Raw genomic sequence first — 72,089 nt, 5'->3', positions numbered from 1 at the left:
ACAGTGAGGCTGCAATTGTTTTTTTTTTTTTTCGTTTGTTTGCGCCCACCGAAAATTTATGAGCACCAGCCGCCACAAGTCCCAAACATACCAAGCTTCTTACCGAACGTAAGAATGTACCTTTAGACTAGGATCCAAACCCATGAGTTCCAGATACTTGACCATGCTGGACACACTTAGGTTCAGCCATGCTACTGACTGATCTTTCAGCAGCAGATTGCCTCTGTATGCCATTACTGCTATACCCTGGGCCTTTAGACCTGCTAGCTGCGGGCCCTAGCACCCTAGAAAAAAAAAAGGCACGGTGGCTAACCCAAAGGGCAAGACCACCAACTGGAAGAGGTACTGTTCCCCTGCAAAACGCAGACAACCTCTGAAGTCCCATGTAAATAAACAAATAGAAAATGGCTCCCCATATGAGTACAAATATTTTTTAGGCAAAACATAAAGTGTGCGCTGTATACACGCATACATATAGCACGTGTACTATGGAACAGGCATTTTGCAAGCATGCGTTTATGAACGTGTTATGCAACATTGCGCAACATTGGGCAGATCCACAGACAGAGTACGACGGCATCTGGGTTAGATCCGACAGGTGTACGTCCTCGTACGCCTTCGGATCGTAGATGCAATACTTCGGCGTCCGCTGGGTGGAGTTTGCGTCGTTTTCCGCGTCGGGTATGCAAATTAGCTATTTCCGATGATCCACGAACGTACGCGCGGCCGTCGCATTCACGTCGTCTCTAGTCGGCTTTTTCCGGCGTATAGTTAAACCTGTTTTTTTGCGGCGTATAGTTAGATTTGCCATGTTAAGTATGGCCGTCGTTCCCGCGTCAAAATTTTAATTTTTTATTTTTTTTGCGTAAGTGGTCCGTGAATAGGGATGGACGTAAGTCACGTCTAAGTTTAAAAAATGACGTCCTTGCGACGTCATTTTGCGCAATGCACGGCGGGAAAATTAGGGACGGCGCATGCGCAGTTCATTCAGCGCGGGGACGTGCTTCATTTAAATGAAACACGCCCCCTACTCGCCGATTTGAATTAGGCGCCCTTACACCGCGAGAGATACACTACGCCGCCGTAACTTACGGAGCTAATTCTTTGAGGATTCGAAGTTTAAAAATGTAAGTTACAGCGGCGTAGCGTATCTCCCATACGCTGCGCCCGTGCAGATCTCTGTGGATCTGCCCCCATGTACCCATGCAGACACATATTCCTATGTAAACACAAGGAATCCTGTATAATTAAGGAAACCTAAATTATCATGCCTCTTTATGCAACCATGCAAAATCTAGGCGAACATGCAATTTTAGGCGATCATACATCCTTATGCGATTCAGCATTTTTTATGCGATCAAACATCTTATGCATTTTAAGCACTACTGTGCGGACAAGTACCCTTGTGTGACCAAGGACTCTTGTGTGATCAAGCACCCCTTTTGCGATTTTAGGCATTTCTGTGAAAACAAGCCTCTCTGTGTTACCAAGTATCCTTGGGTAATCAAGGACTCGTGTGATCAGGCGACCTTGTGTGATCCAGCATATTTATGCAATCAAGCATTTTTATGCGATTTTAGGCATTTCTGTGCAAATAAGCCTCTCCATGCGACTTAAGCACTTTAATGTGACTAAGCATCATGCGACTATGTAAAAAACATGTAAATCCATACAAACAGAAATGTGTATCTTTATGTGATCAACAATAAACATGTTCTGTTACTTGTTTTTACCCTACATGCATTTTGTACATCTTGTACATTTTGTACAGCTGCAACTCCAAAATTTGTGAGGCTTCTGATACCTCCTCCTCGTTAGACTGCACCTGTTCCCTGTCCTCTGACGGTGAACTTTCATCCTCAGGACTTTAATCCTCTTGTGGATTTAGACCAGGGAAAGGGGCACGCCCCGGTTTCTGCTCCTTGTAAGGATGCTGCGATTATAGCAGTAAATCTCTTATAGACCAACAAATGCAATGCAAAAAAGCATCCAAATGGACATATGCAGGGTGGCTGAAATGTTGGGGGAGGCTGCAATGCCTGACAGGGCCTATGGCTCAACCTGTGCGGCTGCCTCAAGTCTCTAAAGGGGAGGATGGTATCATGCAGGCATGATTAGAGCCACCAGATTCAGATTGTGATACCTTGGTGCCCTTTTATATATTTCCCCATGCCCCTGAAACTTTTCTCCAGGGAGACATAGTCCTAAGCTAAAATCAGAGGAACTTAACACAACAACGCCTGCTAATCTGCACAGCTTGATGCTGAGTAGGCATCTTAGGCATGTCTGTGTCCAACACACAAGAGGTGCTTACGTGCCCCAAGCTTCTGTGTCCCTCTGGCTTTACAAAGCACTGGCGTCTGGGGCTTTTTTAAAGGGCCCGCCCTGCGCCTGCACTAGCGGCAACCACATCCTCTCCCCCGCCTACTGGCTTTAAAAGTGTGCCCCTTTGCGCACACATAGGGAAATGGTGGAGGCGAGAGATCCCCCAAAAGGAGCGCCGTGGACCTCGCACTATGAGGAACCCCCACAACTGTGGCAGAGCCTGAAGTGGAGGAAGTGAGCCGCTTCAACAGACCGGCTGACACTGAGCTTTCATTCCTGGAGAGCATTAAGGATGAGCTCTGGCGTGTTTGCATAGTACACGTGCAGAGCCCGCCAGGAAGTCTGCACGGCACTGCGCTAATCACAGCCAGGGAGACATTTCCCAATCTCTGCAGCCGAGCATCGGAACAATGTCTCCCTGGCTGTGATTAGCGCAGCGCCGTGCAGACTTCCTGGCGGGCTCTGCACGTGTACTATGCGAACACGCCAGAGCTCATCCTTAGAGAGCATGGTAAGTGAAACACCAGGTATGTCTCTTTACTGCCTCCAGTGGCGGAAAACAAATAAGATATGCAGCTACTCTTGGAAGATAATCCTTAAGGTATTTACCTAGGATTGTCTTCACTTACCTTATCCCCGCCGCAGGATACTGCTGAGCACAGACGGACCCAATCTTCACCCATCACGGCGGGTTAAGTCAACAGACCTTCAGGGACCGGGATCCTAGTCAGGGTTTCCAATCCCCTGGACCTGTAATGCATCCTGCCAGAAAATTTTTGGTATGTGGTTATAACCAAAGTGCTGGAAACCGGGATCCACCCCTCTCGAAGTGAGGCATTACAGGCAAACAGGGCCGGACTGGCCTACCGGGATACCGGGAAAATTCCCGGTAGGCCGCCGGCTGTCAATCAGATATTAATCAGCTCAGCTGCCTGTGGGCCACGGCGGCGGCCGCCATCGCGGCCGCGGCCGCACTTTTAAATTATGCGCCTGCCCTCTCCAGTGTCATGTTAAAGTCTCACTCGCATAATGTATGTTAATAAAAGCAGCGGCGGCCGGCCGCCGGCGGTTTGCGGCCGCCATGCTCGCCGCTGCACTTTCCTTCCCGCGCTGTGCCTGTGTGGACTGGGGCGATCGTGTCACGTCACGTGTCTGAGGGAGGGGAGGAGCCGAGCGGGAGAAGAACCGAACGTCAGACCCTGTTCCATCTTCCCGTGCGGCGCCAGCACCGCCCAGTGCAGAGTCACGTGTCTTCAGCCGCAGCCAGAGGAGAAGAAGTGAACGCCCGGCCCGGCCATCCTTGGAGCACAAGGTGAGGAACAAATCCTGTATACTGTGTGTATCACTCGACTCTCTCTCACCATGTAACGGTGCACCCCCCGCCCCCCCCCCCTCCTCTCTCTTTGCTGCCCCTGGAAAATGTAAACAGTCTGTGTAATAATCTCAGAGAGAGGGGAGGGGGAGGGGGGGGGGTTGACCATGGAATGGTGAGAGAGAGAGAGAGTCCAGTCCCCAGTGTCACCCAGTCCCCTAGTCCCCAGTGTCACCCAGTCCCCTAGTCCCCAGTGTCACCCAGTCCCCAGTGTCACCCAGTCCCCAGTGTCACCCAGTCCCCTAGTCCCCAGTGTCACCCAGTCCCCAGTGTCACCCAGTCCCCAGTGTCACCTAGTCCCCAGTGTCACCCAGTCCCCTAGTCCCCAGTGTCACCCAGTCCCCTAGTCCCTAGTGTCACCTAGTCCCCTGTGTCACCCAGCCCCTGTGTCACCCAGTCCCCTGTGTCACCCAGTCCTGTGTCACCCAGCCCCCTGTGTCACCCAGTCCCCTGTATCACCCAGTCCTGTGTCACCCAGCCCCCTGTGTCACCCAGTCCCCTGTGTCACCCAGTCCCCTGTGTCACCCAGTCCTGTGTCACCTAGTCTCCCGTGTCACCCAGTCCCGTGTCACCCAGTCCCCTGTGTCACCCAGTCCCCAGTGTCACCTAGTCCCCAGTGTCACCCAGTCCCCTAGTCCCCAGTGTCACCCAGTCCCCTAGTCCCTAGTGTCACCTAGTCCCCTGTGTCACCCAGCCCCTGTGTCACCCAGTCCCCTGTGTCACCCAGTCCTGTGTCACCCAGCCCCCTGTGTCACCCAGTCCCCTGTATCACCCAGTCCTGTGTCACCCAGCCCCCTGTGTCACCCAGTCCCCTGTGTCACCCAGTCCTGTGTCACCCAGTCCTGTGTCACCTAGTCTCCCGTGTCACCCAGTCCCGTGTCACCCAGTCCCCTGTGTCACCCAGTCCCCTGGGTCACCCAGTCCTGTGTCACCCAGTCCCCTGTGTCACCCAGTCCCCTGTGTCACCCAGTCCTGTGTCACCCAGTCCTGTGTCACCCAGTCCCCTGTGTCACCCAGTCCTGTGTCACCCAGTCCCCAGTGTCACCCAGTCCCCAGTGTCACCTAGTCCCCAGTGTCACCCAGTCCCCTAGTCCCCAGTGTCACCCAGTCCCCTAGTCCCTAGTGTCACCTAGTCCCCTGTGTCACCCAGCCCCTGTGTCACCCAGTCCCCTGTGTCACCCAGTCCTGTGTCACCCAGCCCCCTGTGTCACCCAGTCCCCTGTATCACCCAGTCCTGTGTCACCCAGCCCCCTGTGTCACCCAGTCCCCTGTGTCACCCAGTCCCCTGTGTCACCCAGTCCTGTGTCACCCAGTCTCCCGTGTCACCCAGTCCCGTGTCACCCAGTCCCCTGTGTCACCCAGTCCCCTGGGTCACCCAGTCCTGTGTCACCCAGTCCCCTGTGTCACCCAGTCCTGTGTCACCCAGTCCTGTGTCACCCAGTCCCCTGTGTCACCCAGTCCTGTGTCACCCAGTCCCCTGTGTCACCCAGTCTCCTGTGTCACCCAGTCCTGTGTCACCCAGTCCCCTGTGTCACCCAGTCCTGTGTCACCCAGTCCTGTGTCACCCAGTCCCCTGTGTCACCCAGTCCTGTGTCACCCAGTCCCCTGTGTCACCCAGTCCCCTGTGTCACCCAGTCCTGTGTCACCCAGTCCCCTGTGTCACCCAGTCCTGTGTCACCTAGTCTCCCGTGTCACCCAGTCCCCTTTGTCACCCAGTCCCCTGTGTCACCCAGTCCCCTGGGTCACCCAGTCCTGTGTCACCCAGTCCTGTGTCACCCAGTCCCGTGTCACCCAGTCCCCTGTGTCACCCAGTCCCCTGTGTCACCCAGTCCTGTGTCACCCAGTCCCGTGTCACCCAGTCCCCTGTGTCACCCAGTCCTGTGTCACCCAGTCCCGTGTCACCCAGTCCCCTGTGTCACCCAGCCCCTGTGTCACCCAGTCCCCTGTGTCACCCAGTCCCCTGTGTCACCCAGTCCCCTGCTGTCACCCAGTCCCCTGCTGTCACCCAGTCCCCTATCTCACCCAGTCCCCTGTGTCACCCAGTCCCCTGTGTCACCCAGTCCTGTGTCACCCAGTCCCCTGTGTCACCCAGTCCCCTGTGTCACCCAGTCCTGTGTCACCTTGTCTCCCGTGTCACCCAGTCCCGTGTCACCCAGTCCCCTGTGTCACCCAGTTCCCTGTGTCACCCAGTCCCCTGGGTCACCCAGTCCTGTGTCACCCAGTCCCCTGTGTCACCCAGTCCTGTGTCACCCAGTCCCCTGTGTCACCCAGTCCCCTGTGTCACCCAGTCCTGTGTCACCCAGTCCCGTGTCACCCAGTCCCCTGTGTCACCCAGCCCCTGTGTCACCCAGTCCCCTGCTGTCACCCAGTCCCCTGTGTCACCCAGTCCCCTGTGTCACCCAGTCCCCTGTGTCACCCAGCCCTGTGTCACCCAGCCCCCTGTGTCACCCAGTCCCCTGCTGTCACCCAGTCCCCTGCTGTCACCCAGTCCCCTATCTCACCCAGTCCCCTGCTGTCACCCAGTCCCCTATCTCACCCAGTCCCCTGTGTCACCCAGTCCCCTATCTCACCCAGTCCCCTGTGTCACCCAGTCCCCTGTGTCACCCAGTCCCCTATCTCACCCAGTCCCCTGTGTCACCCAGTCCTGTGTCACCCAGTCCCGTGTCACCCAGTCCCCTATCTCACCCAGTCCCCTGCTGTCACCCAGTCCCCTATCTCACCCAGTCCCCTGTGTCACCCAGTCCCCTATCTCACCCAGTCCCCTGTGTCACCCAGTCCCCTGTGTCACCCAGTCCCCTATCTCACCCAGTCCCCTGTGTCACCCAGTCCCCTGTGTCACCCAGTCCCCTGTGTCACCCAGTCCTGTGTCACCCAGTCCCCTGTGTCACCCAGCCCCTGTGTCACCCAGCCCCTGTGTCACCCAGTCCCCTGCTGTCACCCAGTCGCCTGTGTCACCCAGTCCCCTGTGTCACCCAGCCCCCTGTGTCACCCAGTCCCCTGCTGTCACCCAGTCCCCTGCTGTCACCCAGTCCCCTATCTCACCCAGTCCCCTGCTGTCACCCAGTCCCCTATCTCACCCAGTCCCCTGTGTCACCCAGTCCCCTGTGTCACCCAGTCCTGTGTCACCCAGTCCCCTGTGTCACCCAGTCCCCTGTGTCACCCAGTCCTGTGTCACCTAGTCTCCCGTGTCACCCAGTCCCGTGTCACCCAGTCCCCTGTATCACCCAGTCCCCTGTGTCACCCAGTCCTGTGTCACCCAGTCCCCTGTGTCACCCAGTCCTGTGTCACCCAGTCCCCTGTGTCACCCAGTCCCCTGTGTCACCCAGTCCTGTGTCACCCAGTCCCGTGTCACCCAGTCCCCTGTGTCACCCAGCCCCTGTGTCACCCAGTCCCCTGCTGTCACCCAGCCCTGTGTCACCCAGCCCCCTGTGTCACCCAGTCCCCTGCTGTCACCCAGTCCCCTGCTGTCACCCAGTCCCCTATCTCACCCAGTCCCCTGCTGTCACCCAGTCCCCTATCTCACCCAGTCCCCTGTGTCACCCAGTCCCCTGTGTCACCCAGTCCCCTATCTCACCCAGTCCCCTGTGTCACCCAGTCCCCTGTGTCACCCAGTCCCCTATCTCACCCAGTCCCCTGTGTCACCCAGTCCCCTGTGTCACCCAGTCCCCTATCTCACCCAGTCCCCTGTGTCACCCAGTCCCCTATCTGACCCAGTCCCCTGTGTCACCCAGTCCCCTGTGTCACCCAGTCCCCTATCTCACCCAGTCCCCTGTGTCACCCAGTCCCCTATCTCACCCAGTCCCCTGTGTCACCCAGTCCCCTACCACCCAGCCCTCTGTCACCCAGTCCTCTGTGTCACCCAGTCCCCTGTGTCACCCAGGCCTCTGTCACCAAGCCCTCTGTCACCCAGTCCCCTGTGTCACCCAGTCCCCTGCTGTCACCCAGCCCTCTGTCACTCAGCCCTCTGTCACTCAGCCCTCTGTTACCCAGTCCCCTGTCACCCAGTCCCCTACTGTCACCCAGCCCTCTGTCACCCAGTCCCCTACTGTCACCCAGCCCTCTGTCACCCAGTCCCCTGCTGTCGCCAAGTTCTCTGTCGCCAAGTCCTCTGTCACCCAATCCCCTGCTGTCACCAAGTCCTCTGTCACCCAGTCGCCAAATCCTCTGTCACCCAGTCCCCTGCTGTCGCCAAGTCCTCTGTCATCCAGTCCCCTGCTGTCGCCAATTCCTCTGTCACCAAGTCCTCTGTCGCCCAGTCCTCTGTCACCCAGTCCTCTGTCACCCAGTCCCCTGCTGTCGCCCAGCCCTCTGTCACTCAGCCCTCTGTCACTCAGCCCTCTGTCACCCAGTCCCCTGCTGTCACCCAGTCCCCTGTCACCCAGCCCTCTGTCACCCAGTCCTCTGTCACCCAGTCCCCTGCTGTCGCCAAGTTCTCTGTCGCCAAGTCCTCTGTCACCCAATCCCCTGCTGTCGCCAAGTCCTCTGTCATCCAGTCCCCTGCTGTCGCCAATTCCTCTGTCACTGAGTCCCCTGCTGTCACCAAGTCCTCTGTCACCCAGTCCCCTGCTGTCGCCAAGTCCTCTGTCGCCAAGTCCTCTGTCGCCCAGTCCCCTGCTGTCGCCCAGTCCTCTGTCACCCAGTCCTCTGTCACCCAGTCCCCTGCTTTCGTGAAATGCTGAATCTGGGGACAAGTGGCAAGTGACATTTCCGAGTGTCTCCGATGCTCTCCGGTGCCCCCCACCTCTGGCCACATGCGGTATTGCATGCAATTGAAGTCAATGCGGAACAAATTATTTTTGTTTCCATTAACTTCAATGGGGAAACTCACTTTGATATGTGAGTACTTTGGATTACGAGCATTCTCCTGGAACGGATTATGCTCGTAATCTGAGGTTCCACTGTAATATATATATATATATATATATATATATATTAATCTCCCTAGCCCTATGTGCTTTCATATCTGTCTTATCTTTATATAATACGCTCTTTAAATGTTTCTTTAAAATGTATGGTTTTCTCTTTTATAAACAAGAAAATAATGACGTTATGATGTTGGGCTGGTATAATAATGCTATGGGGCTGGTATGAAAGGTTTTCCAGGGCTGGTTTTTACTCCCAGTCCGGCCCTGCAGGCAAAACCTCATGCTTCAGATAAGAGGCCCCAGGTACCATCCACTTTGGCCTCAATGGCACTTTGGATGGATCTGGTCTTTATGGAGGCTATTTAAATCCAGCATGGATCCCTCCAATGGAGCTCCTCAGAGCACATCTTCACTTGTGACTAACACCTTAGACACTGGCGAAAAAACTGAGGTTCTCCCAGTATGGGAGGTGTTATATAGGGAGGAAACTTCCTGTCTAATTGATTACACCAGTGTCCAGCACCTGAAGGTGGAATATAATCCACTTATTAATTACTATGAGGCTCTGTGTCCCATGATGTACGATAAAGAAACACCACCACACAATAATCCCCCCTCCACCAAATGATTTGGACCAGTGCACAAAGCAAGATACCATGCAATGCTGAGTATACACCAGATTACATAAGTTTTTTACTGTTATTGATGTTGCTGAGTGGATGCATTGGAGATTTTAAAAGACTGCAGGTGTCTTAAAGGGACAAAAAACAACTGGTTTACACAATACGTCTTATTGTTGATGCTGGCTGATATATATATATATATATATATATATATATATATATATATATATATATATATATATATTCACTAGTAGGACAACTTTTTTCACATATATTACACGTCTTAAAGGGACCATTACCTGAATAACCCTGGTAATTGTACCAATTGGGAGGAGGGGAGTGGGGAGCAGCATACCAGTTTATTGAATATATTATCCAAATGCTTGTCTATATTTTATCTGAGGTGAGAGTTCTGAGCAGTGGCGGCCCATCCATTAGGGGTGCCCGGGTGCCACCCCCTCTCTCCAGGCCACCCTATATGCAATGGATAGATTCATGCATACCATGAATCTATCCATGGCTGCCGTTGACCACCCCCTATTCATGCGTCTGGTCCCTTTCAGGGCACCGGGGGCATGAATTACCTGATTAAAGCCAGGGGGGCTTCAAAATAGGGTGGACTCGGGTTGCAGACGATGTGCTCCGATCCCACCAAGGTGTGTTGAAACAGTGAATAAATATTCGCTGTGGCAACACTGATCCTCCAGTTATTAAACCTGTTTCCCGATTGGCAAAAACGTCAGGTGATCCTATTGGACGCCTAACCCTGGGAGGAGCAGAGAGGTGTCGCACTGTGGAAACAGCTCCAGGAGAGGACACCAGAGCAGCTTTCCCCGAGCCCGCAATGCTTGAAGGGTTACTAAACCCTTGTTTAAAAAAAACAATCATGTCATACTTACCTCCACTGTGCAGTTTGTTTTGCACAGAGTGGCCCCGATCCTTCTCTTTTGGGGTCCCACATCGGTGCTGGTGGCTCCTCCCCGCATCAGGAAACCGCCTAGAAGAAGTTCTCTCCTTGGGGGTACCGGTGCAGGTGCGCTCCTGAGTCCAGCATTTGCATCCATAGACACAGAATGTTGAACTTGGCCCCGCCCCCGGCGCCCTTGTCATTGGATTTGATTGACAGCAGCGGGAGCCAATGACTGCGCTGCTACCAATAATCTAATCAGGACATGAGAATCCAGATGGAGCTTGCTCGTTTCCAGTGTGGGAATTACAAGGTTGATGTAATATATAAGGCTAGACCAGCCTGCGTATGAAAGAGGGAAAAAAAGAAGTTACAAGAAAAAGTAAGTAAATGAAAGAGGGGAGGGAAAGGAAGAAAGGGTAATACGTTGAGGGCAGGGAAGAGTAAGAGAATAGCAAGGAAGAGTGTTTAGGCATGTGAATTATCCAGAAATAAGGGGGTATCAGTTAGTTGGTGTGTAATGAGTAGGATATCTGGTCAGGGATTGATTGGGTGAGGCTGGAGAAGCTAATTATACATCAGACAGGAGGCTCATATCTTATGCATTATCTTTCTTTAATAATGCCCATAGCAGAAATACAGTAAACATTTATTGTAACTTAAAAAATTCAAAGAACTACCCTTCCCAGCAGTCCCTGGGCCAGTGTAGCCCCTCCCAGACCATAGCCTATATAAGGGACTGTCTGAGGTAACCTATTCCTCTTTCTTTCTGCTCATAGCCAGAACTCAGATAAGTACATTACTCTATGTTTATAATTTTTATGTAGGCTTGCTTGTTATTTGGTTATCAGCAGCCTTTTTAATTTGTGTAGATCCTAATGTCACATCGTCTTTCCACAGGGTGCTGGGGATCCCCCCCCCCCTCCCACCCCGGCTTTTATTACAGCTACGGAGGTTTTTCCCTCCTCCGCTATTCCCTTCAACTTCCACCTGTATCTGTATATACCCTCTGATCCCCTCAGACCTTCATCTGTGTGTTGTTCTATCAACCTTCTGTCTTATGAAGCACAACTGATATTTCTAAAAATGATAAACGTTTAGTTTTTGCTGTATGCTTTTCCCACTTTGCTATCTGTGCCACCCGTTTTGTAGAGAACGCGTTTTCCTCTGATGTGTACATCTTTCAGTCATTGGGCTTCTTTATTTGTTTATTTTACAATATACCGCTGCTTTGCTTCTTTTGTTCCCCCCCGGTGCGCTCTGCACACTGCTCGTTTTCTGACTGGAGGTAGGACGGCGCCATTTTAACATCTCTGCGCCTTTTTTCCTACCTCCCTTCTTCTCCTTCTCCTCAGAGCGTCTCATCTCTGAGGGGGGCGGGGCGGTGAGGATCTCCCTACACCAATCACGCTATTGTCGCGAATCGACGGCGCCATTGCTGCGGACCTGTCCTGGGGACTCCATCCTCCGTGTGCTAGACCGTCTCTCCCCATCGCCGCCACGCCAGGGTGCGGGCGGCTGTATGGTTGGAACTCTGTGTAGATCTCACTGATCTATGCGAATCACGTTAGGCCCCGAGCCTCACGTCTAGCTCCCCTTGTGGTGGGGAATATCTCCCCTCATCTAACTTCTGTCACTCACACCTAGCTGGTGGGGAATTCCTCCCCTCCCCTGCTTCTGTCACTCCTTCACCTTCAGTTACATTAACATCAGTTCTTGTTCTGGGAATTTATTCCCCTGTAGTCTATTCTACATATAATGAATATATTAATACATGTAAATAAATAATAAATTTAAATAATTATACGAATGAATAAATTATTGACTTATTAAATAAATATAAATAAATCAATGAACATAGATGTCTATAAATAAATAATTTATACAATCTATTTGATTGAATAAATAAATAAATATATAAATATATATAATAAACAAATTTTAAAATATAAACTATTAAACTATACTTTATATATAATTGAATAAATAAATACATATATATATATATATATAAATAAACAAATTATAACAATAATTGAATGAATTATAGAAATTACTATACAAGTTATAGTACATAACTTCCGTATCTTCCTGTGCTGCACGGCCGTGCTGTCCGCAGACAGCTGACTCTTCTCCTGTGGCTAGCGACAGATCCTTTACTCTCTACTGGTGCCACTGAAGTGGTGGACGCAGCCCTGGAAGGCCCTACCTACCTCAGTGCTGCACTGGTTCCTGAGCTGGTCGGTAGGTCCGACCAGACTACCAGGGCATCGGTTGTTCCAACCCACATGCACCCCTATGTCCGGATCTCCCGGCAAGGATATAACGCCCCTGAGTAGGGCATGGCGTCCCGTATGCGCCGTCACATTAATGTGGCCTCCGTCTCCCCGGCAGGGGAAGTAATTAACATGCCTCAGGCAGTACCCTCCCAGGACTGCCGACCCTCTGACTCCCCGGCAGGGGAAGTAAATAACATGCCCCAGGCAGTACCTTCCCAGGACTGCCGACCCACGGACTCCCCGGCAGGGGAAGTAAATAACATGCCCCAGGCAGTACCCTCCCAGGACTGCCGACCCATTGACTCCCCGACAGGGGAAGTAAATAACATACCCCAGGCAGTACCCTCCCAGGACTGCCGACCCTCTGACTCCCCGGCAGGGGAAGTAAATAACATGCCCCAGGCAGTACCTTCCCAGGACTGCCGACCCACGGACTCCCCGGCAGGGGAAGTAAATAACATGCCCCAGGCAGTACCCTCCCGGGCCTGCCGACCCACTGCCTTCCCAGACTCCAATCGACCCCCGAGCCTCGGGGAGATGCACATGCAGAGGCAGCGATCCGCTAGACGGACTGAGCCAGACTCCTCGTGGACTCTTCCAGAGTCGTCCGCGGAGTACGAGGCGGCTAACACCTTTGAGTCTGAGGATGACAATGATGATGATAATGATGATGATTATGTGAGCAGTGGGCACATGGCGCTCCATGACGACGCCAACCCTAGGTCCCAGGGTAAAACCTTATTGGACTCTTGTGGAGTACCATTTTTCGATCAGGAGGTAATTGGCCACCCACACTCCGGTGACTGGGCACCTCTACCTGAGGTGATCCAATAGATCGAATGCTGGACCCGGAGATCGATCGGTACGCTAACCGGACAAGTTGAGGGTGGAATACTCACCCTTCCATTACCAAATACGGTGGTGCTCACTCCAGAGGTGGATCCCATAATCATTCAGTATTCCAGGAAGGGAATAGAGAGGGCCTTTGGGACCTCACAGTACTGGGTCTTAGATCTCTGGACCTATCACCTAACCCTACGCCTTAGTGAGCAGGCTACCGCCTCTGTAAGCCGGTTGACCTAGCACAATGGGATCACGCTAATTGATGATATCTTTAAGACGGTAGGACAAATGGAGTTATATTACCAGGCGTATACCTGGTTCACCATCCCATTCGGTTTTTCAAACCTAAACACCGTCCTAATGGACAACAGGTTGCTAGACCTTGGACCAAACAGCCGATAGTAGAGATGGACCCGCTCTCTTTGAACTTCCTCAACAACATCTTCCCGATCAGGAAGAAGAAAGGCGGTTTTTCGTCCGGTGGGAGCTTGAGAAATCTCACCAACTTACTGCCCTGTGGAACAAGGGTGAGGTTGAACATCTACTTGAACGACCTACTTCTAATGGCTGGTTCCCCTCGCCTAGCGAGCGAACACGCCTCCTGGATGGTCGGATCGCTTCGCGATCTGGGACTCCTCATAGATCATGAACACCTATTATCTCCCTATTTCAGGAGATAGAGTTTTTGGGGTTCTTGGTGGACACCAACCTAGCGATCCTTCGGCTACCCATACCCAATTAGCCGCCATCCGCAAAGACATCAGTATCATGCTGGGCAGCAGCGGGTGTCCTTACGCGGACTGACTCGCTTAGTCGGCCTGTTCCCGGTGTCAATCCAGGCCACTCTCCAGCCCCTCTTCACTGTCGAACCCTCCAGAGACTTGAGACTCTACATCTTCGCTAGGGGCTTCGCTATACAAACTAAGTGAAGCCATGGTGGACCTACGGTAGTGGTTACGTCATGCCGTCAAACGGAACGGCGAGACATTTTCAACTCCTCACCGGATTTCGTCATAGGGTCGGATACCAGCCGCCTCGGCTGGGGTGCTCGGTGCAGTCCCTCGTCCTCCGGTAGGACGTGGTCCGCAGAGAACCCTCGGCTGCACATCAACACGTACACCCCTGACAGCCTTTTTTGCCATCGGAAGTCTGTTGCCACGCACGTCCATCTGCTGTGTGCTATTGCGTTCGGACAACGTACCCGCAGTCCGGTACGTCGATCGCTTGGTGGGCCCCTGATCCAGAATCCTAGCGGATCTAGTAAGACTTCGGGCACTTCTGCCTGGAATGCAACATCGTCCCGATTGCGGGATATGCCACAGACTATCCCTATAGGGTGGCAGATTGGATTCTCGTTACCTGACCGATTCCAACGATTGGCGACCGCACCGGTCAGGGTCCCTGATCCTCGCTCACTTTGCGGATCCTTCTCTATGAACCTGTTCGTTCCCCGTATCAGCCACCAGTTTCCGCGCTCTTACAACCAGAGGCCGGATCCGGAGGCGCACCATGTGTTCCCGGTGACCCTCAGGGTCCTCCTTCACTTAGCGAGCCGGAGGGCATCAGTCGTGCGGTTCACTCCGTGGTGGCCGACGCAACCATGGTTTCCCCTCCTTCTGAGGATGACGGTGGAACTCCCCAGGTTGTTTCCTCATTCCCCCCACCTCCTCGCTGGTCCGAACGGGGATCTGCACCCTCTACTCACGAAGCACATCCTACCTCTCCTCACATGGTTAGTATCGGGGTTCCGGTCGCAGACTACGACCTTTCGGGAACAGCTAGGGATTCCCTGCCTTGGACTGGGCCCCGGGACTAGATCAGCATCTCGATCTACCTGGGGACTCTGGGTTACTTGGTGTGATCAACGACGGGTCGACCCCGTTCAAGCGCCAGGGTCTGTAATAGCCAATTATCGGGCGGACTCTTTGGATCCGTTGGTGTGTCAATTTTGAAGGCGTTAAGTTTAAATCGCCCAATGTACCAGCACACTTGGGATTTTTCCAAGGTCATGATCATGTTCTCGGGCTGGGGGACGTTGACACTCTGTTTTGAGGTTACTGTCTTTCGAGCTTACTGTCTTCTTGTGTCTGATTTCCATCATCGTGGGTCAGACGTCAAGGCTTTGGACATATCCAGGCGTCATTCCTCGCCTCAGAGACTCAAGTCTTTTTCCGTCGTGCGTTGGACCAGACGGTACTTCGATCGGTTTTTCTACCCGTTCTTTCCCGCACATCCACAACTGTATGTGGTCCGCTGTCTACAGACTTATATGTCCTTGACAGCCTCGCTGCGATCTTCGCAAGTCTTTCAACTCCTCGTTTCCTACGTTAATCCTCTCTTCCCGGTTTCCTCTGTGACTTACTATAGCGGCGGACTGTTGTCAGCGACCGCTTTTCCGCCAATCCCGCTTTGAACAGGAGGTACACATATCTATGTCAGTGTTGTGGATTATTTTGATTGTTATTGGTCATATGCATTGTTATAGCTTTGAACTTGCATAAGATATGAGCCTCCTGTCTGATGTATAATTCGAGATTTTCCTAGCTTGTGACGGAAAATATTAATTATATGAAGACAGGAGGCGAGTATCTTCCCTCCCAACCCAACCCTGTCACGAGGTTGTCTCTCTCTCGTTCTAGACTGATGAACCACGCACCCTGCAAGTCGGAGGCTGGTACGCCCCGGGAGTTCGTTTTCACTATCCCCGTTGGGATTGCTGTCCGTTTCGATCCATGGGTTTAGTTCACCGCAGATGTAGGTTCCTACTGCGTTCCAGATCCGGAGTCGGGATGCCGTTGACTGAATCCGTTGGTCCATGTTCCTGAGGACAACTGACCGGTCGGCTCCGAATGGTTTGGGTTTCCTATAGTCCCCGTTGGGATGAAGCTGGTCCGGATGAAGTTGGTCCGTGTTGGCCTTGTCCTTTCGTTTCCTCCAGATTCGGATGTTGTGTTCCGGTCGGAAGGTTCCCGGCAGCCGCGGAGATGTCTAATTGGACTTTCGGTTCCTGTTTACACTAATTCGCATGAAGAAAGAGGAATAGGTTACCTCAGACAGTCCCTTATATAGGCTATGGTCTGGGAGGGGCTACACTGGCCCAGGGACTGCTGGGAAGGGTAGTTCTTTGAATTTTTTAAGTTACAATAAATGTTTACTGTATTTCTGCTATGGGCATTATTAAAGAAAGATAATGCATAAGATACTCGCCTCCTGTCTTCATATAATTAATATTTTCCGTCACAAGCTAGGAAAATCTCGAATTATAGTCCTCCATGAAGGAAGATTTTAACCGGTAGAACCATGTGGCTTGAAACTTGGAATCTGTCCCTTTGAGGGAGCTAATCAGATCTTTTATTAATTTAATGTCTTCAACTGGGCAGAGCCATTGTTAAATGGATGGTGGGTCCATACGGACGCTAAGCTAGCCCTAATACAGTGCCCAATACCTGGTTCTACTCATCAAATGGACCATAGATCAAGCCTCGAAGACCCAGCACGTAGCCTTCCAGGGGGCGAAAACATGCATGACCGCCATGATGCATCACGAGCAAATGTCCAGTATTGTGAATAATTCACATGCCAAACTTCTGAAGGTTTGGGAGCCATGGATCTCTTCAGTTCGTGAATAGGTGTATCTCGCTGATTTACGCCTTCTAGTCGTAAATCAGCGTACACGCCCCTAGTGGCCGGCGTAAATAGTCAGCTAAGATACGACGCGACCGCCGTCGTATCTTAGCTACATTTAAGTGTATCTCAATTTGAGAATACACTAAAATGTACGCCGGCGTAGATTCAGAGTTACAACGGCGTATCTACTGATACGCCGGCGTAACTCTCTCTGAATCTACCTAATTATGTGTAGGTATGAGTGTGGCTCAATTACCTTGTGAAAATCTGTGACTGCAGGGATGCCTGGAATCTAGCTTGTGTGAATGGTCCAAGTGGAATGGTTAGCCGGCCAGTCTGAGCAGCTTATATCTCCAGTAAGGGGCGTGTCCCCACCAACGTCATGAGGCCCCTGATAGGTGGGGAAAAAAGGGGAGTTTTGCTTGAAGCTCAGGTGTAAGTATTACACTGAGCAAGGCATCCAATCATGATGCCGATGCCCAGGAGGCAAGGCCCCGCCCCCACGCTACATTGGGGATAATGGAGGAAGGGGAGAGACTGCTGTGCATCGCAGCCCCAGGGTCAGAGAATCGCCCCACCAACCCTACCCCCCACGACATGTGGGCCAATCCAGTGCCGATGATAGTACAATATAAATTGGATCCTATATGCTAGATCAAATGCCCCTGCATTCCAGCATTAGGGCCAGGGTGTAAGACTATGGATAATATAGGTATTGATTTGGTGGTTGAGAAAGATTGATAGGGACAAACCCAGTACTCTGTAATTAACAGAAGAAAAGAGAGATCAAGGCTGAATGTTTGAGAATGGGGACATGTTAATAATTTAATGGTGTTACAGGGGTCATTAGAGGACAGGTGTCTTCCACCCAAGGTATGATTTAAAATGCATAAGAAATGTGACCTGATGTGACCTAATGGCAAGCCTCCATCCCTGTGTAGCAACTACGATGAACGGGGAGGGAGAAATGGAAATTTGAATGAGGTTTGACAAACGCCACTGATAATATATAGAATTAATAAGATTTCATTTAAATTCATTTTGAACATGCCATATTTATTTGTACCATATGAGCCTATATATTTTGGCCTAGATTCAGCAAATAATTACGCCGGCGTATCCATAGATACGCAGCGTAAATTCAAAGCTGCGCCGGCGTATATACTTTCTGTATTCAGAAAGCTAGATATGCCGACATTAGCCTGAGGCCCCATACTCACGAGCAAACATGTCTGCTGAAACTGGCCCGCAGGCCAGTTTCAGCAGACATGTTTGGTCGTGTGTGGGCGCGAGCGGGCCGAATTCCAGCAAACATTTGCCCGCCGGGCCTTTTCCCAGCGGACAAATATTCCTGGACTTGTTTTAAAACAGTCCGCTGGAATCCTGCCCGCTCGGACATGTACGGTCGTCAGTACAGACCTACCGTACATGTCCAGGCGCCCGCCGTCCCTCGCATGCGTCGAATGACTTCGACGCATGCGTGGAAGCATTTTAAAGGCGGGCCGCCCACGTCGCCGCGTCATTGTCGCGGCGACACCGCGTCATCGACGCGGCGACACCGCGGACACGCCCCGCGTATTGTTTACGCGCGGACTTCTGTACGATGGTGTGTACAACCATCGTACAGAAGCCCTCTGGCAGACATGTATGGTGAAAACGGTCCGACGGACCGCTTTCACCATACATGTTTGGTCGTGAGTACCCGGCCTAAGGCCCCGTACACACGACCAAACATGTATGCTGAAACTGGTCCGCGGGCCAGTTTCAGCATACATGTTCGGTCGTGTGTAGGCGCGAGCGGGCCGAATTCCAGCAAACATTTGCCTGCCGGGCCTTTTCCCAGCAGACAAATATTCCTGGACGTGTTTTAAAACCGTCCGCTGGAATCCTGCCCGCTCGGACATGTACGGTCGTCAGTACAGACCTACCGTACATGTCCGAGCGCCCGCCGTCCCTCGCATGCGTCGAATGACTTCGACGCATGCGTGGAAGCCTTTAAATGGCAGGCCCGCCCACGTCGCCGCGTCATCGCTGCGGCGACGACGCGGACACGCCCCGCGTAGTGTTTACGCGCGGACTTTTGTACGATGGTTAGTACAACCATCGTACAGAAGCCCTCTGGCAGGCATGTACGGTGAAAACGGTCCGACGGACCGCTTTCATCGTACATGTTTGCTCGTGTGCACCGGGCCTAAGATACGACTGGCATAAGTCTCTTACGCCGTTGTATCTTAGGCCCCGTACACACGACCAAACATGTTTGCTGAAACTGGTCCGCGGACCAGTTTCAGCAGACATGTTCGGTCGTCTGTACAGCCGAGCGGACAGGATTCCAGCGTACATTTGCCCGCCAGACCGTTTTCAAGCGGGCAAATGTTTCTAAACTTGCTTAGAAACATGCCCGCTGGAATCCTGTCCGTCGGACATGTTCGGTCGTCTGTACAGACTTACCGTACATGTCCGAGCGGCCGCCATCCCTCGCATGCGTCGAATGACTTCGACGCACGCGTGGAAGCTTTGAACTGCCAGGGCCACGCACGTCGCCGCGTCATCGTCGCGGCGACGGTGCGGCCTCGTCGCCGCGTATCGTGTACGCGCGGATTTCTGTATGATGGTGTGTACAGCCATCATACAGAAATCTCCGGGCGAGCATGTACGCTGAAAACGGTCCGGTGGACCGTTTTCATCGTACATGTTTGCCCGTCTGTACGAGGCCTTAGGGTGCATTCTGACGCTGCCCGCTAGGTGGCGCTCCCGTCGTTTTCGGCGCAGAGTATGCAAATGTACGTGCGCCCGGCGTTAGTTTTTTACGTTGTTTGCGTAAGGCTTTATCGGCGTACCGTTGTGCCTGCTTCTATGAGGCGCACTCAATGTTAAGAATGGACGTCGTTCCCGCTTCGATTTTTGAATTTTTTACGTCGTTTGCGTAAGTCGTTCGCGAATAGGGCTGGACGTAATTTACGTTCAAGTCAAAACCAATGACGTCCTTGCGACGTCATTTGGAGCAATGCACACTGGGATATGTACACGGACGGCGCATGTGCCGTTCGTACAAAACGTCAATCACGTCAGGTCAACACACATTAACATAAAACACGCCCCCCCTTACACATTTGAATTACGCGCGCTTACGCCGGCCCCATTTACGCTACGCCGCCGCAACTTACGGAGCAAGTGCTTTGTGAATACTGCACTTGCTCCTGTAACTTGCGGCGGCGTAGCGTAAATACGATACGCTGCGCCGCCGTTAGATTGCGCGCCCCTACCTGAATCTAGCCCTTTATGCGCAAGTCACTAAGACCATCAATTTATTGTTGATTGATTGATTCAACAGGTTTTGTAAATATGGAATGTTCAACATGAATTTAAAATAAATCTTATTAATTCTATATTAAGTCCCATTTCTCCCTCCCCGTTCTTTGTAGTTGCTACACAGGGATGGAGGCTTGCCATTATTGATGTGTCAGGTCATATTTCTTATGCATTTTAGAGCAGCAAGTTAGTTTGCAGGGGACAGGTCCAGGGATAGGGCGAGTGCAGGGGCCACTAGGGGGCCCCATCAGGGTTGCCAGGCTCAGTAAAACCAGGGACAGTATGTAAAAATCTGTGTTTTTTTTAGATCTGTCCCTGATATGTCCGAAACTGACATGCTTTTAATGTGAATATCCCAAGATTTTAGCTGCCCGCCTCTGCACTGCCTCCTGGCGTGGTGGCCATCTGTAAGCCAGAGGGGCCCCATAATCTTCTATTGCCCGGGGGCCCCATGAGTTGTCAGTCCGCCCCTGGGCGAGTGTTGCACTTTTTGAAAATTTTACATTTGTGGGAACTGAAAATTAATTGTTTTCCCCCAGCCATAACGGGGCTTTAATAATTAACTACCGACTCTAGAAATAAAAAAATCTGCAACAAAAGGTGGACGTGGTGGGTGTGGTGGGCAGGATTCCGTTGGTGTGGTTATTTCAGCATGTTTTATAAACATAATCAGCCGGTAAGACAGGTTTTCATTCACATTATAATAAGTCAATATTTCTTTGGGAGAAAAGGATGTTGATAATGCTGAGATACATGAGCATGCTACATTAACCAATTATATTACGACCAAATTTTTGTATGCCTTAAATAGAAGATTGCTGTGACGGAGAAGGAAGAACCTGGGTTCCTTTGAGATGGGGTGGCCTGAGCCCAGAAGGTCTGAAGCATTGGGCAGGCCCAAAAGATGAGCAATATCTCCAGCTCTATGAATGGACAGAGGAATAAATGCAAGGTCCCTCTCCTCTATTCATAGAATGCTTTTCATTCCTGGAAGCTATAGTACAGCTTTGATGACTAGAAGAGGGGAAGGACAGACAGCGGCGGCCTGTCCATAAGGTGTGCCGCCCCCCCATCAATGCATCCAGGGCCGCCATCAGGAATTATGGGGCCCCCTGGAGCAGAGAACCGGGGGGGGGGGGGGCTGCCGCTAATTGAGAAAATTGAGAAGTGGGGGGTGCCACGAATTGGGGGGGTTGCCCTGGGGACCTCTGGGCCCCTTCCAAAATATATTTTTTTTAAAAAGGGGGTGTAGTCATCCGGGGCCCCTGGGGGCCCTTTAATAAAAAGAAAAAAATATATAAAAAGAAATTAAAGACTTGTTATGAAAAAAGAAGAGTCCCCCGGGCCCCTGGGGACCTCTGGGCCCTTTAATAAAAAAAAAAATATATATAAAAATAACTTTTTAATAAAAAGAAAAAAGAACAAAAAAGAAATGAAAAAAAATATATAAAGAAAATTTAATAAAAAAAAAAGGGCGGTTGCCATCCAGGGCCCTGGGGACATGCGGGCCCCTGGGGACCTCTGGGCCCTTTAATTAAAAAAATATATATATATATATAAATATATATATATATATATATATATATATATATATATATATATATATATATATAAATGAAAACTTTTTTTTATAAAAAATAAAAAAAAAGGGGGGTTGCCACCCGGGGCCCTGGGGACCTCCGGGTCCTTTAATAAAAACAGAAAAATAAAAAATAAAATATATAAAAAATAAAAAAAAAATATAAAAAAAAGTTTTTCTAAAAAAAAGGGCGGTTGCCATCCGGAGCCCTGGGGACCTCCGGGCCCTTTAATAAGAACAAAAAAATAATATATATATATATATATATATATATATATATATATATATATATATTTTAAAAAAACATTTTTTAATAAAAAATAAATAAAAAAAGGGGGGTTGCCATCCGGGACCCTGGGGACCTTCGGCCCCCTTACAAAAAACAAGGGGGTTGCCATCTGGGCCCCTGGGGACCTCCGGGGTCCTTACAGGTGTATTGCCTGTATCCCCCTGATGGCGGCCCTGAATGCATCCAGCCCCCTAACCTACATGCAGGGAGCTAGACGCCTGGATTCCAATGGGGTTTTTATTTTTATTTTAAATCATGTGATTAGAGCTAGAGGCTATAATAGGCTTCAAAAAAGTGTGGACTCTGGGCGCAGAGCACAGTGCCCAAGCACACTTGTGTGACAATAGCGAATTAATATTCGCTATTATCACACTGATTCTCCTCCCGGCCAATCAGGAAGCGGGTCCTGAGACTGAGACGTTAGCTGGTAGGACAGATGATCCTATTGGACGCCTTGGAGGAGGATGTAGAAGATGCATGGTGGAAACCGCTGTGATGCAGAGGAGGAGGAGATGCGATGGAAGCCGCCACCCATATGAGCGCTGCCTGCCTGCGATCTAGATATGGAGGTAAGTGTGGGGCTGGATGACCGACTGACTGCGTGGGGGGGGGGGCAGCGGGTGACTGTGGTTGTTTGCCACCCCCCAAAAAGATTAAACACCAGCTGCCACTAGTGTTGCCACCTCATCCCTTTAAAACAGAACACATATGAATTACACAGGTTCCGAGGCTAATTTAATGCAGGTAAGGCACCAAATTAGTCTAATTGCCACCTTAATTAGCCACAGAACCTGTGTAATTAATATGTGTTCTGTTTTAAAGGGATGAGGTGGCAACCCTAGCTGCCACTGAGGACAGACATAATTGCCACTTTTGACTCGGGCCCAGGGGTATGGGGGAAAAGAGGATTGAAGAGTTCAAGTAAGAGGGCAGTACCCAACACAAGGGACACATCTCATTCAATATATAAACCCTCCTTTGTGCTGATTGGAAAATCAATCAAACTAAACTTAGGTAATATGCTCTGGGCTGGCAAAACTTACTAGAAGAGGAGGAGATCAGTTAGTTTATTGCAGACCTTTTATTTCTGAAGTTGGGCGTTAATTATTAAACACTTGCCGACCGCATAACGCACATATACATTGGCAGAATGGCTCACGTGACCGTGACCGGGGGACCCACGGACTTGATGTGTCACGTAGCGGCAGAACAGGGAGATGCCTTTGTAAACAAAGCATTTCCCTGTTTCCCTAGTGATAGAACAGAGATCTACTACTCCCTGTGATTGGGAACAGTGATCAATGTCGTGTCACTGGTAGCCCAGCCCCCACACAGTTAGAATTACTCCCTAGGACATGCTTAACCCCTTCCTCTCCCCCTAGTGGTTAACCCCTTCCCTGCCAGTGTCATTTACACAGTAATCAGTGCATTTTTATAGCACTGATCGCTATATAAATGACAATGGTCCTAAAATAGTGTCAAAAGTGTCCGATGTGTCCGCCATAATGTTGCAGTCACGATAAAAATTACAGATTGCCGCCATTACTAATAAAAAAATGCTATAAAACTATCCCCTATTTTGTAGACGCTATAACTTTTGTGCAAACCAATCAATATACGCTTATTGCAAATTTTTTACCAAAAATATGTAGAAGAATACGTATCGGCCTAAACTGAGAAAGAAATTTTTTTTTTTATATTTTTTGGGGGGATATTTATTATAGCAAAAAGGAAAAAAATCCTTGTTTTTTTCGATATTGTCGCTCTTTTTTTGTTTATATTGCAAAAAATAAAAACCACAGAGGTGATCAAATACCACCAAAAGAAAGCTCTATTTGTGGGAAAAAAAGGACGTCAATTTTATTTGGGTACCACGCGAGGGTAAATGGTAGTTAAAGCGACACAGTGCCGAATCGCAAAAAGTGCTCTGGTCAGGAAGGGGGTAAATTCTTCCGGGGCTGAAGTGGTTAAAGCCCAATTCCAGCTTGGGAAAAAAATAGAATTATCATTTCCCAGCAATTTTAATATTAAAAAAAGTGCAATACTCCAGAGATAGGGCGAGCACTTTTTTTTTTTTTTAATTGCTGGGAACTAAAAATGTTTATTTTCCCCAAGCCAGAATTGGGCTTTAATAATTAATGCCAATTCCGGAAATAAAGGTGTGGTTATTTCAGCATGTTTTAGTAATAAGCCGACAGACAGGTTTTCATGAACATTATAAAAACTAAATTTTTTCCCTCTGTCTGCAATATACAGTATAACTTTATAAAAGTGTTCATATGTTCTAAAGCTGTACTACAAAAAGCAGCAATAAAACACGAATAAAAAAAACAAAACAACATTTGCATTCCTGGAAACATAAAAAAAATAGCTAAGAAGAGAGGAAGGAATTAAGAGGAACTAATTATAGTCAATGGCGGCTGGTGCTCGATAATTGGGGGGGGGGGGGGGGGGGTGCCAACCAAAACCTCAGGAGACGAGTCAGTCCACACCCCCCTAGGGAAATGAATTCAGGTAATGCATCCCTCTGCAAGACAGACGGCCTCCTTACCTCCTCACTCCGGTCTCCCCTTCCTTCCCTGTCCGAGCCAGGGTGCGCCGCTGCGGGTAAACCAATTCAGTGGTGGCTGGTGGGTCGGCGGGTCTTCTGCTTCGGCCATGCTCTCCGCTCTCCTCCCAGACATCTAATAGGATCGCCTGGCAATTTGGACAGTCGGGAAACAGGTCTCATAACCCGCTTCTTGATTGGCCGGGAGGAGGATTAGTGTGAGAACAGCGAATATTAATTTGCTGTTGTCACAAAACTGGGTGGGCTTGGACCGCAGTGCTCTGCGCCCCGAGCCCACCGTTTTTTGAAGCCTATTAGAGCCTCTGGCCCTCTCATTGGAATCCATGTGTCCCTGTAAGTAGATCAGGGGGCCAGATGCATAGATAGGGGGACAGCATTCGTGTGCCCTCTATGGATGGGCCGCCACTGATTAAAGTTATTTAAGACTTAAAGGGGTGTTCCAGGCTTTTTTTATGTTTATTAAATGTAAGCAGCTACAAAAAGTGTAGCTGCTGGCTTTTAATAAACATACACTTACCTGTTCCCCCGGTCCAGCGACGTGCCGCTGGGAGCTTTGTTCCGGTCCCCCCCTTCACCGCCGGCGCCTCCACTGCAACTGTGGGCACCCGGCCGTGACAGCTTTCGGCTTCACGGCCGGGCACCCACTGCGCATGCGCGAACGGCGCAGCGATCCCTGATTGGACAGGCGATCGCCTGGGACCTGTCACGTGTCCCAGGTGATCGCCTACAGGGATGTGCCACTAAAGGGCGATATGATGTATTGCCTTAGTGGTCCCTGGGCGGAAGGAGGAAGTGGGACAGGAAGTCCCACTCCTCCTGAATCCCCCACTCCCCCCCCCCCCCAAAGAAAATTACATGCCAAATGTGGCATGTAAGGAGGCGAGGAGTGGATTAAGCGGAACTTCCACTTTTGGGTGGAACTCCGCTTTAATAAAGAGTAAAACAAGATTAACTTTTACTGGAACTGACATTGGACATGTGTAGATCAATAGACAAGTTTCTGCTTTGCAAACAAGCACTAACCAAACTACATTGTAATAATTCTAGTCAAGGAAACAAAAAAGGGAAGCGCCACCTAAGTGCAATATGTCAGATACTATGTTAAATCTCAAAAGAAATGCACTTACAATACACAATTACAAAACAGGCTCATCAGGGTCTCATGATGCGCAGTGCGGTCCAGTCTCAGGTCCATCTAGCTCCACGGATCTTCAGGCAGGGAGAGAAATCCATCCTGTGGCCACCAGGAAACAGCCAGGTTCAGCATGGAGGTGCAGATGATGACGTTACCATTAGGGATGAGCTGGTCGTTCGACTCGAATGTATGTTCGACTCGAACATCGTCTGTTCGTACGTTCGACGAATCTTTCAGAACGCACATTCAGTGCTGCTGGAGGCTTTGTGACCGATCACAGGGTGCGCCTCTCCACCGACTCTGTTGATCGACTGACCTTCATCAAAATGAATCAGGCTTGGATCAACACCAGCTACCAAGCACCTGATGCTGATGTTACTGAATAATATTTTTTTGTTGAAATGTCACATCCCTTTGAGACTGCGTATGCTGATGCTGAGTTACTGTCCTGTTATGCTGCTGATGGAATATCCTTCTCCTCCTCACTTTTCTTGCTGATAGCTAGTAAGAAATGTTGTGTTTCTGGGCTCCGCCACCAGTGCCTAAGGCCAAATTTTTGTGCCCCTGTTTAACAGGGGTGTCTAATAACAATTTTTGATGCAACACTTTGCACGTGGCTCTTTATTGCGCTCCAATTACAGTTATTGGGAGGGGTTGCAGTGTTGTGCTGTGCCTAAAGCACAATTTTTCTGCCCCTGTTTAACAGGGGCGCCTAATAACAATTTTTGATGCAATACTTTGCACGTAGCTCTTTGTTGTACTCTAATTACAGTTATTGGGAGGGGTTGCAGTGTTGGGTTATGCCTAAGGCCCAATTTTTCTGCCCCTGTTCAACAGGGGCGCCTATTAACAATTTTCGATGCAACACTTTGCACGTGGCTCTTTATTGCGCTCCAATTACAGTTATTGGGAGGGGTTGCAGTGTTGTGCTGTGCCTAAGGCACAATTTTTCTGCCCCTGTTTAACAGGGGCACCTAATAACACTTTTTGATGCAATACTTTGCACGTTGTTCTTTGTTGTGCTCCAATTACAGATATTGGGAGGGGTTGCAGTGTTGGGTTGTGCCTAAGGCCCAATTTTTCTGCCCCTGTTTAACAGGGGCGCCTAATAACAATTTTTAATGCAATACTTTGCACGTGGCTCTTTGTTGCGCTCCAATTACAGTATGTTTGAGGGGTGCCCTTTTTTCTACAATTTTTCTTTCACAAAACAATAATGGCCCCCCACCACCCCTAAAGTATTCGACATATTGTTGCCACACAGCATGTGGAGGTCGGGTCCGCTCGGGGAGCGATCAGGGACGACGGCGCGGCTATTTGTTTATAGCAGCTCCGTCGCGATCGCTCCCCGGAGCTGAAGAACGGGGAGAGCCGTGTGTAAACACGGCTTCCCCGTGCTTCACTGTGGCGGCGCATCAATCGAGTGATCCCTTTTATTAGGTAGACTCGATCGATGATGTCAGTCCTACAGCCACACCCCCCTACACTAGTAAACACATACACAGTGATCCCTAAATGTTACAGCGCCCCCTGTGTTTAACTCCCAAACTGCAACTGTCATTTTCACAATAAACAATGCAATTTAAATGCATTTTTTGCTGTGAAAATGACAATGGTCCCAAAAATGTGTCAAAATTGTCCGAAGTGTCCGCCATAATGTCACAGTCACGAAGAAAAACTCTGATCGCCGCCATTACTAGTAAAAAAAATAAAAAAAATAAAAATGCAAAAAAACTATCCCCTATTTTGTAAACGCTATAAATTTTGCGCACCCAACCGATAAACGATTATTGCGATTTTTTTGACCAAAAATAGGTAGAAGAATACGTATCGGCCTAAACTGAGGAAAAAAATAAATTTTATATATGTTTTTGGGGGATATTTATTACAGCAAAAAGTAAAAAATATTGCATTTTTTTCAAAATTGTCGCTCTATTTTTGTTTATAGCGCAAAAAATAAAAACCGCAGAGGTGATCAAATACCACCAAAAGAAAGCTCTATTTGTGGGGAAAAAAGGACGCCAATTTTGTTTGGGAGCCACGTCGCACGACCGCGCAATTGTCTGTTAAAGCGACACAGTCCCGAACTGTAAAAACCCCTTGGGTCTTTAGCCAGCATATTGGTCCGGGGCTTAAGTGGTTAAAGGAATTTTTCATTATTTTTTTTTCACTTTAAGCATCATTAAAATCGCTGCACCGGAAAAAACGGCCGTTTTTATAACGTTTTTTTCCATTGATACATGTTTCCTGGGGCAAGACCCGGGTTCTGAAAGACGTTTTCCAACATTAAATTGAATATTGGTCTTTAAAATGAGCGTTTTTGAATTCGAACGTTCGAGTCCCATAGACTTCAATGGGGTTCTAAATGTTCGCGCGAACCCGCGGTCTGTTCGAACGTTCTGGTGCGAACCGAACGTGGGTATGTTCGGCTTATCCCTAATAGTGATACACATGGTATTTCGGGTAGTTTGTCTATCCAGCAAGGACCCCCCTCCTCTGCTTTCCCCTTGTTTTTCCTCTCTCGGTGGTTGATACAGTGGTAGTGGGACTGTGATTACAGCTTGGGATGTCTTCTTACCTAGAAGGAATAAATACTGTATATACTGGTAAGATACTTACATCTATCTGTCTCCTGATGAAGCAGGTCGGTTGAACAGAGAAACGCTGTGAGAGGTCCCCTCACCACACAAGATGACAAAAATCAAAGATGTTTCCGTATCTGTATCAAAAAAAAAGAAACAAACCTCTCGATGGCACCAAACCAATGTAAGGGAAGAGCAGGCAGAATCTCGCCAGAATGAAACTATGTTTTCCTAAAATGGACCCAGTGGTAATGAAATAAAATGATCCATATGACCATATAATGTAAATATGGGCTGGTGCCGCTAGAACACCAAGGAGTCCTGGAAAGGCATGACTGGTGGTGTTTGGCCGTTCTTCCTGGTTACAAGGTGTAACGGTCAGGGGTTAACGCCGTTTACGATTTTCCATTCCACCAACCCACGACAGCTTATTGACACTCCACAATCCAGCAGACGAACATGGCCCATACGAATCCCCCAGAAAACGAGACACACAGCTCTGTTCTCTGGTTCAAAACACATAGATACTTTAATGGTAAACTCAGGCTTTTATATACAGTCAGTAATAAAATAACAATGGCTTAACTCCATCCACAGCATGACACAAGTAGCCCAATACACATTTTTTGTCAGACTTTCTGGCACCGATATAATCCACATGGGCTAATTAGCTACAGCTGACAAGTCAGACATCAAGACTCCAGATTTTCTCCCCTGCTATACAATACACATTTATCATCAATGGAAATTCACCCAAAACAGTGTTAATTAACATCACACAATGAAAAGGTCTTTAGAAGCCAGACTAGGGTTAGTTTACATGACAGTAGCAGACTTAATTACCACCTTAACAGTCTATGTTCCACATTGAATGAGTCACTCTCCTATTGACCTGTTGGGTTCAGAATCAACAACCTGTAATTAGTTCTTTGCAGACATTCTTGAATATAATGTGGATTATCATTACTGTCCCATCTCATGTAATCCAAGAAATCATCTCTCAGTCATCCTATGCCCCTAGTGGACATAGGATGACCCTAGACACAAGAGTCATTGGTGAAGCTGAAACAGGAGTACCCCACACCCTTCAAGAGCCTCTGGGTCCCACGGACCATACCGTTACACGAGGATATATTCAATCCACCATTGACATTTCTCCTGCCACCTGGCCAATCCATCCTTCCATCTTTTGTTCAGCTGGTGGCCACAGACATAGCTCCCAACTGTCCCTGATTTGGTGGGAATGTCCCTGATTTGGAGCAATGTCCCTCTGTCCTTCTTTCCCCCTAATTTGTCCCTCATTTTGGTCTGATCCATATAGTTGTATATAAAATGCACTTTTTATCTTTCAAAAAGTGTTTCCCAGTGCTAAAGTCCTTGTGGATTTAATTTACTTTTTTTGTTAATTCTCCTTTAAGGGGGTGTGGCAGGAGGCGTGTCCTATGCCTACATACGTTTGTTAGTAGGTGTCCCTCATTCCCATCTCAAAATGTTGGGAGGTATGGTCACAGGTGACATAGATGAAACCTCTCTTCACCAGCACCATGTTACATGTGGGACTTTGGATTTGTTACAACTTCTGGATATAAATGATATTCTATGTGATTTTATTTTACCTTTAATAAAGAGTACATCTTTATTGGCACCTGCTTCCTGTACATTATATAGACATTTTGGGCTCTTCACAAATGGTTTTGGACCTTAAACATAATTGACGGGTCTTCCCACAAACTACATTTCATCTGGTCACCCATGCATTTTTACTGACTAGTAACATATAGGCTCCATGCACACAGAAGCGAAAAAAAGCTATAAAAAACGCCAGTAGCTTTGCAGGGAGCCTTTCAACGTTTTTTAGCGTGTTTGCAATAGCATTTATTAGCGTTCTTCAGTGTAGCGCCTTCTACCTTTTTTTTTTTTCAATGGTTAAATAAACGTTTTTTAGCGTTTTTTCCCGCTGAAAAACTACACTTTGAACGCAATTTTCGGGCGTTCAGAAAAAAGCCAATAAACTCCAAAGCTTGTTAACACTAAAAAACGGGCACATAGGCTAACATAGAGTTCAGTTTATGGGCTTTTTAAAAAACGCCAAAAAGCCAATAAACTGCAGTTTATCAGCTTCTGTGTGCATGGAGCCTTACCCAAAACCACACTGGGTGTCTACCTGTTGTTATATTCTCCACACAGCCGAGGATCTCTCACATGTGTAATGGAATAAGTTGTTATAGGATTATGTACAGTATATTAGGGGGTGTACACTTACTGGCCACTTTATTAGGTACACCTGTTCAATTAGTTGGTAACACAAATTGCTAATCAGCCGATCCCATGGCAGCAACACAATGCATTTAAGCATCTAGGTGTATTGAAGACGACCGAGTATCAGAATGGGAAGAAAGGGCATTTAGGTGATTCTGAATGTGGTTGTTGGTGCCAGATGGCCTCTCCTGAGTATTTCAAAAACTGCTGATTTACTGAGATTTTCACACACAACCATCTCTCGGGTTTACAGAGAATGGTCTGAAAAAGAGAAAATATCCAGTGCGTGGGAGTTGTGGTGTGGAGGAAAATGCCTTGTTGATATCAGAGGAGAATGGGCAGACTGGTTCTAGATCAGGGGTCTCCAAACTGCGGCCCGAGGGCCAGATATGACCCTTTGCTAGCCTTTATCCGGCCTTGGGGCACTATTTCTCCCACTGACACCAGCAATGGGGCACTATGTTTTCCACTGATACCAATGATGGGATACTATTCCTCCTACTAATACCAGCAAGAGGGCACTACTGACCACCAACCCTGAGGCCATATTTATTCTCACTGATGCTGGGCTCGGGAAATTTTCTACCCTTGTTGGCCACAATCCGGCCCTCCCAAAGTCTGAAGAACAGTAGACTGGCCCTTTGTTTGAAAAGTTTGGAGACCCCTGTTCTAGATGATAGAAAGGAAACAGTAACTCAAATAACCCCTCATTACAACCCATGTAGGCAGAATACAAATCTGTAAATGCACATAACATTGAACCTTAAAGCAGAAGTGCAACTCCTTGTGAGCTAAGAACAAGAAACGGAGGCTACAATTCGCACAAGCTCACCAAAAGTGGACAATAGAAGACTGGAAAAACGTTGCCTGGTCTGATGAGTCTCGATTTCAGCTGTGACATTCAGATGGTCGGGTCAGAATTTGGTGTAAACAACACGAAAGCATGGATCCATCCTGCCTTGTATCACCGGTTCAGGCTGGTTGTGATGGTGGTCCCCTTACACATGCCTATTATAGTGCTAGATTTTGAATTATTTTAAATCTTTTTCTAATCTCCTATGAATTTTCTTTGCTGTGTAATCTCTTCACTGTCCTAAGCTTGTAACTGGACAGTAGAGCTGCATTACTTGTGCCTTCTACTGTATATCTGCCTGCCAGTTACTAATATACTACTATTATATTGTTGCACCATATGCCTTATAGCGTCTCAGCCTCACGACTTTTCCCAGTTTCCCATCCCTGCTTTTAAATTAACTTGAGAAATTCTAATTAATTTGAACATGAGAAAAAAAATAACAATATATCTAGCATTTTATCAGGTTTTTTTTCATTTGTAAAAAAAGAAAGTCAATATTTTTTTATTTCAAATATTTTGTAAAGCAATGACACATATACATCATTTACAGAGTACATGTTTCTGCTCCCATGTGTGTTCTCGGTCATTCTTCCAGTGCAAAAGACAGTTCAGAATCCACACTGAAAAGAAAGAAAAGGGAAAGGCATTAATGTTCAGATTCTAATTAACAAACAAGTGAGTACTAGGTGCCAATATGACCCCCAAACATCACATGTGAAATAATATGAGTAAACCTGCAATGGATAATCTCTCTATAGTAACACCCTATATAAAGTGTATCAAAAAACAATATAATCAAATAAAACTGACCAGTCTAAAATGACTCAAATAGTGATACCACAAATTAAAGTGCAAATGCAAAAAGTCTGTCAATAATGCCAACTTCTACATGCTTAAATTCCCTTAGAAAGTGCTCCACACACTCCATGCAAATAAGATTTGCTGCCTTCAAACATTGCTATTCCATGTGTGCACACCATGACCCACTATAATGCTGTAACTCACCGGATCCCTAGACCCAGAATTAGATAGGAATGAGATAAGGAAATGTATCACCTGTAATACCACACACATGACCTATGTGTTAGAATGTGATTGTGGGTACCAGTATGTGAGACAGACCACCCGGGTAAGGTTTGGGGAACACTTAAATAATATAAGAAAGGGCTTTAGACAGCACAATGTCTCTAAACATTTTAGAATAGCATATAACAAAGACCCAATGGGTTTAAACGTTATGAGATAGACAGAATAGAAGGGCATGGAAACCTAACACAGGAAATGTCCAGGAATGAAACCAGGTGGATTTTTGAATTGGGGACCCTAACTCCCCTGGGCCTCAATATTAAGTTATATGTAAATTGTTTTATAAAATGTTATGGAATAGACAGAATAAAAAGGCATTGGAGGGATTTAAACCTAACACAGGAAATATCCAAGAAAATGAAACAAGGTGGATTTTTGAATTGGGGATCCTAACCTCCCATGGCCTCAATATTGAATTGGACGTAAATTGTTTTATAGCCAATTATTAATTACAATTATTTAAACCTACCACATAAAACTATACAGCCATTAATCCCAACGATAATAGTTCAATGGGGGTGTAGATATGATTTGAAACCACAAGATGTCATTATAATTAAAGCCAACCTTCAGTCATATTTTCCATCTATTAAATCTTCTGCCCTTGTTGTTTTAACTTTGGATAGTAAAACATTTTTTTTTCTGCCAGTAAATACCTTATACAGCCCACTTTCTGTTTCTTGTCTGGTCATTAGCCTAGGCTTATGACATCATACACCGCTCTCTCTCTCCTGAGAGATTGCCAGGAAGAGGGGGTGAGTAAAAAGGGGGCTAATGAGAGCTGTAGAGCTGGAGGTGTGCCTCTGTGTGTCTGTGTAAATCCAAGAAGTGAACAGACAGCTCCAGCTGCACACAGTTAAATTGGCTGCAGCCAGACTCAGTGGAGGGAGATTTCTGCAGCATATTTGGCAAGCACAGAATCACAATATATATATATATATATATATATATATATATATATATATATATATATATATATATATATATATATATATATATATATATATATATATATAAAATAATATGCAAAATGGTTGGAGGGAAGCTTCAGAATGGCAAAGATGTTTGTATTACAAATTATGTGAGCAGACTGCAGTTACTCTTTAAGAATTATATTATTGGGGTGCATTGAGGCTGACCCACCACTAGATGGGGCTGGTGCATATATGGTTTAGTCTGAATGTTTTATTTTTATATACTGTATTTTAGATGTTATTATATGCTTTTTTATAGGGAAAATAAAAAATGGGGCACCATTCCTCACACTACTACCAATGATGGGAACTCCCAATAATGCCAGGGGGTTTTCTACTCACCCCCCCCCCCCCAAAGTCTGAAGGAAACAGTAAACTGGCCCTTTGTTTAGAAAGTTTGAAGACCTCTGTTTTAAAGGAATAAGTTCCAAGTGGTCATCTTTTCCTTGGTTTCATTATGTACTATACTACTTCTTTGAACAATGCGGGTCAGGAGTCTGGACCCGTCATTGTCCTCAATCTTGTTCCAAATCGATGATTCACTAGCCAGAACTGGTGTGAATGTGCTAGAGCTTGCAAGTAAGCAATACTTTTCTACGTTGATGGGTTCCCTTTATTATTTCACCTGCACTGTACAACAAATACTGTATATACAGTATTTGCTAAAATCTGATTGGTTGCCACGGCTCCGGTTTCCTGTTTTCTATCCACTTGGGATGCAGTTTCTACATTCTATAGATTCTCTATCATTGCTGTCCATACTCACCCAAAATCAGAAAGGTCGTTTTTCTCTGGTATCAGGCAGGTCTTCTCACATTCCAGCTTAGTCATGAAATTATTGGCATTTCCAAAGCAGCCGTGATAGTCAAAGATATCGCATCTATTTTCAGCGCTGTTATAGAAGTAGCGCAAGACATTATTATCGCATAAACCGGCAGCCATAGGTAACTGGCAGGTTACAGCTGCACCTATATTGGAATGACAGAGCGTTGTTAAGTGTGATAATTGCATCATTTGGATTGGACAGAAAATTTAACATATTTTTTCTGGACTAAAATAACATTAGAAGAGTCCAGAAACTACTGTATGGTCAACAAGGCATAGTTACATAGTAGGTGAGGGTGAAAAAAGACACAAGTCCATCAAGTCCAACCTATAACATGATATTGTCTTAACCACTTAAGGAACGCCGCACGCCAATGTACGTCGGTAGAATGGCACGGCTGGGCACAAAGGCGTACAGTTATGTCCCCTTTAAGGCGGCACGCTCGTGACCCAGTCTGAAGCTCAATGACCGCGCCCACGGGACCCGATCGCCGCCGGTGTCCCGCTATTGGGTCGCTATTGGGTCGCTGAGCTGAAGAAGGGGGAGAGGTGAGTGTAAACAAACCTTTCCCGGTTCTTTCTAGTGGCAGTGTCACTGATCGTCTGTTCCCTGGCATAGGGAACAACGATCATTGACGTCACGCGCACAGCCACGCCCCTTACAGTAAAAATCACACATTAGGGCACACTTAACCCCTACAGCGCCCCCTAGAGGTTAACCGCTTCATTGCCAGTGTCATTTTCACAGTAATCCATGCATTTTTATAGCACTGATCGCTGTAAAAATGACAATGGTCCCAATATGGTGTCAAAAGTGTCCGATGTGTCCGCCATAATGTTGCAGTCACGATAAAAATCGATGATCGCCACCATTACTATAAAAAAAACTATAATAATAACAATGCCAAAAAACTATCCCCTATTTTGTAGACGCTATAACTTTTGCGCAAACCAATCAATAAACGCTTATTGCGATATTTTCTTTACCAAAAATTTGTAGAAGAATACGTATCGGCCTAAACTGAGGAAAAAATATGTTTTTTTATATATTTTTGGGGGGATATTTATTGTAGCAAAAAGTAAAAAATATTGCTTTTTTTCAAAATTGTCGCTCTATTTTTGTTTATAGCGCAAAAAATAAAAACCGCAGAGGTGATCAAATACCACCAAAAGAAAGCTCTACTTGTGGGAAAAAAAGGTCGCCAATTTTGTTTGGGAGCCACGTCGCACGACAGCGCGATTGTCAGTTAAAGCGATGCAGTGTCGAATCGCAAAAAGGGGCCTGGTCCTTTAGCCTTCAAAATGGTCCGGGGCTTAAGTGGTAAATTAGCGAATTAGAGAGTTGATTTGCTGAACAAACATGGTGCCTGTTCCCAACCAGAGAAATGCAGTGATTTTACCTTTTGGACACCTTTGGGCCCCTCTGGATCCCTCTGGATCCCTTTGCCAGTCACTTGAGGAGCCCACTCCTGGCCTTCCATGTTGTACAGTAACTAGTTAAGAGATTTTGATAGAACTGTGGGGTCCTCTAGTAAAATTGTAAGGGGTCCAAAAAATAAAGTTTACTGGTTTACTATCCGCTGGCTGGATTGGTAATATTTGTATACTGTTTGAAATGGATTGCTGAGATAGAAACTATTATTTAGACTAATTTGACGTTACGTTATTTGTGTGAATGCAATAACTGTAATGTAAATTGTCTTATTGATGTGCTTCAACCACTTGGCCCCCGGAAGGTTTTATCCCACTTCATGACCAGGGCATTTTATGCTATTCAGCACTGCACTACTTTAATTGGAAAATGCTCAGTCATGTAACACTGTACACAAAATTACATTTATATATTTTTTTCCCACAAATAGAGCTTTCTTTTGGTGGTATTTGATCACCTCTGGTTTTTTTATCATATAAATTAAAAAAGACCAAAACTTTTGGTGGAAAAAAAAGATTTTCTACTTTTGTTATAAAACATATCCAATAAATTCTAAGGGCCAGATCCACAGCCGCCAAGCGCAACTTAACTTTTCAGAGTTAAGTTACACTGCCGCAAATCTCCCAAGTTAGGTGCCGATCCACAAAGCACTTACCTGGAAATTTGCGGCGGTGTAACTTAACTCCGTCCGGCGCAAGGCGTTCCTAATACAAATGGGCGATTCCCATTTAAATTAGGCGCGCTCCCGCGCCGGAGGGACTGCGCATGCTCCGTCGGGTAACTTACCCGACGTGCATTGCGCTAACTGACGTCGCTCCGACGTCATTTGCTTAGACGTTAACGTAAATGGCGTCCAGCGCCATTCACGAACGTCTTACGCAAACGACGTAGAGTTGAAAATTTTGACGCGGGAACGACGGCCATACTTAATAGGGCTTAGTCAAATAGGACTCAGCCCTATTTTTACGCGGCGTAACTCGACGTAAACGACGTAGATTTAGCACGACGGGCCCGTCGGGAACGTTCGTGGATCGCCGTAAGTGTTCATTTGCATATTCTAGGCCGGCCGCAATGGCCTCGCCACCTAGCGGCCGGCCTAGAATTGCATCCTTAAGATCCGACAGTGTAATTCAATTACACATGTCGGATCTTCTGCCTATCTATGGTAAACTGATTCTGTGGATCAGTTCCATAGATAGAAACAGGGATACGCCGGCGTATCCCTTTTGTGGATTACCCCCTAAATTCTTCAAAAAGGCCCGAAAGGAATGGATAACCCCTTCTATAAAAGAGTTGGCTTACGTCAGCCATATTGTAAGTGAGTGTTGAAGCTGGTACTTGTTAGGGGCATTGGTACATGTCCCCTTTAGCAGTGGCCAGCTTTGCATGCCTTTTGTTTGACAATAGCTTGCTTATTAGCCCTACAGCTGGGCAGAATTAAATAATAAGATCGGCCCCCTTAGACTTCACTGGTGTTCGCCATCAAGTTTGGAAACTTCGATCAAGATTCGCAAAACTATTTATGAACTGAACCCGGGCAGATTCACTCATCTGTAGTGCAGGCCCAGGAACTCAGCACAGATCTCACCAATAGGGTCCCCAAGAGATTGAAGACACTATCGGGAATGCTGGTATACAAAATACCCCCAAACAAACTATTTAAAGGCCTCTTGCCCACTGGGTGTAAAAAGCAATTTTTAAGGGCATTTGACATGTTTTTTTTTCAGCCTCTAAATCCCCCTCTATGTTAGCCTATGTGGCCATGTACACATAGGCATTTACCTGCATATGTGTATTTTGTGTGTGACCATCTGGGCCACTGCAGACACTTATTTGTGTTTCCCTAATGCCTTGTCTACCAGTCTTATGTAATATTTCTTCAGTCTAGGACGGTCTCCTGAAGTCTCTCCAGTCTGCAAAAACTCAGATAGCATTCATACAGTCTCTGACAGTCTCCTACAGCATATGCGCAGTCTGTGACCATCTCTTGTATTATGTCTGCAGTCTCTGACCATCTCTTGTACCACGTCCAAAGTCTTTGACCATCTCTTGTACCATGTCCAAAGTCTTTGACTATCTCTTGTATCTTGTCAACAGTCTCTGGCCATCTACTGTATCCTGTCCACAGTCTCTGACCATCTCATGCATCATGTCCACAGTCCCTGACCATCTCATGTATCTTGTCCACAGTCTCTGACCATCTCTTGTATTATATCTGCAGTCTCTAACCATCTCTTGTACCATGTCCAAAGTCTTTGACTATCTCTTGTATCTTGTCAACAGTCTCTGGCCATATACTGTATCCAGTTCACAGTCTCTGACCATCTCATGCATCATGTCCACAGTCCCTGACCATCTCTTGTATCTTGTCCACAGTCTCTGACCATCTCTTGTATCTTGTCCACAGTCCCTGACCATCTCTTGGATCTTGTCCACAGTCTCTGACCATCTCATGCATCATGTCCACAGTCTCTGACCATCTCTTGTATCTTGTCCACAGTCTCTGACTGCACCTAAATGCACGTTTAGCACTAAATTTATATTTTGCCCAATGGAATAAACAAACGTTTGAATGCTTGATGTGCTTACAAGAGCCTAAATGCAGATTGAGGAGCTTTTTTTAAGCTGCTTTTCTCCTGCCAGAGGAAAAGCCCTTTGGAGCAGGGAAAACTCCCAGTACCAGATCCACGTAGATAGGCGTAAATTTATGAGGGCGTAGCGTATCGTAGTTACGCTACTCCGCCGCAACTTTGAGAGGCAAGTGCTGTATTCACAAAGCACTTGCGTCTAAAGTTACGGCGGCGTAACGTAAATCTGCCGGCGTAAGCGCGCCAAAATCAAATGAGGAACAGGGGGGTGTGTTTTATGTAAACTAAGCATGACCCCACGTAAATGACGCTTTTTTCGAACGGCGCATGCGCGCACATGCTCAGTATCACGTCGAATTTCCAAATTAAATTACGCCCGCTCAATGCCGAGACGACGTGAAAGTAACTTACGCAAAGCCCTATTCGCGAACGTTTCACGTAAACGACGGAAAATTTTATGCTGTCCCGACGTCCATACTTAACATTGCGTACGCCTCATGAGGCAGGGGTAACGTTAGGCCGAAAAAAGCTTTACGTAAACGACGTAAAAAAATGCGCCAGGCGGACGTACGTTCTGAGAATCCACGTATCTAGCTAATTTGCATACTCTACGCGGAAATCAACGGAAGCGCCACCTAGCGGCCAGTGTAAATATGCACCTAAGATCCGACGGCGTACTAAGACGTACGTCAGTCGGATCTAGACCACATTCAGGCGTATCTTGTTTTGTGGATACAAAACAAAGATACGCCAGTGCATCCTAGAAGTTACGCGGCGTATCAATAGATACGCCAACGTAACTTCTTTGTGGATCCTGGCCTCTATGTGCATGAGGTTGAATGCTGTAAATTAAACTCATACATGCAATAAAACCTTTAGAAGAAAGAAGCCATTGGGGGACTCAACCTGCCAGCATTTACCCCTGACTCATTATTTGCAGGTATACTTACCAGTCACTGGGGTTTTTATTGGGAAGTTGGATCCAGTCTTCAACCTACACAGTAAAATAATTAATTATGAAATTGAGAATGGAAGCAACGGAAAATACATAAGAAGACAACAGGTGAAAACATTACAAATGGTGCTATTTCTTATTATTTGTTGCAAATTGACATAAATCCACTAAAGTAAATAAATGTTTGGTCTAAAAAATATACAAGCCAAACGCTTACATAAAACTGCTAAAACTTTATTGATTTATTGCACAAATCAATGAAATGTTTATCATTTAGTAACATAAAGGTCAGTAGGTGGTCCCACTAATGGCAATAATCTACTAGTCATACACGGTACCTTATAAAATTTTAATAGTTACAAGTCTATTCTTCCTGTGTTGCTAAGCGAAAGATTGGAATTAATTATAAAGTTGGCAGTGCCTCTTCCCAGTACAGGGCCTCTGTGAACAGAGGGGATTCCTTCCCTGGGAAATGTATTAGTAATCTAATCAAAGTAATGGGAGCTACTACAACCAGCATATAACATTAATTATAAGTATATAGATGCACAAAAGTATAGACATGATACAAGCTTTATATAAAGGAGATTAATACAGTGGGGATCGAAAGTTTGGGCACCCCAGGTAAAAATTTGTATTAATGTGCATAACGAAGGAAAGATGGAAAAATCTCCAAAAGGCATCAAATTACAGATTAGACATTCTTATAATATGTCAAAAAAAAGTTAGATTTAATTTCCATCATTTACACTTTCCAAATTACAGAAAACAAAAGAAATGGTGTCTGCAAAAATTCGGGCACCCTGCAGAGTTAATATCTTGTACTGCCTCCTTTGGCAAGTATCACAGCTTGTAAACGCTTTTTGTAACCAGACAAGAGTCTTTCAATTCTTGTTTGAGGTATCTTTGCCCATTCTTCCTTACAAAATTCTTCCAGTTCTTTGAGATCTCTGGGCTGTCTGTCACGCACTGCTCTTTTAAGGTCTATCCATAGATTTTCAATTATGTTGAGGTCAGGAGATTGTGAAGGCCATGGCAAAACCTTCAGTTTACGCCTCTTGATGTAATTCCCCGTGGATTTTGAGGTGTGTTTAGGATCATTATCCATTTGTAGAAGCCATCCTCTCTTTAACTTCAGCTTTTTCACAGATGGCATCAAGTTACCATCCAAAATTTGCTGAAATTTTATTGAATCTATTTTTCCTTCTACTCGTGAAATGTTCCCCGTGCCACTGGCTGCAATACAACCCCAAAGCATGATTGATCCACCCCCATGCTTAACAGTTGGACAGAGGTTCTTTTCATTAAATTCTGTGCCCTTTCTTCTCTAAATGTACCTTTGCTCATTCCGGCCAAAAAGTTCTATTTTAACCTCATCGGTCCACAGAACTTGTTTCCAAAATGCATCAGGCTTGTCTATATGTTCATTTGCAAAGTTCAAACGCTGATTTTTGTGGTGAGGACGTAGAAGAGGTTTTCTTCTGATGACTCTTCCATGAAGACCATATTTGTAAAAGTATCTCTTTATAGTGGAATAGTGTACCACAACTCCAGTGTCTGCCAGATCATTCTGGAGGGATCGTGCAGTCAAACGTGGGTTTTGAATTGCTTTTCTCACAATCCTGCGAGCTGTTCTGTCTGATATTTTTCTTGGTCTTCCAGATCTTGCTTTAACTTCCACTGTTCCTGATGACTGCCATTTCTTAATTACATTCCGAACAGAGGATATTGACATCTGAAAACGCTTTGCTATCTTCTTATAGCCTTCTCCAGCTTTGTGAGCATCAACTATTTTCAGTTTCAGTTTTCTAGACAACTGCTAAGAAGAACCCATGGTGCAAGGTCAGATGAGTCTAGGCATTTAAAACCTTTGAGATTGACATCACCTGGTCTTCCCAGACGATGATTGAGAACAATCCATGACACTGGCAGGTCTCAGCTTTGCAAAGGGGGCAGTGCATGCTATAAATTCTGCAGGGTGCCCAAACTTTTGCAGATCCCATTTTTTGTTTTCTGTAATCTTGAAAGTGTAAATGATGGAAATAAAATCTAACTTTTTTTTTACATATTATAAGAATGTATAATCTGTAATTTCTCTTTATTTTCTGTATACCAGTAACTGGCAGCAAAGAGAAAAAACCCAGCTGAAAATTTCATTAGCTGAAGTTAAATCTGCTTATGTTTCCCTTGTGTAGTGATGTGGACTACCAGCATAAAGCACTATACCTTTTGGTGTTTCTAGACATCGCTTGTCCCTTGGGGAATCAGTGACCTCACATCTGTGTGCCCAACAGAGTGGATTATGGAGCGAATAGTCCCCCTTCAGATAGTTGCTTTGCAACAATGTACCCCAAGACTACACATCCCAGGGATCCTTGCTGTAACATGAAGATTGCTGGGAGTGGCTATAAATGGAGGGGAAATCCCATGCAGATGTCTCTTCCTCCTGGGTCTGACACAAGACGGACCTCTCCGTGCCATAGGCCATGGCCTACCACGCAGGGTTTTACTTCTAACCCAAGGCCTAAAGGGCCAAGCTCTGTTATCTGCTGTCAGAAACCCTGCCATCGACACTACTTGGATAACCTGCCTGTCTGTGTGGGTGCGTTTGACAAGCTTCATCTCGGAAGACCAAGACAGCAGATCCGCTGCACAAGTGTCGCTACACGAGTCCCAGTTCTGAAGACATCGGAGTGATCGGGTCGTTGGTGAGGGGGTAAATAGCTAAACGTTTGTCTATCCATTGCCATTATTACAGAGACACTGTGCACAGACATCTTTAGATCTTCCTCACTAGGAACTTACTGCTTCATCAAACCCCTAACTGATTACAGTTAAAGAGCTCCAACTAGCTAGCCAAGAACATCAGATCTGCAACATGTAAAGTGCTGCGTAAATTGCCGGCCCTATATAAGTACCTGAAATAAATAAATAAACTGAAACATCCTTTTAGGGAGCATGAGCCTATAGCATACAATACTGCTGCATTAAGATCCATATGAATGTGGAATAGATGTGCATGAGCCCTAAGGGGGCCTTACAACCTCTGATGAGTCACTGGCCCAGAAAAGGACATTGGCTGATGCCTGTTGAGTGACGCACAAAGTGGCCCCTTATGGGAACCGGTTGGACAAGCCAGTGTTACACATTAACAACATAATAGCCTTACTTAGGTTGGAGGTTCTTTGTCTTCAGGCAGGCTGTTTCACAGGTTTGTTTACTATTGAAGTTATTGGCATTTCCACTGCAACCCCCGTAGAGGAAAATCGCACATCTGTTCTCTGCGCTGTTGAAGTAGTATCGTGCAACGTCGGTTTCACATGGACCAACCTCCATGGGTAGTTGACAAATGTCAGTGGCTTCTGAAATGGGATATTATTCATTATGCACCAATACATTCAGACAGAAGTGTATCCCTTAAGGAGAATTAAACTGTCTGAGCACCACAAACTGAAAATGCTAATTAATACATTTTTAATATTCAAAGCTAACTTCTCCATCAATGTCTCTGTGCTTTATTTTGTTGAGAAATCACTTATAGACATGTGCAGTCCGTTTCATCTCCAAAGTAAAATTCAGACAATTTTTTCGCTATTTGGGATGTATCGAAATTTCTGAATTACAATAGAAACTAATTTAATTGAATCCGAAATAACGAAACAACATTCTGGACGAAATTCTAATTCGAATTGTTTTCTAATCAAATTTGAATTGTTTTCTAATCAAATTTTAATCGTTTTCAAATTTAATTCAAATTTCCAAAGAAAATAAAATAGAAAATAAAGGAATAGATTAAAAAAGAATTTAATAGAATAGAACAGAATAGAAAATAAAAGAACAGACCATAATAGAGTAAAACAGAAAATAATACAAAATATAAGAAAAGAGCAAAACAAAACATAATAGAATAGAAGATAAAAGACCAGAATAAAATAGAATAGAAAATAAAGGAATATGAAGTGGGATGAACCCCACTTGATCTAGGTGAATCAGTGGTTGTAGATAGCGATACGTGAGGCAATGATCTTCGTGAATAATTTAAGGCCACAGTTTAAAAGTGAGATAGATCTGTAACTGTCGCAGGAAGTTGGGTCTTTACCCTCTTTAGGGATCACTGTGACATGGGCTAGGGAAGAGTGTATCGGAGCCTAGTTTATTGAACAGTTCCACCATATGAGGACCTATGATTGGGAGGAACAGTTTGTAGTACTGTAGCAAGAAACCGTCTGGGCCCGGGGCTTTGCCTGACTTCGAGACATTGAGTGCATTTTGAAGCTCTTTTGGGATGGGGAGTTTTTGGGGTGTCCAGATCCTCTCGTACCTCAGGGGTTAGCTGGGGAAGCTGAGACTCCATGATATAGCCTTCTATCTGAGTCCAAGGTGGAGACTGGTCTCATAGGTTATATAGGGAGATGTAAAATTCTCAAAAGCTCTGTACAATCTGTTTAAGAAGTGCTGCTTTTTGGCCCTGAGGTGTATTGAGGGACATATTTTTGTTCTCTGATCGAGCGGGCTAGCATTCTCCCCCACTTATCGCCTTACTCTGGAAGATTTCCCCTCTGTTACTGTTCTGAAGTCAACCCAAAATTTGGGATTGTCTTATACTTTAATTTTCAACGATAACAGCTGTAGCGCCTGTGTATTTTCAGTCCAGGTGCTATCTTAAATTTAGAGGGGGATGAGAGAGTTACTCTCATCCGGTTAATTTGTGTAAATTGGGCCTCTGCTCTTGCTGGGCTGTGCTGTCAGTTCATTCTGTGTTCTAGAGGTGCCTTTCCACCTCGGGGCGACAGGTGGCGGCAGTGGGGTTCGTTTGGGAGTGCCTCTTGCCAGCAGCCAATCAGGAGGGATTTTCCCCTAGCGGGGCATGCTGGGAGAGGGTACTTCTTGAGCGGACGCCATTTTGTGGGGTTCGTTTTCTGGTGCTTGTTCCAGGTGCGGCACCCACCTTCAGGGTGTGCACACATCACGGGCCCCGGCGATATGGCCTACCAGGCCGGGGCGCACGTGCTACGAGGTGTCCTTGGTTCCGGGACTATGTTGGCCCGGAGCAACTGAAGCTATGGCGGGACCCCAGTGATCTACTGGGTTCCCCAAACTTTGAAGAAGATCCCAAGTGAGTTGTGCTGTTCGGTGAGGAGTCAGTCTGAGGAGAGCCCGGAGGCAGGCAATCCAAGAGGACCTAGACAATCCACCGGGGATCAAGGTGACCGGACATTGACAGTTTGTTTGATGGCAACTTGTCGGTCGGTAACCATTTGAGAGACTACCTGAGGGAGATTCAAGCATTAAATTCACTGGAGAAGATTCACTTCAGAATCCTACGTACGGGGGAAGGGCCTGTGGCAGAGGTCCTTTCCTGATATTCATTCGCACCAGGTCTGTGGCAGAGACGTGTTCTTCTTCCCAGTGCTCCGAGTGATACCCTGGCTGCCAGGTCGGTGTGAGAGGCCTGTCCAGGTACACTATACCCCCTCGGCTGAGGGGCGATGAAAGTAAGGTGTTTTTTTAAATAGGACTGCTTCGTTCTTGTTCAAGCCTGAATCTGCAATTCTCCTTCTCACCCATCTTTTACTATCTACCCCAAGTTTACTGTTTGCCGTGTTGGGCAGTAAGAAAAGCTACAAGAAAAGACACCTGCTGCTTGGACATTCCATCATTGCTCTTATCATCTCATCATCATCATTACCCCTAGACGCTCACAGAGGTAACACGCCATCCCTATTCTAACCAGCGGCTCCTGCGGGGGTGAGCGCTACACAGCAAACAGGGCAAAAAAAGAGCGTCAATCTCCATAATGAGGGCACAGGCCACAATAAAAACTGACAGGGGTTCTAATCCCTTCCCACTCTATTCAAAACTTAAAAAAAAAGGCGTTTGACTAAGACGCATCTGTATGACGAAACACGTCAAGCTGACTCTCTCCAACGTCACTTTCGGCCAGGAGAGTGGAACCCACCCTATGTGCTGAATAGATGCCACTTCTTCACAAACTGTATGGGTTGAGGATTTTCCTAGTGATGCTGGTCCTGTTAATATGGCAGTTTCTTTAATATATATTTTGTGAGCTGTTTTAACCAATAAAGCCCAATGATTTTACTCAATGAGGAGCTCTCTCTTTCCTTTATCATGTGCTGCACATGGTTTACCCCTGAAGTTCCGGAGCCAAAATTTGAGGATATACACCACAGAGGAGATACCGGAAGCAACAGCATTGGGTTTAGTCCCCAGTAAATTACCTAAAGGCACTTTTGACTCTGTTTCCCTATAATCTGGTGAGTTTGGAAATGTATATCATCCCCAGGAGGAGGATCACCAACTCCATTGGGACATGGAGCACTACAGTATAGCACTTTCCTGCACTAAGAAAATAATTATTTTGCACTGTTGTCACATTATGCACTTTAAATAATTTTATCATTGTCACTTTTATTAATTGTTACTAGGGATGAGCCAAACACCCCCCGGTTCGGTTCGCACCAGAACCTGCGAAGGAGTGAAAGTTAGCGCAAACTTTAGAACCCCATTAAAGTCTATGGGATCGAACGTTCGAAATCAAAAGTGCCAATTTTAAAGGCTAATATGCAAATTATTGTCCTAAAAATGGTCTGGGGACGGAAGTTTTTTGGGAACAATGATTTTAATGATGCTTAAAGTGAAAAACTGCTTGCGGCTTTAATGTAATGTCTGGTCCTGTGCAAAGGACACTAAATCAAAATACTGCAGGTCCCTGCCTGTATTTGTATGAGAACACCAGCAATTGTATTCAGGTAAGATTTACAGTAGGTGCACACTGTGCAAAGGACACAGTACACTAAGTGAAAATACTACAGCTAGCACAATCACCTGCCTGCCTGTCAGTATATTAGGAAGAGAATACAGGAACGGATCTAGCTAAACTGAATACAGTGTATAAATATATATACAACACCTGGGATGCATATATATCCTCTACACACTGTAACTGACGCTAACTGACTCGCCTGCCTGCTCTATTATCTCAAAATAAATGACACTGTCTCTCTCTCTCTGTCTGTCTTTAAACACCGCCGCAACACACTACACAAGGCCGCCACGCAGGCGGCTTTATATAGTGTGGGGCGTGTACTAAACCCCCTGAGACATAATTGGCCAAAGCCACCCTGACTTTGGCCAATTATGGCTCTCCATTTTTTCCGCGCTATGATTGGCCAAAGCATGCGGGTCATAGTACATGCTTGGCCAATTATCAGCCAGCAATGCACTGCGATGCCACAGTGAATTATGGGCCGTGACGCTCCACTCGAATTTGGAGTGAACGGCCCATAATATTCGAACATTTTAAAAGCCGATGTTCAAGTCGAACATGAGTTTGACTCGAACTCGAAGCTCATGCCTAATTGTTACTATTCTATTTATTTATATTGTCTATTCAACCCATAGTGGTCATTTGGTTCAACAATATTATGCATATATGTTAGTTATGGATCAATCATATTGACATATAGCCATATGTTATATCAAATCATCCTAGGCCAACATCACGTATAAATATACCAACTGGGTACATTCATAAGAGGAATTAAAGAAACACTAAGGCCTGGTACACACGATAGGATTGATCCGCGGATACGGTCCGCCGGACCGTATCCGCGGATAAATCCTCTGAGGATTTTGATCCGATGGAGTGTACTCACCATCAGATCGAAATCCGCGCCGAATTTACACCGCAGTGACGTGTCGCCGCGATGATGACGCGGCGACGTGCGTGACGCTGTCATATAAGCAATTCCACGCATGCGTCGAATCATTACGACGCATGCGAGGGACGGGTTCGGACGGATCGATCCGGTGAGTCTGTACAGACCACCGGATCGATCCCCGGAGCCGATTCCAGCTGATAGATTTGTAAGCATGTCTACAAATTTTTATCTGCTGGAAATCGGAAATATCCGCGGATAAATATCCGCTGGAACGTACACACCAGGGGATCTATCCGCTGAAACCGATCCGCTGAGATTTTTCAGCGGATGGATCCTCTCGTGTGTACGGGGCCTAAAGGTTTGTTTTTTATTAGATCAATTGATTGCTGTAAGCTAGAGCATTTAAATATCACTTACCTCGTTTTTCCTGTTGACCTCCAAAATACAGTAATCCAGGTTTAAAAATGCCATTTCCTGTCTCTCCTCTTCTTGCTTTCCACCAGCATCTGAGCCGTTTTGCATGGTGGAAAGCAGAGTGTGCTCACCCCCTCCCTATGACTACAGCCCTGCGTGAAGATGCTCTCTTATCCCTCACAGGCATGGAGGCTAAGCCTAATGGGAACTGTAGTTCCCATTAGGCCGTGATGTAGCAAGAATGAATGCGCACCGCAAACCAGGAAGTCAGTGAGAATAATGATTCAGGAGTGCTGGAGATGAAAAAAACAGCTCAATTTCAACAGGTATCAAACTAGTTATAATGCAAAACATTACTTTTTACTTTATCAGCTACTGTCAGCCTTTAATTTAAGAGGAAAATATTTTTGTCTTTACAACCCCTTTAATGTCAAGGAGGAGCAGGCGCTGTTTATTCTTTTCATTTAAAAAAATATGTTTTGCCTTTAGTTATACATAAGTAATTTTCTAGAAAATTTTGTAACATTTAAAAAAATTGCCCCCGAGCATCTCTAGAGGAACCCTGGTTGAGAAAAAACCTGATCCATATTCTTCACTTTAAATTACCTTAATTTACTTGACATTCTTGTTTTTAAATTGAGACACCTCCGCAGACATTTCTTGAATAACAGAGATATTTCCAGAGATGGTAAATGACAAACATACTTGTTTCTCTGTAAATTAGCGCAAAGGAATGTACAGCTATAGGATAATGTTTCACAAGAATTATTACTTTTTCAGTGTCTTTTTCTTGCTGTAATGAATAAAATGATCACAGATAAGAGAGAAAAGGGATCAACCTGTAGAAAAGTTTTGTATATCATTTTTGTAAGTTGATCGCTGTCCTCAATGGCTGTTTGGAAGGAGTAAAGGGATTTAGCATTAGCAGTCAGAGTAAAGGCCCATACACACAATCTGACTTTTTGACAACAACGGTCCGACGGACCTTTTTTTTTTTGGACAATCAGACCGTCTGTACGCTCCATCGGACAATTGTTTTCGTTTTTTCAACGAACAAATGTTCGCTGTGAATGCTCTCAAACTTTCCAACAACAAATGTCCAAAGGAGGATCTAAAGTCCAAAGAACAAACACGCATGCTCAGAACCAATGCTAAACATCATACAACCATAGCAGAAGTTGCCCAAAGGGTGGCGGTAAAGAGCTAAAAAACCATATGATTTGGTGAATGTTGGCTGAAAAGGTTCTGCCGTGTTTATGCAGAACAAGTTCACGGCCAACGCCCCTTCGGACAAAAATCCACGGAAAAGTCAGATGGAAGTCCGATCGTGTGTAAGAGGCTTAAGGCTTCATTCACACTTGTGTGACTCTTCATGCGACTTTGGACATCAAAGTCGCATGACATGTCCATCCCCATGTTTTCCAATGATAACCATTCTTATATGTGCGATTCAAAGCGGAGTTCCACCCAAAAGTGGAACTTCTCCTTTAAGGCCAGGGAGGCTCCTGTTTGTGAAACTAAGATTTTAAGGAGAAGAGGTGGAGCAGGTACCCAATTTTGACAGGTACCCGCTCCTCCCCTTAGGCAATTGGAAGTGGAAGTTCTCCTTCCCCCTCGCTCCCAAAGTATTTTGGGACACAGTCACAGAGTGCAGCGCCGCTCACGCATGCACAGCGGGCATCCAGCTGTGAAGCCATAAGCTGTCACAGCTGGGTGCCCATAGTAGAGATGCCAGCGCAGTCGAGGGAAGAGAGGGGGTGAAAACTCTTGGGGTGAGCAAAGTGCTGGATAGTGGGACAGGTGAGTGGATGTTTATTAAAAGTCACCTGGCTGAAACGTCAGGTGCTGTGATTGGACGCCTGAGAGAGGACGGAAGAAGACATGGCCGCATCTGATGGGGCTGGCTGGCAGCATCTGATGGGGCACACTGGCGGCATCTTATGGGGCACACTGGCAGCATCTGATGGGGCACAGTAGTGACAATTGATGGGCACACTGGCAGAAATTGATGGGCACAGTGGCTGCGTTTGATGGGCTACTGTCAGACTTTAATTTAAGAGGAAAATATTTTTGTCTTTACAACCCCTTTAATGTCAAGAAGGAGCAGGCGCTGTTTATTCTTTTCATTTAAAAAAATATGTTTTGCCTTTAGTTATACATAAGTAATTTTCTAGAAAATTTTGTAGCATTTAAAAAAATTGCCCCCGAGCATCTCTAGAGGAACCCTGGTTGAGAAAAAACCTGATCCATATTATGGCACAGTGGCTGCGTTTGATGGGCACAGTAGCTGCATTTGATGGGCACAGTAGCTGCGTTTGATGGGCACAGTAGCTGCATTTGATGGGCACAGTAGCTGCGTTTGATGGCACAGTGGCTGCAATTGATAGGCTTTTTTCTCAGTTTGTTTACGCCCCCCCAAAAAAAATTGAGCACCAGAAGCCACTACTGCTGGACAACCAAATTGGAAGTGTCCATGTCAGCAATGTGGACGCCTGAATATGGACCCTCTTAATGTGCAGTGAAGAAGAGCCTCAGGATCCAGCACATATTGTGCTCCTTGATTTAAGTAAGTAAAAGAGTCTTCAGTCTTGGGATGTTTTAACAACTTAAGACCCGGACCAATATGCAAGTTAAGGACCTTGCCCCTTTTTGCAATTCGGCACTGTGTCGCTTTAACTGACAATTGCGCCATCGTGCGACGTGGCTTCCAAACAAAATTGGTGTCCTTTTTTCCCCCATAAATAGAGCTTTCTTTTGGTGGTATTTGATCGCCTCTCCGGTTTTTATTTTTTGCGCTATAAAACAAAAATAGAGCGACAATTTAAAAAAAAAAAATTCAATATTTTTTACTTTTTGCTATAATAAATATCCCCCAAAAAAGATATAAAATATTTTTTTTTCCTCAGTTTAGGCCGATACGTATTCTTCTACCTATTGTTGGTAAAAAAAATCGCAATAAGCGTTCATCGATTGGTTTGCGCAAAATGTATAGCGTTTACAAAATAGGGGATAGTTTTATGACATTTTAATTAATATTTTTTTTATACTACTAATGGCGGCGATCAGCGTTTTTTTTTTTGTCACTGCGACATTATGGCGGACACATCGGACAATTTTGACACCATTGTCATTTTCACAGCGAAAAGTGCTACAAGAATGCACTGATTACTGTGAAAAATACAATGGTAGTGAATGGGTTAACCTCTAGGGGGCGATGTAGGGGTTAAGTGTGACCTCATGTGTGTTTCTAACTGTAGGGTGGGCGGGGCTGGACATGTAACGTCATTGATCGTCGTTTCCTATATCAGGGAACAGACGATCACTGATATTGCCACACAGAAGAACGGGGAAGGTTTGTTTACACTCACCTCTCCCCGTTCTTCAGCTCCTGTGACCCGATCGGGGGACACCCGCGGCGATCGGGTACACAGGTCCTGCGGTCACGGAGCTTCAGACCGGGTCGCGAGCGCGCCAGCGGCGGCACGCTCACGACCCATGGCTGGGCTCTTAAAGGGGACGTATATATACGTCCCTGTGCCCAGCCGTGCCATTCTGCCGACGTATATCTTCGTGCGGCGGTCCTTAAGTAGTTAAAGAGCCATTAGTTGGGAGGAGGTATGCCCAGAGTTTAGTTTAAGAAGTGGGTAAAGTTAACCTTCAAAGGGTTGTAAAGGATATATATTTTTTTTAAAATAACAAACATGTTATACTTACCTCCACTGTGCAGCTCGTTTTGCACAGAGTGGCCCGAACATTCTCTTCTGGGGTCCCTCGGCGGCTGTCCCGGCTCCTCCCTGCAAGGACTAACCCCCTTCATGGGAGCTCTGTCCCCATGGGGGTTAGTTCTTGCAGGCACGCTCCCGTGATACAGCTGGCGGCCATAGCCGCTCACTGTATCACTTGGCCCCGCCCCCCAGCGCGCCGCATCAATGGATGTGATTGACAGCAGCGCAAGCTAATGGCTGCGCTGCTATCAATCTATCCACTCTAGCCAATCAACGGCCAGATTGAGCAGAGAAGAGGATGTTAGGGGCGAGCGCAGCAGGTGAACGGGCTCAGGCAAGTAAAACGGGGAGGCTGGGGGGGCCGTAACTGTCAGGCCCCGTACACACGACCAAACATGTCTGCTGAAACTGGTCCGCGGGCCAGTTTCAGCAGACATGTTCGGTCGTGTGTAGGACCGAGCGGACAGAATTCCAGCAAACATTTGCCCGCCGGGCCTTTTCCCAGCAGACAAATATTCCTGGACTTGTTTTAAAACAGTCCGCTGAAATCCTGCCCGCTCGTACATGTTCGGTCGTCTGTACAGACCTACCGTACATGTCCGAGCGCCCGCCATCCCTCGCATTCGTCGAATGACTTCGACGCATGCGTGGAAGCATTTAACTGGCAGGCCGCCCACGTCGCCGCGTCATCGTCGCGGCGACGCCGCGGACACGCCCCGCGTATTGTTTACGCGCGGATTTCTGTACGATGGTTAGTACAGCCATCGTACAGAAATCCCCGGGCAGACATGTACGGTGAAAACGGTCCGGCGGACCGGTTTCATCGTACATGTTTGCCCGTGTGTACACGGCCTCAGATGTTTTTTCACCTTATTGCATAGAATGCATTAAGGTGAAAAAACATGAACCTTTACAACCCCTTTAAGGCAGAACAAGGATAATTCATCCATTGTAGTAACCCATATTTTGTGTTATCTGGCGACAATGAATGGAAATCTGATCACCGTGAGTCACTTTGCACACCAGCATTGAGTTAATCTGCAAAATAATGGATTCTGATCTACAAAATGCTAAACTCATTCCCTGAATTTCCATTCGGCACCATAATTCAAATAATACTTTGTGACAAACAGCCCCTGTCGATTATTGATGGTGTATATCTGCCACAAGGTAAATGGATGGCAGTGAAAGGTCTGTGGGCAGCAAGGGGTTAAGCACTGGCCACACCTTGCTCCCCGCTTGGGGTCAGTGGCGGCTGGTGCTCAAAATGTTTTGGGTGCGCTAACAAACTGAAAAAAAAAAACATCAATTGCAGCCACCGTGCCCATTAAACGCAGCCACTGTGCCCATAAATTTTTGCCACTGTGCCCATCTAACGCAGCCACTGTGCCCATCAAATGCAGCCACTGTGCCCATCAAACACAGCCAATGTGCCATCAAATGCAGCCACTGTGCCCATCAAACACAGCCAATGTGCCATCAAATGCAGCCACTGTTGTATCAATTGCCGCTATTGTGCCATCAATTGCTGCCATTGTGCCATCAAATACAGCCACTGTGCCCATAAAATGCAGCCACTGTGCCATCAAATGCAGCCACTGTGCCATCAATTGCCACCACTGTGCCATCAATTGCCGCCACTGTGCCATCAAATGCATCCACTGTGCCCAAACGCAGCCACTGTACCCATAAATTGCCGCCACTGTGCATTCGAAACGCAGCTACTGTACCCATCAATTGATGACACTGTGCCCATCAATTGCCGCTACTGTGCCTATCAATTGCCGCTACTGTGCCCCATCAAATGCTGCCAGTGTGCACATCAATTGCTGACACTGTGCCCATCAATTGCTGCCAGTGTGCCCATCAACTGCTGCTACTGTCACCATCTCTTGTTGCTACAGTGCCCATCAACTGCCACCAGTGTGCCCATCAACTGCTGCCAGTGTGCCTATCAACTGTCGCTATTGTGCCCATCAACTGTTGCCAGTGTGCATTCGCCGCCCGCCCGGCACTTACCTTGTTTTGGTGGGACATCGTGTCATGGCGATGTCCTCCTCTATCTCTTCTCCCGCCCTCTCTTCCCGACCTCTGTTATGATTGGACACCTGATAGGTTGGCGTCCAGTCACAGCGCCTGTTGTTTCAGCCAATTGGCGCTCAGTGTTAGGAAAGCGATTCATGCGCTTTCCTAACACACCGCTGAGTGAACAGCGAATACCCAGCATGGCATCCGCTTTTCACCTTTTTGGACGCCTATTAGAGCCTATGGCGCTTCCATAAAATGCCCTGCCCCTGTAATTTAGGTGCCTGACAAGGGGCCGGGCACCTGAATAGGGGGTGGCATCAGCGTGTGTCTTTATGGCTGTGGTAGGAACATTAGACTGTAAGCTAGGAAATCATGGGAAACGTTATGTCGGTACCCCACCAATAAACCTCACTTACCTTTCGTTGGTAAGGCACGCGCTGGCATCAGCTGAGTGGCTGTGACAACAGCCAGGAAAAGGGCGCACCACATCATGCCTGAGAAGAATCACCAAGTCATCTACTGCTGGAGAGCGAAGAGAAAATATTCCACCTGCTGAAACCCGAGGACTTTAAATACCTGAAGGGAGAGGACGGCAATCACCAGAACACCTCGCTGACCTTTGAGGAGCGTCAGAACTAGAATTTCCTGACTCACCCTCCCTATATATGCAGGAACAACCGGACTGTGAGAACGACGCGTAGATCGCAACTGTGTCATGTGAGGGCAGATTTTATGGATGGATTTATAAAACAGTGGAAGTGACATTTACCAAATATTGTCCAAAAACAGAAGAAATTCCCCCCAATTTTTTTTTTTTTTAAAGTTACTCTGCAAAGAATACATATAATGGCCCAGATTCACATACATTGGCGCATATTTATGCGCCGACGCAGCGCACAGAGGCAAGCACTGGATTCACAAAGCACTTGCTCCCACTCGCTCTTAAAGATACGCTGGGTTTCCTCGGCGTAAGCCGGCGTAGGTGGAAGTGGGCGTGAGCCATGCTAATGAGGCGTGACCCCATGCAAATGATGGGGCAAGCGCCATAGAAGTACTTAAAATAAACGGCGCATGTGCTGTCCCGTGGCCGCATCCCTGTGCGCATGCTCAGAATCACGTCGGAACTACTCCCTAAGATACGACGGATCACTGCCTACGACGTGAACGTAACCTACGCCCAGCCCTATTCACGTACTACGTAAACAACGTAAAATACGACGGCTGTGTTCCCTGGTCCATACCTTTGCATGAGTTGCGCCTCCTTTTTGGGGAATAACTTTACGCCGGACATACGACATACGCAAACTCTGAATATATAATGCGCGGGGCGCAAGTACGTTCATGAATCGGCGTATCTCCCTCATTTGCATATGTGCATAGAAAATCAATGGGAGCGGCAAATGCTCCCAGCGTAAATATGCGCCCACGATACGACGGCGTAGGCAAGTTACGTCGGTCGTAGGAAGCCTATTTTTAGGCGTATCTCAGATTGTGGGCACGGCGTACAGATACGATGGCGCATAGTTACACTTACGCTGCGTATCTCGAGATACATTGGCGTAAGTGCTTTGTGAATCCGGGCCGATATCTACAAAATACTGTAAACATTGTATTGCACATTTTTTTTCCACCATAAAAATACCATATACAGTGAAACCTCGGATTGCGAGTAACGCAGTTAACGAGAGTTTCGCAATACGAGCATTTAAAAAAAAATCCTGACTCAGTTTGCAAGCCAATGCAGTGTGCAGTAACGCATTTGGCCAGAGGTGCGGGGGCGCCGGAGGCGATTGGATCCGTTCGGAACCGTTCGAAAATACTCAGTTCCCGAGCCTTTGAAAGGGTTTCCGAGTACAGCCAAGCTGTCCCGAGTATTTCCGAGGCTTTCCAGCGCCCCTCCACCTCTGGCCACATGTGGTATTGCATGCTATAGAAATCAACGCGGAACAAATTATTTTCGCTTCCATTGACTTCTATGGGGAAACTCACTTTCATATGCGAGTGGTTTGGATTACGAGCATTCTCCTGGAACAGAATATGCTCATAATCCAAAATTCCACTGTACAGATACTAAAAGATTATATACACAAGTATACCTGCTTCCAGCTCAACCCCTATCCTATGTGGCATAGAATGTCATAACTGCCAAATGTTGATCTCGCTCTCTCTCTCTCTCTCTCTCTCTCTCTCTCTCTCTCTATTAACCACTTCCCGACCGCCGCATGTAGATATACGTCGGCAGAATGGCACGGACAGGCACATCAACGTACCTGTACGTGCCTGCCTAGACGTGGGTCGGGGGTCCGATCGGGACCCCCCCGGTACATGCGGCGGTCGGGTTCCCTCTGGGAGCGATCCGGGAACGACGGCGCGGCTATTTGTTTATAGCCGCTCCGTCGGCTTCCCCGTGCTTCACTATGGCGCTGCATCGATCGAGTCATCCCTTTTATAGGGAGACTCGATCGATGACGTCATTCCTACAGCCACACCCCCCTACAGTTGTAAACACACACTGGGTGAACACTAAATCCTACAGCGCCACCTGTGGTTAACTCCCAAACTGCAACTGTCATTTTCACAATAAAGAATGCAATTTAAATGCATTTTTTGCTGTGAAAATGACAATGGTTCCAAAAATGTGTCAAAATTGTCCGAAGTGTCCGCCATAATGTCGCAGTTACGAAAAAAATCGCTGATCGCCGCCATTAGTAGTAAAAAAAATTTTTTTTATAAAAATGCAATAAAACTATCCCCTATTTTGTAAACGCTATAAATTTTGCCCAAACCAACCGATAAACGCTTATTGCAATTTTTTTTACCAAAAATATGTAGAAGAATACGTATCGGTCTAAACTGAGGAAAAAAAATGTTTTATATGTTTTTGGGGGATATTTATTATAGCAAAAAGTAAAAAATATTGAATTTTTTTCAAAATTGTCGCTCTATTTTTGTTTATAGCGCAAAAAATAAAAAACGCAGAGGTGATCAAATACCACCAAAAGAAAGCTCTATTTGTGGGAGAAAAAAGGACGCCAATTTTGTTTGGGAGCCACGTCGCACGACCGCGCAATTGTTTGTTAAAGCGACGCAGGGCCGAATTGTAAAAACCCCTTGGGTCATGTAGCAGCATATTGGTCCGGTCCTTAAGTGGTTAAATAGTATTTTTCTAGATAAATATATTTCTAAATGTGCTATTGACATGACATTTTCACCACTTGTCAGTAACAACCCATGCAATCCATGAATAAAAAAACAAATATGTTCAGAAAAGTTATTGTATAGCTCTGTATTATATAATAATGTATTTATATATATATATATATATATATATATATATATATATATATATATATATATATATATGTTATATAATATTTATTTATGTACATACATAGAAAAAAATCGAAATAAAAAATACACATATAAAAAAAAAAAGTGTTGAACACTGGTATGTGCCTAGGTATGCAATCAAAATAATTAATGATGTGGGTGAGCTGCTGCTATCTATGCTCTCCCCTCAGGTGAGCCAATGTGGATGACTACAAATTATTGTACAGAAAAGAGACTTTGTTCTACAAAAAAAAAAAACACTTGTTTGCACTATAATAGTCACTTTAAAATATTTATTGATTATTTTCATGTCATAGAATTTTTTTGTACACATCATTTTGGTTTATGTCTTGCCACTATCACCATGTATTAATTTCTAATATAGATTGGTACATCAATAATTCTATAGTATATACTATAATAGAAATGATACCACATATTAGTTTGTGGTGGAGCAAGCACTGTCTATATTTGTATTCATCCATATATATATACACATATATGCAGTGGGCCGGATTCAGAAAGAGATACGACGGCGTATCTCCTGATTCGCTGTCGTATATCTGAGTTCCGCAGGTCGTATCTATGCGACTGATTCATAGAATCAGTTACGCATAGATATCCCTAAGATCCGACAGGTGTAAGTGTCTTACACTGTCGGATCTTAGGCTGCAATTCCAGGCTGGCCGCTAGGTGGCGCTTCTGTATTTTTACGCGAGGAATATGCAAATGAGGATTTACGCCGATTCAGAAACGAACGACCGCCCGGCGCTTTTTTTTTATGTCGCTTGCGTTCGGCTTTTTCCGGCGTATAGTTACCCCTGCTATATGAGGGGTAGCTAATGGTAAGTATGGCCGTCGTTCCCGCGCCGAGTTTTGAAATTTTACGTCGTTTGCGTAAGTCGTTCGTGAATATGGCTGGACGTAATTTACGTTCACGTCGAAAGCAATGACGTCCTTGCGACGTCATTTAGAGCAATGCACACTGGGATATTTTACGGACGGCACATGCGCCGTTCAAATAAAACGTAAAAAACGCGGGGGCAACACAAATTTAAATAAAACACATCCCCATTTGAATTACGTGGCCTTACGCCGCAACACATACGTTACACCGCCGTAACTAAGGGCGAAAGTTCTTTCTGAATAAAGAACTCGCACCCAAAGTTAGAGCGGCGTAACGTATCGGAAATACGTTACGCCGGCCAGACAGATACGCCATTGTATCTGAATCCGGCCCAGTGTATCCAATAAGTATTCACAACACTTCACTTTTTCCACATTTTGTTATGTTACAGCCTTATTGCAAAATACATTAAATTCATTATTTTACTAAAAATGCTACAAACAATACCCCATAATGACAACATGAAAGAAGTTTCTTTGAAATCTTTGCAAATTTATTTAAAAAATAAATCCCATGTACATAAGCATTCACAGCATTTGTCATGACACTCAAAATTGAGTTTAGGTACTACTGATCATCCTTGAGCTGTTTCCACAACTTGATTGGAGTCCACCTGTGATAAATTCAGTTGATTGGACATGATTTGGAAAGGCACACACCTGTCTATTAGTGTTGCTCACGAATATTCGCATTGCGAATATTCGTTACGAATATGGCATATTCGAATATTCGCGAATAACTCGAATTTCGTGGCCAAAATTCGCTATTCCGAATATTCATATTTTTTCAAATGTATTTTTAAAACAGATCACATCCTAGAGATCTCCATCGACGTCTAAAAGCATTGCTGGTATGATTAGAGACCCTGGGCCGAGTAGCTAAGCTGAGGCGATATTTTATGTTGCCGAATATTCGCAATCGCGAATATTCGTATTACGAATATTCGCGAATACTTTCTCCGCCCTTCTTTTGCATCAGAGCCAATCAGAGTTCTCCTACCACAGTTGTCATAGGAGAGAGTAGAGTGTCATCATCATTTGCATTTCACCTCTTTAATGAGAATAATAACTGTTTAACATAAAGACATTTAAGAGATGTCAACGTAAACGGTTTACTTCGTTTTTTATTAACTCAACAGAATCAGGGGCCCCAGTGTGCGGTTGATCTTTACCTAACTCAATACAGGTCAGTCTAGAGGAGAGATCTGTATTTTCCAAATCCATCAATATTTATTAAACTAATCAATATACAAATTGGTCAAAGTAAACCCTCAAATCTATATAATAATGTATTTATTTTATTAATACCTTGTTGTTAGTTGCAGGGTCCATTACGTAAAACCACACTTTTTCCAAAGGGCAGGTGAAATTGAATGTTTCAAAATTTCGCATTCGCATTAGCGAAATTTCGCAATCAATTTCGCATTCGCATTAGCGAAATTTCGCAAAAATGTGTTTTTGATAAAATATCACTGTGACGGATCTCAGATACCCCAGGTGGGCACATCCGCCAGACCTGTGTCTCCTGTCCTCCAAACGCACCCGCAGCCTGCAACCTCGCCATAACCAGCCCTTAACCCCTCAATCACGAGACAATCCACACAGGTGTTGAGGGTTAAACATCCAGAGCTTAAACTGTTTATTAAATTCCAAGACATACAGTTACACAGAGCTAGGGACATTCCCCTTAGCCAACAACCAATGGGAACTGAACATTTGTACATTGAAACAGTCTACAGATACCCAATGAGTTTATGGTAAGCAGGCAGCCTCAATACACACCCCCTGCGGAGAGATGTCTGCAGTCTAGGCCATTGTCTATGTGTCATGAATCAACACAATTAGACACAGCAACAAGAGGGGGGGGGTTGGGGGGAGAAGGGTTGTAACATTACATTACATCCATGCCAGCTTGTCCCGGGTCTCCAGTATCTTCTGGCCCATAGTCTGTCGGTAGGAGGCACGGACACAGTTCTTTCCAAAACACACAGTGACAGTGGGTTCTGTCACAATCACGAATATTCGATTTTAGCGAATATTTCACGAATATTCGTCTATATATTCGTGATATATCGCGAAATCGAATATGGCGTATTCCGCTCAACACTACTGTCTATATAAGATCCCACAGTTGCATGTCAGAGCACAAACCAAGCCATGAATTCCAAGGAATTGTCTGTAGACCTCCGAGACAGGATTGTATGGAGGCACAGATCTGGGGAAGGGTACAGAGAAATGTCTGCAGCATTGAAGGTCCCAATGAGCACAGTGGCCTCCATTATCCGTAAATGGAAGAAGTTTGGAACCACCAGGACTCTTCCTAGATCGGGTCGCCCGGAAAAACTGAGCAATCGGGGAGAAGAGTCTTAGTCAGGGAGGTGACCAAAAACCCGATGGTCACTCTGACAGAGCTTTCACCTGGCCAATACCATCCCTACAGTGAAGCATGGTGGTGGCAACATCATGCTGTGGGATGTTTTTCAGCGGCAGGGACTGGGAGACTAGTCAGGGTCAAGGGAAAGATGAAAACCTGCTCCAATGGGCTCTGGACCTCAGAGTGGGGTGAAGGTTCATCTTCCAACAAGAAAACGACCCTAAGCACACAGCTAAGATAACAAAAGAGGTGGCTACGGGACAACTCTGCGAATGTCCTTGAGTGTCCCAGCCAGAGATCACATTTGAACCTGATTCAATATCTCTGGAGAGATCTGAAAATGGCTGTGCACCAACACTCCCCATCCAACCTGATGGAGCTTGAGAGGTCCTGCAAAGAAGAATGGGAGAAACTGCCCAAAAATAGGTGTGCCAAGCTTGTAGCATCATACTCAAAAAAACTTGAGGCTGTAATTGGTGCCAAAGGGGCTTCAACAAAGTATTGAGCAAACGCTGTGAATATTTTTTTGTTTGTTTTCGGATGCACTATATATATATATATAATAAGTGAGAGACTTACTTGCTCTCATCTGTGTTTGATTAGTCTGGATTTGGCTGTCGCCGGCCCTGGACTGTCCTGTGGGTCACTCTGTTCTCCGTAGATGCTGTTCCGTCTCTGGACGGTGGGTGGCGCCGGAGGGTTTCGGGCCGAGCCGCTTCTCCCCGGCAGCCAGTTAGGGGGGTTTTCCCTCGCGGAGCATGCTGGGGAGGGGTATTTCTGTGGCGGAGGCCGGTGCTCGGGGTTCTTCGTGGGTTCCTGGTTCCGGGGGCGGCACCCACCTTTGGGGTGTGCGCACGTCACAGGCCCCGACGATATGGCCTGCCAGGCCGGGGCGCTCGTGGCCCGGAGCGTCTGGTGCTCTGGAGGGGCCCCAGTGACTTGCTGGGTGCCCCTATTTCTATTGGGAGGATCCCAGGCGAGTTGTGCTGTTCGGTGGGGGATCGGCTTGGGGGGAGCCCGGAGACAGGTGATTTAGAGGGGCTTGGGCGAACCAACAGGATGCCGGACACTGACAAGTTGTGTGCGGCAGACTGTCAGTCGGTGGCCCCAAATTACGCACTGGGAGGATTCGCTCTACTATCCAAACTTCTAAAGTGCTGGGCCTGTGGCAGAGGTCTCATCCTAAGATTCAAAGTTCATTGGGGCCGGGTCTGTGGTGGAGACTTGTTCCTTCCCAGGGGTTCTAAGTGGCGCTCTGGCTGCCGGGCCTGTGGGCGGGTCTGTCTGGGAGCACTTTGCCCACTCCGGCTGGAGTGACGACGTGACAATTACAACTATTGGAGACAGGACTGCTTCCCTGTCCATAACCTGGGTCTTCGGAGTTTATCTTTCTTTCGCAGGCCTGTGCTGTCTACCTCGGGTTGACTGTTGGACGTGTTGGACCAGAAATGGAGCATTGAAAAACGTCAACCAACAGCTTGGACATTTCGTTACTGCTCTCATTACCATCATCACCCCTAGACACATCACAGAGGTAACTTAAATACGCCGATCCCAAATCTAATCAGCGGCTCCTCCGGGGTAGCGCTACACTAACTAATACGGTAAGCTGCACACAAACCATCTGAATACTGGAAAAAAGGTGTGCTGTGCTTTTAAAAATGAAAAACACGTAAGAATAAATGTGCTGCCCATTGCAATTGTTTCTTCACATGTATTTTTCACTTTTAAAGGGATAGCGCAACATTTTCTTCATTGCAGCATAATTAGAAAAGCCTGTCTCCTGCCAGTATGCTGTAGAAAAATAGGATTTTTTAATACAGTTTACCTGTAAAATCCTTTTCTTGGGAATACATCACGGGACACAGAGCCTTAATTACTTAATGAGGTTATGTAGTCACCACAGGTGATTGGACACTGGCAAACCCAATTAGAATTGAGTTCCTCTCCTATATAACCCCTCCCAAATGGAGAGTACCTCAGTTATGTAGCAAAGCAATAAGTGTCCCACGTTTATCTCCGAAGAGCCGTGGGAGGTCTGTGTCCTGTGATGTATTCCCAAGAATAGGATTTCACAGGTAAACTGTATTAAAAAATCCTATTTTCTTGCTCATACATTACGGGACACAGAGCCTTAATCACTTAATGGGATGTCCCATAGCAATGCCTAAATTGAGGGGAGGGAGAAACAGATCAGAAATAAGACCGCCATTGGGCCCGAGGATCTATACTGATGCCTGCAGTACACTACGCCCGAAGGTGACATCCTCGTACCCTCTCACATCTACCTGGTAGAATTTAGTAAATGTATGGACCGAAGACCAAGTAGCAGCCTTACAGATCTGAGCCATGGAGTCCTGATGATGCACTGCCCATGAAGCACCAACTGCTCTAGTTGAGTGCGCTTTCACCTGAAAAGGAGGAATCTTCTTTTCTAAACCATAGGCCTGAATAATAACTTGTCGAATCCAACATGCAATAGTAGATTTCGACGCTGCCTGACCCTTCTTTGGGCCTTGTGGCAGAATGAATAGACAATCAGTCTTCCTTATCTGAGCCATAGCTTGCAGATAAACCTTTACCGCTCTTCCAACGTCTAGAGAGTGTAGACTCTCTTCCTTCGCAGACTGCAGATCTGGAAAAAAGACGGTAGGACTATATCTTGATTCATATAAAATCCTGAAACCACCTTAGATAAAAAAGTTGGGTGAGGACGCAGCACCACCCTGTCATCATGAATAATCATATACACCAAATTCCGATACCCTCCTTGCTCAGGATATGGCTACGAGAAAAATGCAGCTTCTTTGTCAAAAGACTAAGAGAAGCATGGTGTAATGGTTCAAAAGGTAATTTCTGTAAAACAGACAATACCAAATTCAAATCCCATGGGCGCACGGGAGACTTAACCGGCGGATTCAAGCGCAGCGCTCCCTGAACAAAGGCCCGGATTAGGGAATGAAAGGCAAGCGGTCTTTGAAAGAATACGGAAAAGGCCGAGATCTGGCCCTTGATAGTACTCAAGGCCAACTTCATTTTTAAGCCCAACTGAAGAAAGGCAAGAATCCTATTAATAACATATTTCCTAGGATGCCATCTTCTGGGTTCACATCGGGAAACATATGCCTTCCAGATTCTGTAGTAGATGAGCCTGGAGCCCGGCTTCCTAGCATTAACCAGAGTGCATAGGACTGGGCCTGAGAGTCCACGTTTTCTCAGAACATGGGTCTTAACAGCCAAACCGTCAATATTAGACTTTGTAAGGCAGGATGGAATATTGGACTCTATGATAGTTGGTCCGAGCTTAGTGGGAGAACCCAAGGTCTTCCTTCTGCGATATTCTGTGCACCAGGGTCCCTGGTCCAAGCCGGGGCGACCAAAATCACCGGCTTTCCTTCCCTCTTGACTTTCTGAAGGAATCGTGGGAGAAGCGGAACTGGAGGGAACACATAAATCAGAGAATATCGATCCCACTAACTTGTCAGGGCATCCGACCCTTGAGCAAAAGGATCTCTTGTCCTTGACACAGTTGTCCAGTCTTGTGTTGAACCTGCAAGCCAACAGGTCCACATCTGGGGTACCCCATTTCTGACATATGATTTGAAATATGTTGGGGTGTAGAGACCATTCTCCTGACGTTTACTGGCTGAAACGCACACATGACCATAGTGACGTCATAGTGAAGTGGGTTTAGGTTACTTCTCTTGTAATATAAGCGTAGAGGGTGGTAGGCTAGCGTGTACTCCAGTCAAAGTCTTTGGAGACGAAACGCGTTGGTTCTACACGCTGGCCTAAGCTGCCCTACAATGCGCTTGTTTTTACTATTTTTGATTGCAATCCTTCTTAATATATTCATTTGTTTGAATATTTTTACTTTTTCAATTAATACCCAAACTACTCTTTGGATTTACACTATGTGGAGGCCCTCTCTCTTTTTTTCCATTTTATAATCTAGCGCTCGGTGGAGCCACAGCCATGGCGGTTTCACTGAGCGTGTTTCCTGGATGGCTTTGTAAGAATACACCAGGTATGTAACTCATTCCCTCTAGTGGTGAAAACCAGGTAAGACATCCTACTCACAGAAGATAAAAAACATTTTATCCTCTCTTTCCTTTATCCCCACCGCAGGAAAGCTATTGAAATAGTAGATACAGCCTTCACCCATCACGGCGGGAAATGTTGTGCCAACCTTCAGGTTTACCATGGGTTCCCACTTAGAGGAACCTCATACCTGGACCTGTAGAAGACTCCGCCAGTAACTTTTCATGTTACAGTTGCATTGGTACACCAAAGCCTGTATCCCAGAGCCCAGACCTCCGCAGAGAGCCAGCGCCCTTCGGACATTACAGGCAAACCTTGTTTTTTCTTACACGAGGCCCGGGTACCATCCATCTTAGGCTTTTAAATCGGCCCGAGGCATGGATCCGGTTATAGCTCCTAGGCCTCCGCAGAAGAAGCTTTTTCTATTTAAGCACATGTTCAACGTGATCAACCACCTTAGACACCGGCGAAAAAAACAGAGGTACTTTCCATTTGGGAGGGGTTATATAGGGGAGGAACTCAATTCTAATTGGGTTTGCCAGTGTCCAATCACCAGTGGTGACTAAATAACCCCATTAAGTAATTAAGGCTCTGTGTCCCATGATGTATGAGCAAGAAAGGCCCCTTGTTTTCTGTTGGGAAGCAGTGGTCTCTCCTTAGAGGTCTGAAAAACCTCCAGTTGAGTCCAGTATCGTACACACGATCGGTTAACCAGAGGACAGCGGTCTGATGGACCGTTTTCATCGGTCAAAAACGATCGTGTGTGGGTCCCATAGGTTATTTAACCATCAGTTAAAAAAAAGCCAACTTGCTTTAAATTTAACCGATGGATTTCTAACCGATCAGTCAAAACCGATGGTGTGTGGGCGTGACGGACCATCAGTCAGCTGCATCGGTTAACAGATGACAACGGTCCTTCAGACCATTCTCATCGGATGGACTGATTGTGTGTACGAGGCTTCAGAGCCAGAGCTTTCCAATCAACAGGAAGCATGAACTTTGCAAAGCTATCTTTTCACACAGTAGGGTGTGGGTCAGACCTGTGAAACAAGGCTATAAAGTTTTATGTAAAAAGCAGCAACAGCCTAAGAGCCGGTTCACACAGCCGCGGCACGACTTCGGGGGCGACTCTGCAAAACGACTTCTGTATAGAAGTCAATGCAGGTCGCCCCGAGCCGCCACCAAAGTCATACAGGAACCTTTTTCTAAGTCGGATTGACTTGCGTCGCTCCTATTAGAACAGTTCCATTGCATTGAATGGGACGCGACTCATCAGGCAGCTGAGCCGCCTGGCGAGTCGCCCCAGTGTGAACCGGCTCTTAGTTTTACATTTTTGTTTGTTTTTGTTTTTTAAGTCTTTTTTTTTTTATTTTTTTTCCTTTTTTTTTGTTTATTTTCTTTTTTTAAGTCTTTTTTTTTGTTTCATGGGAAAAAAGAGATTGCACATTGTCAAAAGTATTGGGACGCCCGCCTTTACATGCACATGAACTTTCATGGCATCCCAGTCCAAAGAATCGTACACACGATCGGATTATACAATAGGAATTGTGTGATGACAGACTGTTGTCGGAAAATCCAACCATTTGTACGCTCCATCGGACAATTGTTGTTGGATTTTCCGTGGACAAATGTGGGATAGCATGCTTTAAAATTGTCCGTTAACAATTGTGTGTTGTCGGATTATCTGATCGTGTGTACAGAAGTCCTTCAGGCAAAACTCCAAAGTACAAACACGCATGCTCAAGAGCAATGCTAACCATAACACAACATTAACAGAAGTTGCCCAAAAGGTGACGCTAAAGAGTTAAAAAAACACGTTGTTTCGTGTTTGTTGGCCGACAATTCTTTGCCGTTTGTATGCAAAACAAGTTCACGGCCAGCGCCCTTCGGACAAAAGTCCTACGCTTTGTCCGCAGAAAATCTGACCGTGTGTACCAGGCTTAAGGGTCCTTCTCTACAGTATGTTGCCTGGGGACAGGTTTTTCTTCTTAAGCCTGGTACACACAAGAATTGTATTTACTGCGGATGGCGTTGGCCATGAACTTGTCTTGCATACAAACGGCAAAGAGTTGTCGGCCAACAAACACGAAACATGTTTTTTCTGCTCTTTAGCACCACCCTTTGGGCAACTTCTGCTAATGTTGTGTTATGGTGAGCATGGCTTCCGAGCATGCGTGTTTGTACTTTGGACTTGTGTACACACGATCGGATAATCCGACAACACACATTTGTTGGCTGACAAATTTAAAGCATGCTATCCAACATTTGTTGGCGGAAAAACCGACAACAGTTGTCTGATGGAGCGTACAGACGGTCGGATTTTCCGACTACAGCCTCCGATCGTGTGTACGAGGCTTTAGGCTCGATTCACACCTATGCATGTTGCTTTTGAGCGTTTTTGCAGTGCTTTTTGTGGTGCTTGCTGCATTTTTTGACTTGCGTTTTTACCGCATTTTACCCCGATTTTGCCGCGATTTGCGTTTTTTTTTTTTACATCAATTTAAAAAAATTTACATTTCATTTAACAATCAGCTATAAACAGGTAAAAAAAAAACACAAAATGAAAATCGTGGCAAAATCGCGGTAAAAACGTGGTAAAAACGCGGTACTTGCGTTTTGGATGCGGGTCCATTGACTTCTATTACATGCAAAACGCTGCTTTTTGCGGGAAAAAAGTCCCCGACCCCCCCCAAAAACGCAGAGGCACAAAAAAGCATTGATGTGATTGTGAATATGTTCCATAGGAACCCATGTTAAAAAATGCACCAAAAAACGCATTGGTGTGAATGGAGCCTTAGGCTCTCGTTATTTTGCAACTGGATTATACAGGTGCATCTCAAAAGCCTCATACACACGATCGGATTTCCATCGGACAAATCTGTGGATTTTTGTCTGAAGGGCGTTGGCCGTGAACTTGTTCTGCATACAGACGGCAGAACTTTTTCAGCCAACAAACACGAAACTCTGTGGTTTTTAAGCTTTTTAGTGCCTCCCTTTGAGCAACTTCTGCTAATATTGTCTTATGGTTAGCATTGGTTCTGAGCATGCGTGTTTGTACTTTGGATTTTATTTCGACAGACTTGTGTACACACGATCGTATGATCCGACGGAACACATTTGTTGTCGGACAATTTGAGAGCATGCACAGCCATCATTTGTTGTCAGAAATTCCGACAACAGTTGTCCGATGGAGCGTACAGACGGTTGGATTATCCGACAAAACCCTTCCATCACACAATTGTTGTCAGAATATCCGAACGTGTGTATGGGCCTTAGGAATTACAATATCATGAAAAAGTTCATTTACTTTGGTACCGTATTTATCGGCGTATACCGCGCACTATTTTGCCCTGAAAATCAGGGCAAAATCGTGGGTGCGCGGTATACGCCGATACCCGCTTTCCCGCGCCGAGTTTGAATACTGCGCCGGCATATACCGAGCGCAGTACACTCGTGTATCTTTGCGCAGTCTCGGCGCCTCTCGCACTGACGTCCTGAGCGTACAGAATGTCAGCGCGAGAGTTGCTGAGCCTGCCCGACGATACACGAGTGTACTGCGCTCGGTATATGTCGGCGCAGTATTCAAACTCGGCGCGGGAAACGAGCGGGGAGGACCCGAGGACGCTGCAGAAGGATGCCGGACCCGACGAAGGGGACACCCGAAGCCGCAGACGGACGCCGGACCCGACATGGACGCCGCGCAAGACACCAAAACTGTAAGTACAAAACATCTTTTTTCCACAGGAATTCGGGCAACTTTAGGGGTGCGCGCTATACTCGGGAGCGCGCTATACCCCGATAAATACGGTAATTAATTTCAAGAAGTGAACCATATGCTATAAATTTATTACACACAGAGTGATAGATTTCAAGCATTTCTTTCTTTTAATTTTGATGAATATGACTACAGCTAGTGACAACACAAACTTCAGTATCTCAGAAAATGAGAATATTGTGAAAAAGGTGAATATTGTAGACTCATGTAGCCAGATTCACGTAGACTTACGCTGGCGTATCAGTAGATACGCCGTCGTAAGTCCGAATGCGCGCCGTCGTATCTTTAGGCGTATTCTAAAAACCAGATACAATACGCCTGAATTTGGCCAAGATACGACCGACGTAAGTCTCCTACGCCGTCGTATCTTGGCTGCCTATTTACACTGGCCGCTAGGGGCGTGTATGTTGATTTACGCGTCGAATATGTAAATGAGAAAGATACTCTGATTCACGAACGTACGTACGTACGTACGTACGTCCGTCTCAGTAAGCTACGCCGTTTACGTAAGACATACGCCGGCGTAAAGATAAAACACCTCTCTAGGTGGCGCAGCCCATGCAAGGTATGGACGATGGAACAGCCATTGTATTTTACGTCGTTTGCGTAAGCGTACGTGAATGGGGCTGGGCGTAGGTTACGTTCACGTCGAAAGCATTGAGTATTTGCGACATGATTCTGAGCATGCGCGTGCATGTGCCGTAGCGACTTCATTGGGAGCTATGCACGCCGGGAAACTTCGCGGACGGCGCATGCGCAGTTAAATCAGCGCGGGGACGCGCCTGATTTAAATGCTACACTCCCCCTAGCCGCAGAATTTGAATTCCGCCGGGGGATTTAAGATCCGCCGCCGCAAGTTTGGAGGTAAGTGTTTTGTGATGTCACTGATCGTCGTTCCCTATGACAGGGAACAGACGATCACTAACAAGCCACTAGGAAGAACAGGGAAAGGTTTGTTTACACGTTCTTCAGCTCTGTGACCCGTTCGCGGGACACCGGCGGCGATCGGGTCCCGCAGGCGTGGTCACAGTGCGACCCACGGCTTGGTTCTTAAAGGGGACGTACCTGTACGTCCTTGTGCCCAGCCGTGCCATTTTGACGACGTATATCGTCGTGCGGCAGTCCACAAGTGGTTAAATGGTCTCTCAGTCTGGTTCAGTAGGTTACACAATCATGGGAAAGACTGCTGACTTGACAGTTGTCCAGAAGACAGTCATTGTCACCCTCCACAAGGTGGTTAAGTCGCAAAAGGTCATTGCTAAAGAAGCTGGCTGTTCACAGAGTGCTGTATCCAAGCATATTAATGGAGAGTGGAATGAAAAAGTGTGGTAGAAAAAGGTGCACAAGCAACAGGGATATCCACAGAGGATTGTGAAGCAAAGGCTATTCAAAAATTTGGGGGAGATTCACAAGGAATGGACTACAACTGGTGTCAGTGCTTCAAGTCAAGAGCCACCACGCACAGATGTATCTGGGGCATTGGGCTACAACTTTTGCATCTCTTGTGTCAAGCCACTCCTGAACCAGAGACAACGTCAGAAGCAGTGGCAGTTGGTGCTCAAAATTTTTAGGGGGGCGCAAGCAAACTGAAAAAAAAAAACTATCAATTGCAGCCACTGTGCCCATCAAACACAGCCACTGTGTCCATGAAATGCAGCCACTGTGCCCATCAAACGCAGCCACTGTTTTATACGCAGCCACTGTTTTATATGCAGCCACTGTTTTATACGCAGCCACTGTGCCATCAAACGCATCCACTGTGCCATCAAACGCCGCCACTGTGACATACGCAGCCACTGTGCCCATCAATTGCCGCCGCTGTGCCATCAAACGCAGCCACTGTGCCATACGCAGCCACTGTGCCCATCAATTGCCGCAGCTGTGCCATCAAACGCAGCCACTGTGCCATACGCAGCCACTGTGCCATCAAATGCAGCCACTGTGCCATCAAACGCAGCCACTGTGCCATAAGCAGCCATGGTGCCATCGAATGCATCCACTGTGTCCATCGAACGCAGCTACTGTACTCATCAATTGCTGCTACTGTGCCCATCAATTGCTGCCAGTGTGCCCTTCAATTGCCATAACTGTGCCCATCAATTGCCGCTACTGTGCCCATCAATTGCAGCTACTGTGCCCATCAATTGCCACTACTGTGCCCATCAATTGCTGCCAGTGTACATCCCCCTCAAGGTCCCAGAGTCTGGAGGAAGAGTGGAGAGGCACAGAATCCAAGTTGCATGAGGTCCAGTGTGAAGTTTCCACAGTCAGTGATGATTTGAGGAGCCGTGTCATCTGCTGGTGTTGTTGGTCCTCTGTGTTTTATCAAGTCCACAGGCAGCACAGCCGTCTACCAGGAAATTCTAGAGCACTTCATGCTTCCCTCTGCTGACCAGCTTTATGGAGATGCTGATTTTATTTTCCAGCAGGACTTGGCACCTCCCACACTGGCAAAAGTACCAATATTCGATTTGCGAGTGTTGTCTTGCAAAACGAGGAGGATTCAAGCCAAAGCAGTGTGCAGTACCGCATGTGACCTGATGTGGGGGGGGCGCCGGAGCCGAGCGGAGCCAAACGGAGCTGATCGGAGCTGCTCAGAGCTGTTTGAGAATGCGCAGAAAACCTCAGAAATACACTGTTCCCGAGCCTTTCTGAGGTTTTTCGAGTTCAACCGAGCTGTCCTCTGGCCTTTCCGGGTGTTTCCAAAGCTCTCTGGCGCCCCCCACCTCTGGCCACATGCAGTATTGCATGCCATTGAAGTCAATGCGAAACATCGTTTTCTATTGACTTCAATGGAAAACTCGCTTTGATATGCGAGTGCTTTGGATTACGAGCATTCTCCTGGAATGGATTATGCTCAAAATCTGAGGTTCCACTGTATTGAATTGTGGGTTTTCCCTAGCTGTCATAACCATAAAAATTAACAGAAAGAAATGCTTGAAATATATGACTCTGTGTGTAACGCATCTATATAAAATATATGAGTTTCACTTTTTAAATTGAATTACTTAAATTAACTTTTTGATGATATAATTTTTTTTGAGATGCACCGGTATTTAACCACTTAAGGACCGCCACACGACAATATACGTTGGCAGAATGGCACGGCTGGGCACATGGACGTATATATACGTCCCCTTTAAGAGCCATGGGTCGCGAGCGCGCCGCCGTCGGCAAGTTCGTTACCCAATCCGAAGCTCCGTGACCGCGCCTGCAGGCCCCGCAAACCCTATAGCCGCGGGTGTCCCCGATCGGTTCACAGGAGCTGAAGAACGGGGAGAGGTGAGTGTAAACAAACCTTCCCCGTTCTTCTCTGTGGCAATATCAGTGATCGTCTGTGACACTGATGAACACTGATGTCACACGTCCAGCCCCCCCCTACAGTTAGAAACACACATAAGGTCACACTTAACCCCTACAGCGCCCCCTAGTGGTTAACCCCTTCACTGCAATTGTCATTTTCACAGTAATCAGTGCATTTTTATAGCACTTTTCGCTGTGAAAAGGACAATGGTCCCAAAAATGTGTCAAAAGTGTCCGATGTGTCCGCCATAATGATGCAGTCATGAAAAAAAAATCGCTGATCGCCGCCATTAGTAGTAAAACAAAAAATATTAAAAAAAAAAACATAAAACTATCCCCTATTTTGTAAACGCTATAAATGTTGCGCAAACCAATCGACAAACGCTTATTGCAATTTTTTTTACCAAAAATAGGTAGAAGAATACGTATCGGCCTAAACTGAGGGAAAAAAAAGTTATATTTTTTTTGGGGATATTTATTATAGCAAAAAGTTAAAAATATTGTTTTTTTTTTCAAAATTGGCGCTCTATTTTTGTTTATAGCGCAAAAAAATAAAAACCGCAGAGGTGATCAAATACCACCCAAAGAAAGCTCTATTTGTGGGAAAAAAAGGACGCCAATTTTGTTTGGGAGCCACGTCGCAATTGTCAGTTAAAGCGAAGCAAGTGCCGAATCGCAAAAAGGGGCAAGGTCCTTAACCTGCATATTGGTCCGGGTCTTAACCGGTTAATTGATTTCAACCAAAAAATCATTTAAGCTTTAAATTATATAAAGCTGATTACAAAGTACACTATCCCTCCCCGACGACACTTTGTAAAGTGAGAAATTCTTCAGATTCTGCGTTGGGGTGTCAATATTTAGTTATGGTCGTTGTATTATCCGCCTATTTGTGTAAGGCATATCATGTCCTATATATAGTGGGCCTCTCACCCAGTGATATTCCTCTGTGGTCGGAGGATCTGAGTCTTTGTACTCTCACTTTTCGGTGAGGCGCAGACAGTTTTCTTAAAGCTACAATTACTGTGATGGATATGTTGGGTCAATTCTTGTTTTTCCTGTTTCAGCTCTATTTTCTCACTTGAAGATATTGCTTCAGGCATTTGGTAACATGTACTTAAGGTGACCTGCTCTACTACTGTCTGATTTAATGGCGACAGGTTGGGTGGATTAGGAGGGGGGACGGCATTTGGGCCTAGTTATAGTGACCTAGATGCAGGGGCGGATCCAGA

At 46.3% G+C, this 72,089-nt stretch overlaps 1 protein-coding gene across 1 annotated transcript; it reads right to left on the bottom strand.

Annotated features, from left to right (window-relative positions):
* Positions 1-31,876: 31,876 nt before the first annotated feature.
* LOC120939902 (kunitz-type serine protease inhibitor bitisilin-3-like) lies at positions 31,877-53,764 on the bottom strand. The gene is made up of 5 exons (XM_040352330.1): positions 53,548-53,764; positions 42,452-42,644; positions 39,278-39,321; positions 34,249-34,450; positions 31,877-32,042 (listed from the first exon to the last, which is right to left on the bottom strand). Exons 1-5 carry the CDS (start codon positions 53,621-53,623, stop codon positions 32,006-32,008), a joined length of 552 nt encoding a protein of 183 aa, XP_040208264.1. The 5' UTR covers positions 53,624-53,764; the 3' UTR covers positions 31,877-32,005.
* Between the last annotated feature and the right edge of the window lie 18,325 nt (positions 53,765-72,089).

This window comes from Rana temporaria, chromosome 5, assembly GCF_905171775.1.
Source record: "Rana temporaria chromosome 5, aRanTem1.1, whole genome shotgun sequence".
NCBI lineage: Eukaryota > Metazoa > Chordata > Amphibia > Anura > Ranidae > Rana > Rana temporaria.
The sequence above is the reverse complement of the archived record's forward strand: the minus strand, read 5'-3'. Positions and strand labels throughout refer to the sequence as shown.

Bases quoted from the DNA above. Each gene is read 5' to 3' on its own strand.
- LOC120939902 (XM_040352330.1), bottom strand. From the start codon at position 53,623: ATGATGTGGTGCGCCCTTTTCCTGGCTGTTGTCACAGCCACTCAGCTG. The intron at 39,322-42,451 runs GTAAGGCTATTA...TTTACTGTGTAG, and splicing joins ACAAAGAACCTCCAACCTAA to GTTGAAGACTGGATCCAACT. The intron at 34,451-39,277 runs GTAAGTATACCT...ATTCCAATATAG, and splicing joins AATAAAAACCCCAGTGACTG to GTGCAGCTGTAACCTGCCAG.